The following is a 72089-nucleotide window of genomic DNA, read 5'->3' on the forward strand; positions in this document are numbered from 1 at the left end:
TTGATGTAGGATTAAGGCCTGTACACTCATAATGGCAATTTTATTTTTTCATCACAAAATTTTCATACTAACAGGGACTGTAGAAGCTAGTCTCTATTTCTCACATGACTGATACTAAGGCATGATAATACACCCAGGCCTACAAACAAAGTTCCTCTCAATTCACTGACCCTCACTTAGTACTCTATCTTTCTCCAAGAAATGAAAATAATAAAAGATCTTGAGAAGCTCAGAGATGAGTACTGGATTTAATCTATAAATATTGCCATTCTTATAAAAGATCTTGAGGAGAGAAAGGAGGGGTATATTTTGGAAAGTTAAATCAAATTTAATATAATATATATGTCCATGAACATTTCCATAAAGTATAAATTATAAAAGTACAAAGATCTATTTCAAAATATAGTTATGCTGGGTTTAAGCAAAATCATTGCTAAAATGCTTATTTAAATTACCTCACACTACAAAGAAATTGCTCAGATAAGTTCAAAAATGTGAATTTAACATATGTGTTAATTTTTGACACTATAAAAATGCAAAAAAGTGAAAATCATAGCACAAAATTGTTTAAAGAACCTAAGGAACACTGCAGAAACTAGTCCAATTCTCTCACTTTATGCATAGAGGTGAAATCTGCCAAGACTCAGTCTTTCTAAATGAGATTTACATTTAAGTTTACTCCCCTGATGCCATGCTAAGGTAAAATTGATCAAGATATTTTTAAAATAGAAATATGAAGGAGGAGTATTAAAGAATAAAACACGAGAATAATGTAAGACAGATAACATAAATACTAGACATTTGATAAACATTAAAGATCAAGAAAGTCAAGTAATTGAAAATAAAAAGTCATAGGAGAGGAAGGATCAAGGTGATGGAGAAGCAAGATATCATGTTCACCTTCTCCCACAAACACATCAAAAAACACATCTACCTGTAGAATGATTTGCACAGAACATCTACCGAACACTGGCAGAACGTAAACCTACAAAAAGGGGAAGAAACCCTCCATGTAACTGGGTAGAACAAAAGAAAAAAATAGAGAAAAAAAAGGAATCAAGATGGAACTAGTACTCTGAGAGAGAGCTGTGAAAGAGAAAAGGAACACACACCCTGCGAAGACACCTAACCAATGAGAAAATCAGTAGAGACAGAGGGACCTCAAAGTTGCCAATAAAAGTGCAGCAGCTGGACTGAGGAGGGCAAAGAGAGTGAGAGCTGCACAGATCATCTGTACCACCACTCTGGACAACACAGCCTGAGACACTCAGGCAGGGGCTGGGCACTGAGACTCAGAGTTCAGTGGTCAATTCCTAGGAGAGGACTAGGGTTGGCTGTGTGGAGACAGCCTCAGAAACAAGGGAACAGCGTGCCACTGGCTGGGGAGAAGAACACCATAGCCACTGGAATCTGGGAGGAGGTCTGAGCCTGCTGGAGAAGTAGGGCACCATTGTTGGGGAGGGCATGAGGAGGAGGGGTGGACCACCAAAGGAATTTCTTTCCCTGTCCACACAAGGGCTCTCAGAGGGAGGGGTGCCTCTGGTGCAGGCTATGGGTGGAAAGAGGCCACTTGCTCAGGCTATGGGAGACTGGATGCCTCTTGTACAGGCTACAGATGGACAGGAAACTCTCATGCAGGCTAAGAGCAGCAGGGGGCTAAGTACAATGAGGCACCTCTTACATGACATTTAGGTGGCAGGAATAAACCAGAGCAGACATCTCAGAAACCAGAGGGTGGACTGGCCTGCCACCAGTAGGGGTTTGTGAAGAGGCTCCACCTGTGGCCCCAGTCTCTTCTGGGGCACTGCAACCAAGCACCACCAATTGATCCTTTCACTATCCTGGGAACCCACCCACCCTGCTGCCCCCACTGCCAAATTCTCTGGGCAGCACCTGTACATGCATGATCACTGTCACTTTCCAGGACCATGCAACTAGGAGAAGCCTGTGCAGCAACTCTTGTGTGGTCTAAGAGGTATGAGGTGCTTCTTGCATAGTCTACAGGTGGCAGAAACAAACCACTGAAGTTATCTCTGACTCCAGAGGCGGGTGTGGCCTTCCACCACTAGGGGTCCTTGACCAGGCACCACTCACAGCCTAAATCAGCTCTGAGGGCAACACAAAGGAGAGCACTGCAACTGAACACCACCCATGGTTGTTCTTAGCCCCCTAGGAACTCATACACCCTGTCACTGCCACTGCCAAATGCTCTGGGTAATGCCTAAATCTGCCTGAGGTTCATTAGCACTTTCCAGGGACCTGCAACTAGGAGTATACTGCATCACCCTTCAGTAGGTCCTTGCTACTACTCTCAAGAGCCCAGCAACCAGGAATTGATTACTAGCCCTACCCATTACCTCATTCTCTCTGGAAACACACTTGGCACTCTATCAAGGGGATATACTTCTCACAATGATGAAAGAGACAGCAAATATCCAAACTCCCACACCAAAAATAAATAGTAACCTCCCAGAAAATAAAAAGGGGCACTCTTGCATAGAAACAGCCCTCCAAAACTACAGTTTGGTTTCCTTAAACTCACAGAAAAATAAAAATATAAGCAAGATGATAAGGCTCAGAAAACATTCCTAGTAAAAAAAAGCAGAATTCACCTGGAGCAGCAAAAAAATGAAGCAGACTTCTGCAGTCTGAAAGACACCGAGTTCAAAAGTGAGAGAGTAAAAATACTGAAGGAATTATGGTGAATATGAAGGAATTCAGAGCAGATATAAACAGTAATGCATATTACTTTAGAAAGGAGAAAGTATAAAGGAGGAAGCAAGAAACATTAGAAAATTCATTTGAAGAGATGCAAACTGAGATAAAGGCACTAAAGAATAGAATGAATAATTCAGAGGAACAAATTAGTGACTCAGAAGATAGAGTAATGGAAATCACCTGATCAGTACAGCAGACAGTAAACCAAATGAAAAAAACATGAAAGCAATGTAAAAGATCTATGGGGTAATAGAAAGTTGGCCAATCTACACATAATAGCAATTCCAGAAGGAGAAGAAAAAGAAAAGGAGATTGAAAATATATTTGAAGAAATTATGGCTGAAAACTTTCCACATTTAAAGGAAACAGATATCAAGATACAGGAAGTAAAGAGGGCCCCAAAGTTTAACCCAAACAGGCTCACATTGTGATATACTATAATTAAAATGGCAAAAGATAAAGAGAGGATTCTAAGGACAGAAAGAGAAACACAAAGTGTTAATTATAAGGGAATCCCAAAAAATCTATCAGCTGATTTCTCTACAGAAACACTATACCCCAGAAGAGAGTGACAAGATATATTAAAATTCTAAAAAGGAAAGATTTGCAGCCTAGAATACTTTACCCAGCAAGAATATCATGTAAAATAGAAGCATAAATAAAGAATTTCTCCAACAAACAAAAACTAAAAGAGTACAGAAATATTAAACCCATTCTAAAAGAAATACTGAAAAGCCTTCTCTAAATAAAATAGAAGTAATAGGATGGGGGAAATCATGTTTGGAAAATGATCACTTAAATAAGCCAGTATATAGAACTAAAAGAAAAGAAAAAAAAAATTCTAAAAGTGATGGTAAACACAAAGAATAGCAAAAGGAAAAACATGAAGATGTTAAAAAAGGACTTCAAAATCATAGAATGTGGGAAGGAAAGTGAGAAAATTTAGACCCCCTTTTTATAATGTGTTTGAGCCTGTATGACTATCAGACTAAAGCAAGCAGATATAGGAAGAGGTTAACATACTTGAATAACAGGGCAACCACAAATCAAAACCAAACATTACATTCATAAAAACTAAAAAGATAAGTACAAAAGAATAAAATAAAATGAAATCATACAACCAAAAACAGAAAAGAACAAAGAAACATAGAATCAAATGGGAAACAAGGTTTAAAACGGCAATGAATACATATTTACCAATAAACATATTTATCAATTAAATGTCAATGGACTGAATGCTCCAATCAAAAAACACAGAATGGCAGATTGGATAAAAAAGCAAGAGACAGGAGTTCCCGTCGTGGCGCAGTGGTTAACGAATCCGACTGGAAACCATGAGGTTGCGGGTTCGGTCCCTGCCCTTGCTCAGTGGGTTAAGGATCCGGCGTTGCCGTGAGCTGTGGTGTAGGTTGCAGACGCGGCTCGGATCCTGCGTTGCTGTGGCTCTGGCATAGGCCGGTGGCTACAGCTCCGATTCGACCCCTAGACTGGGAACCTCCATATGCTGTGGGAGCGGCCCAAGAAATAGCAACAACAACAACAAAAAAAGACAAGAAAAAAAAAGCAAGAGACAACAATATGCTGTCTACAACAGATCACCTTAGGGCAAAGGGCACATATAGATTGAAAGTGAGGTGATGGGAAAAGCTATTTCATGCCAATCAAAATGACAGGAAAGCAGGAGTTACAATACTAATCAGACAAAATAGACTTTAAAATAAAATCCATAAAGACAAAGATGGACACTATTTAATGATAAAAGGGTCCATTCAAGAATAGGATATTACAATAATCAAAATATATGCCCCTAATATAGAGCACCAAGTTACACAAAACAAATACTAACAGACATAAAAGGAGAAATTGATGGGAATACAATCATAGTAGGAGCCTTTAACACCACTCTCACATAATGGACAAATCCTCTAGACAGAAAATCAATAAGGCAAAAGATATCCTAAATGACACAATAGAAAATTTAGACTTAATTGCTATTTTCATGATATTCCATCCCCCAAAAAACATATTGTATATTATATTCAAATGTACATGGAACATTCTCAAGGATTGACCTTTTGGGGGCACAAAACCAAAGTCAACAAACTTAAGAGTATAGAAATAATTTCAACTACCTTCTCTGAGAACAAAGGCATGAAACTAGAAATGAACTACAGGAAAAGAAATTAGAAAAAACTGACTATATTTAACTAAACAAAACACTCCAAAAAAAGCAATGTGTCAATGAGGAAATCAAAGCATAAATTAGAAAATACCTTGAGACAAATGATAATGAAGACACAAAAATTCAAATCTGTGATGCCACCAAAGAAGTACTTAGAGGAAAATTCATAACGATACAGGATTTCCTCAAAAAAGAAGAAAAATCTCAGAGTTCCCATCAAGGTGCAGTGGAAAGGAATCTGACTAGGAATCATGAGGTTGCATGTTTGATACCTGGCCTCACTCAGTGGGTTAAGGATCCGATGTTGTGAATTGTGGTGTAGGTTGCAGACATGGCTTGTATCTGGTATTGCTGTGGCTGTGGCATAGGCTTGCAGCTGTAGCTCTGATTATACCCATAGCCTGGGACCCTCAATATGCTGTGATTGAAGCCTTAAAAAGCAAAAAAATAAATAAAATAAATAAATAAATAAATAATAAATCACACAACGACAACTTTACCCACCACTTAAATGAATTAGAAAAAGTAGAACAAACACAACCAAAGAAATCATAAAGATTAGAGAGGAAATCAATAAAATAGAGATTCAAAAAACAATAGAGGTATTCCTGTCATGGCTCAGTGGTTAACAAATCCAACTAGGAACCATGAGGTTGCGGGTTAAATCCCTGCCCTTGCTCAGTGGGTTAAGGATCCAGCATTGCCATGAGCTGTGATGTAGGTCACAGATGTGGCTCGGATCCCGTGTTGCTGTGGCTCTGGTGTAGGCTGGTGGCTGCAGCTCTGATTAGACCCCTAGCCTGGGAACCTCCATATGCCCTGGGTGCAGCCCTAGAAATGACAAAACAAACAAACATAAAAACAAAAAACAATAGAAAAAAAATAAAACCAAGAGCTTGTTCTTTGAAATGGTAAATAAAATTGACAATGCTCTGGCCAGACTCACCAAGAAGAGGAGAGGAAAAAACAAATAAATAAAATAAGAAATCAAAATCAAGAAATCTCAGTGGATACTGCAGAAATACAAAAAAAAAAAAAGAATACTATGAATGATTTTATGTGAACCAGTTTGACAACCTAGAAGAAATGGACAATTTTTGGGAGACATACAGTCTGCCAAAACTTAATCAAGAATAAATAGATCAATTGAACAGAACAATCACTTGAAATGAAATTGAATACATAATAAAAAACACTCCCTACAAACTAAAGTCCAGGACAAGATGGATTCATGTCAAATTCTACCAAACACACAAAGAAGAACTTATACCCACCCTTCTTAAACATTTCCAAAAGGTTGAAGAAGAAGGAATTCGCCCAAAGATATTTTATAAAGCCACAACAATCCTAATACAAAAACCAGAAAAAATACTGCCAAAAAAGTAAATTATAGACAAATAACTTTCAAGAATATAGATGCAAAAATTCTGAAAACAATTTTAGCCAACTGAATCCAATGCCATATAAAAAAGACCATACACCACCCCCAAGTGGCATTCATCATAGCTTCACAAGTATTGTTCAATATACACAAATCAATCAATGTCATATACCACATTAAAAAAAGAAAAGGCAAAATGACATGATCTTCTCAGTAGATGCAGCAAAAGTATTTGACAATGTCCAACATTCATTTATGATTAAAAATTCTTACCAAAGTGAGTATAGAAGGAATATGCCTTAACATAATAAAAGTAATTTATGGCAAACCCACAGCAAATATAACACTCAATGGAGAAAATCTGAAAGCCTTCCTGCTAAAATCTGGAACAAGACAAATATGCCCACTTGCAGAACTTCTATTCAACATAGAATTGAAAGTCTTAGCCACAACAACCAGACAAAAATAAATGAAATAATAGGTATCCAAATTGGAAGTGAAGAGGTAACATTGTCACTGTATTTAGATGACATGATACTATGTATAGAAAACCCTAAGGACCCCACACAAAAACTACTCCAAGTGATCAACAATTCAGTGAAATAGCAGGATACAAGGTAAACATTAAGAAATTGGTTGCCTTTCTGTATACTAACGATGAAATATTAGGAAAGGAATACAAAATCACAAGACCTTTTAAAATCACACCCCCAAAAATTAAATACCTGGGAATAAACCTGACCAAGGAGGTGAAAGACTTATATGCTTAGAACTACAAAACATTAATCAAGTAAACTAAAGAGCATTCAAAGAAATGGAAAGATATGCCATGCTCCTGGGTTGGCAGAATTAATATCATAAAGATTGCCATACTACCCAAAGCAATCTACAGGTTCAATGCAATCCCTATCAAATTACCCATGACATTTTTCACAGAACTACAACAAACAACCCAAAAATTTATATGGAACCATAAAATACCCAGAATTCATAACTGCCCAAGCAATCCTGAAGAACAAAAACCAAGCAGAAGCTATAACTCTCCCAGGCTTCAGGCAGTATTACCAAGCTACAATAATCAAGACAGTGTTGTACTGGTTCCAAAACAGACACACACACCAATAGAACAGAATAGGGAACCCAGAAAAAAAAAAAGACACCCCTGGTTAATTAATCTTTGACAACTGAGACAAAAATATAAAATGGGAGAAAGACAGTCTCCTCAGCAAGTGGTGCTGGGAAAACTGGAGAGCCTAGACAGCACATGAAAATCAATGAAACTGAAACACACCCTCAAACCAGGCCCCAAAATAAGCTCAATATGGCTTAAAGACTTAAACATGACAAGATACCATCAAAATACTAGAAGAGAACATAGGCAAAGCATTCTCTGACATCAACCTTACAAATGTTTTCTTAGGTAAATCTGCCAAGGCAACAGAAATAAAAGCAAAAATAAACCAATGCGACCTGATCAAAGTGACAAGATTTTGCACAGCAAAGGAAGATGTTAAAAAAAACAAAACTATGGAATGGGAGAAAATAGTTTTAAACATTGCAACTGTCAAGTGTTTAGTCTCTAAAATATACAAACAACATATACAACTCACAGCAAAAAAGCCAACAACCCAATTGAAAAAATTGGCAAAAGACCTGAATAGACATTTCTCCAAAGAAGATATACAGATGGCCAACAAGCACATGATAAAATGCTCAACTTTACAGATTATTAGAGAAATATAAATCAAAACTACTATGAGATACCACCTCACATATGTCAGAAGGCCATCCTTAACAAGTCAACAAATAGCAAATGCTGGAGAGGATGTGGAGAAAATGGAACATTTCTACACAGTTGGTGGGAATATAAATTGGTACAATCACTATGGAAAACACTATGGAGGTACCTCAGAAAACTATATATAGAACTATCATATGATCTAACAATCCCACTCTTGGGCATATAACTGGAAAAAAATTTCATTTAAAAAAAACACATGCATCTATATGTTCATTACACCACATTCACAATACTCAAGACATGGAAACAATCTAAGTGTCCATCGACAGATGAGTGAATTAAGAAGCATGATATACATACACAATGGAATACTACTCAGCCATAAAAGAGAAAAAAATAATGCCATTTGCAGCAACATGAATGGAACTAAAGACTCTCATACGAAGTGATATAAGTCAGAAAGAGAAAGACATATATCATATGCTATCACTTATATCTGGAATCTAATACATGGCTCAAATGAACTTTTCCATGGAGAAGATACTCATGGACTTAGAGAACAGACTTGTAGCTGCCAAGGGAGAGGGAGAGGGAGTGGCATGGACTGGGAGTCTGGGGTTAATAGATGCAAACTATTTCATTTGGAATGGATACGCAATGACATCCTGCTGTATAGCACAGGGAACTATATCTAGTCATTTTGAAGAAACATGATGGAGTAAAATGTGAGAAAAATAATATATATACATATATATATATATATATGATGACTGGGTCACTTTGTTGTACAGTAGAAATTGACAGCACACTGTAAATGAAATGTAGTAGAAAAAAATATAAATCATAAAACAGCCATAGGAGTTTTTAATTAAAAGTATTGGGAAATTTTCCAGAATGTCTGAGTCGGTATAAAAGTAATAGATTTTAAGACTGCAAATAATCATTCTGGGCAATTTTTTTTCTCTCCAGCTCACAGAGGAACTCTGAGTCTCTGAATTTGAACATCAATTCTTTCTGAGGAGGAGAAGAAATGCATAGAACTCTGTTTATAATCAGGAAATAAGAATTCCCAAATTATGCCCACTGTTAATTGCCAAACTAGAAAAAAAAATCATTAAAGAAAAAAATTCACCTTTTTTTTGCCTTTTACCCCATAATAAAATAACGTAAAATAGCTATACCTGTTAATGTATGATTGCAATATTTTTTATGTGGAAATAAATCCTCTACACTAATATGAAACAAAAAAATTGGATATAAAGAATAGCCAAATATGTATAATTATATATATATATATAATTTTATATAAGTATAATTATATAAGCACTTTCATTCAGACCACTTATTTTGTATTGTATTTAAATGACAAACTTTTCTATAAAAATCCTAAGAATCACCTAGTTTAATATTAAGCTATATATTCTGCTATGAATTTTCAGATATTCTATTTTAAAAGGGCAAAAACATATCATCCAATACAATAATTACATAAACTTTGTTGTAATAAATACCATTGTAATAGATTCAGAAAAAACTCTTGTCAAACTGCAGCCTCTAGGGTAGGTTATTATTAAAAGACAACAACAGAAATATGACTTACACTGTTTCAGCATCTATAAATTTTGGCCTAGGAATGAATTAAAATTTACATAAACACACATGCTTTTACTCACACACACACATATGGTCTTACCCTCATTTTAGGAATAAGTATTATTCTAAGCAAATTAATAAGATAAAATAATTCTGTAGAATAATAAATAAATAAATATTCCATGTGAAAATCTACTATACCTAAGGAAAGGCCTCAACACAGTAACTTTAAATGCTTTAAGCAGGTATGTATCTTGAAAAAATAAATCAACTGTCTTGAATAATCTCTTAAAACTTATTCCCTCAGTTATCATGGATTTGTTAGGGTTTGTTATAATTCCAAATTTTTCTTACTTTTCTTAAATTGAATAATAATTTAGAAGTGCATTAGAAATTTCAATTTAAATATTGTTTAAGTTTTAAATACTGAAGGCAATTAGTTTTTTTTCATGATGTAGTGGATATGGTAAAACAAAATGCTGTCTATGAAATCATATTAGAAACAGTATGTGACCATACTTGTTTTATGAAATAATGAATCAGTATGGTTTCTATGTGTTTCAATCACTTATTTGATATTTTTAATCTACAGAAAAATTCTAAAAGCAGCTACATTTTTCATGACTCAAATCTTAAAATATCAGTGAGAGAAAAATGGAAGTCATTCGGATAGCAAATTATTCTTTTACAGTCTCAAAATTTTATTCAGTGATGGGATTAACAATTAGAAAATGTTCAAAAAGAAAGATAAAATTATAATATTGAAAGTTTAATGAACCCAAAATCTCTACAATCTATATATTTTACTTGATTCTAGTATTTTGGGCATGCTATTTTTATTTTCAGCGCAAAATACTTAGTCATAGGCATAGTGTAAGTGCTGCATACTTTTGAACCAGAAAATCAAATTTAGCCACGATCAACTATTTCAGCATCCAAGATAATTTATTTTCCTCAAAGGTAGAATTAGACAAAATAATGGTGGAGTACCAACATATCAGGCTGTAATCAGATGATATAATTTGTGTGGTCTACATTGATTTTGTTCTTTGTAGCAGCTAATACACATGCTTTAAGATTTATCAAGGGGATTTTAAAAAGGAAATATAAAATCTAAAAAATATATGTTACCATGAAATTTTATATCAGCAAATCCATGGGCACTGAACTGAAGAAAATGTAATCTGTATTTTATATGATATTAAATTTAACTCTTCCATTGCCCTCTAACACATGACACCCAACTATAAAGTCTAATTTTCTTCTGTTTCAATAATTTTAACATGGTAAAGAACAAAAAGTTACAACTATTTATATTGCCTTAAGAAATAAAAATAAATTTGCCACAAAGACAATATAAAACTAATTAATGGATATACAATTCTTTGTATCAATAAGTGAGGTTTAAATAAAGAGAATTCCTCTGGCCTCAGCAGAAATACCAACTGAAACATGTTTGAAACAAATTCTATGTCCAAAATGTAAGACAACTTGTCACATTTAAGATCTGGAAAAGAAGGATGTAATCAAAATAGTCATATTAATTAAGTATATTGATTTAAAACAATGGATTCTCTAAAAAGTGATTTTTTTAAATTTACACTTTGATTATACAATAGATTAAACATTCTTAAAATCTCTTTCACTTCCAAAGTGGAACTCGATCTTATAAGCAGAGTTTTATTATATATTATGTCTTGGAGGAAGTAAAGGAAAGTATCAACCTTCCTTCTCCAAAGGGTTGGGAATGATGTTTGAGCAAGGAGCAGTTTAAGGGTCAGGTAATCCTGAGGTTAAATATTTATACAACACCTATGCTATTCAAAGACTGAGCTGTAAGCCAGTGGATATTATACTTTTAAACTTTTCTTCCCCCACAAAACTGGGAAAACTGAAAGGGCATTAAAAAGGCCCCCAATTACTAGCAGTACCACAAATCCTGGAAGAAGCAAAGGGATAAGTTCATCAAAAGGATGAGCATTTAGGCAGCATTTAGGCTGCAGGTATTCCCAAGAGTCTAATGAATCAAATTTGCATTAAAAATAAAATAAATAGGATGGTCATCATCAAAAAGTCTACAAAAAATAAATGCCAGGGATGGTGTGGACAAAAGGGAACCCTCCACATTGTTGGTGGGAATATAAAGTGTTGAAACCACTGTGGAGAAGAGTAGGGAAGTTCCTTAAAAAACTAAATATAGAACTACCACATGATCCAGCAATCCCACTCCTGGGCATATATCCAGAGAACACTGTAATTCAAAAAGACACATGCACCCCAATGTTAATTGCAGCATTATTTATAATAGCTAAGACATGGAAGCAAACTAAATGTCCATCAACAGGGGAATTAATAAAGAAGACAATGGAAATAATAACTCAGCCATGAAAAAAAGAACAAAATAATGCCACTTGCAGCAATGTGAATGGACCTAGAGATTATCATACAAAATGAAGTCAAAGACAAATATTATATGATATCACTTATATGTGGAATCTAATAAAATTGATACAGAAGAATTTAATTGTAAAAGAGAAATAAACTCACATATTCTGAAATCAAACTTATGATTACCAAAGGGGAAACCATGCGTGGGGGGGAGGCATACCCTGAGACAGTGGGATTAACACATATGTGCTACTATATATAAAATAGATAACTAATATGACCCCCTGTATTGCACAGAGAGGTCTACTCCAGGCTCCATAGTAACTTATGTGGGAAAAAAGAATGGATAACTGACTCACTTTACTGTAAACCTGAAACTAATACAACATTGTAAAACAACTATAACATGATAAAATTTAATTTAGAAAAACAATAAAATAAAATAATAAAAATATTTTTTAAAACTATGAAAAAAAACAAACAAGGAAATGAAAGAGTGAGATTTAGCAGGAAAATAAATAAACTAACTTAGGACATACAAACATTTAAAATACAACATATTTCAGATTAAAATATAAAATAAATGAATTTAGAGTTATTTAAAATATAAAAGGAGAAATGCCAAAATTGATGAAGCAACAAGAGTCTACAATAAATGACCAAAGATATTTGAAAAAAAAATCAAGTACAACCTTGGAAGAAAATGTAATTATAAGTATGAAAAAAATAAATCGATGGGTTTACAACAAATAAGCTAAAAAATGAATTAGGGAACTAGACCACAGAAAAGAATTAATATCCAGAATATGCTAAAATGTAAAATATAAAAATAAATGTAAAGGATGCAGAATAGAAGTTCTAATCACCATCATGAAATTTCAGAAGGACATAATAGAGAAGAAACATATGAAGACACATTGAATTTTTTTTTAAACTTGTTTAAAACAAGCGAAGTAGTTTTATCAAAATATACATAAATATACCTAAGGCCATAATATACATAAGCAAAATGCATGTAAAAATAATTCCCAGAAATATTCCATTATAAAGGCAAGGTAGCAGAGACAAAGGGAAAATCTAAACTTGAAGCCAGAGTGGAAGAGGGGTAAATAACAAAAAATCAGATCACCTACAAAACAATGACAATTAGACTGGAAACTAACTTCTTGATAGCAAAAAGAGACAAATAGGTATTGGAATTCTATCTTCAAACTTACAATCAACCAGGAAATCTATATTTTTAAAATAATAGGTATTGTAATATAATTGTAATATATATTGTAATATCAGCAGATTAAGGACCCAATGTGGTCTCCATGAGGATCTGGGTTTGAACCCTGCCTCAACCAGTGCATTAAGGATCGAGCATTGTTATAAGCTCCAACATAGTTTGTAGATGAAGCTCAGATCTGGTGTTGCCAGAGCACTGGTATAGGCATCAGCTGCAGGTCGATCCTAGCCCTAGCCTAGGAACTTACATATATGGCAGGTGGAGCCATAAAAAGAAAAAAGAAGTTATAATTTTCAGATAAATGAAATAATTATTATACACAATTAAATGTAATAAGAATTTGTATCATGAAAAGTTTATATTTAAAAGGAAGACAGAAAATGAATAAGCTAAATGTCTGGACAGAGATTTTAGAAAAAGTACAGGATAAGCCCCCAGAAATCAAAAATAAAGATATATTATAGATATGAGCAAAACTGAAGAAAACAAATAGGTACATAATATACTGAACAAAGGTAAAAAGTGGATATTTGAAAGACTGTTAAATAACAGTGGCAAAATTTATTAACTTATATAACTTAACAGCAAGAAAAGCAAACAACCCAATGGAAAAATTGGCAAAAGACCTGAATAGACATTTTTCCAAGGAAGATTTACAGATGGCCAACAAGCACATGAAAAAGTACTCAACATAACTGCTTATTAGAGAAATGCAAATCAAAAATACCATGAGTTACCACCTCACACCAGTCAGAATGGCCATCATATATAAGTCCACAAATGAAATGCTGGAGGGGTTGTGGAGAAAAGGGACCCCTTCTGTACTGTTGGTGGGAATATAAGCTGTTACAACCCTTATGGAGAATAGTATGGAGGTATCTTAGAAATCTATATATAGAACTACCATATTACCCAGCAATCCCACTCTTGGGCATATATCTGGAAAAACTCTACTTAAAAAAGGCACATGCACTTGCATGTTCATTGCAGCTCTATTCGCAGTATCCAAGACATGGAAACAAACCAAATGTCCGTTGACAGATGATTGGATTAGAAAGATGTGGTACATATACACAATGGAATACTACTCAGCCATAAAAAAGAATGAAATAATGCCATTTGCAATAACATGGATGGAACTAGAGACTCTCATCCTGAGTGAAGTAAGCCAGAAAGAGAAAGACAAATACCATATGACCATATGATATCATTTATAACTGGATTCTAATATAAAAGCACAAAGTAACCTTTCCACAGAAACAAAAATCATGAACTTGGAGAATAGACCTGTGGTTGCCAAGGGGGAGGGGGAGGGAGTGTGGTGGATTGGGAGCTTGGAGTTAATAGGTGCAAACTATTGCCTTTGGAATGGATTAGCAATGATATCCTACTGTGCAGCACTGGGAACTAAGTCCAGTCCCTTATGATGGAACATGATAATGTGAGAAAATAGAATGCGTACATGTATGTGTGACTGCTATGTGTCACCATGCTATACAGTAGAAAAAAGAATTGTACTGGGGAAATAACAGAAAATAAATAAATAAATAAATAAGCCAAAAAATGAAGTTAAACATAAAAAAGAATAAAATAATAAAGAAAGAATGAAAGAGGACACATACCTAGAAATATGCCAATTTCTAGAAAGATAAGTAAACAAATAAATAAACACATAATGAGAAAGGGCATATAACTAGAAATATGCTGACTAGAAATAGGTTACCACAGTGAAAAACTTCTAAACTTAAGTTCTAAAAATTAGATAAAATATCTGAATTCCTAGGAAGAAATGTACTTACTGAAAAATAAATGTAGGGGCTGAATTATATATAAAGCCTGAAATAATAGAAAGTCAAAAATGTTTTCATAATAGTAACATCTCACCAAGACAATATTACATTAGGTTTTATTTTCCAGAAACTTTAAATAAACAGATCATTTCAATGTATACATCTATGTGACAGAAAGTAAGAGAAGATTTTTAACTTATTGCACAAGGCCGCTGCAAACTAGATACCAAAATCAGTCAACAACAGTAAGAATAAAGAAAATCACAGATAATAATTCAATATATGATTCCACATAAGATTATGGCAAACTAAATCAAATAGATTGAAGACAGATTAATGGCCCCCTGAAGATGTCCATATCCAAGAAAATCCTCAAAACAGTATATACATTACCTTACATAACATAGAAACAGTACAGATGAGATTTTTAGAATCTTGAGGTAGCACCCATGCCATGCAGACTCAGGCTCCACAGCAGCTCATCAGTGTCTGGGTAGGTCACTGGAGCCAGCACTCTAGTGAGAATACCCACATCCTGGATACCCAAGATGTTGTAGCTCCATGCACAGATGCACTCTAGACCTTGGCTCTGCAACATCTCCACAGGCATCCATCATCTCTCTTCATTCTGGCTCCATGGCCATTCAGCAGATGTCCATGTATCTGACACCCATGCCACAGCCACGACTAGTATGCCGGGTGTCAAGAAGGAACCCCATGGAGTTCCCGTCGTGGCGCAGTGGTTAACGAATCTGACTAGGAACCATGAGGTTGCGGGTTCGGTCCCTACCCTTGCTCAGTGGGTTAACCATCCGGCGTTGCCGTGAGCTGTGGTGTAGGTTGCAGACGTGACTCGGATCCCGCGTTGCTGTGGCTCTGGCGTAGGCCGGTGGCTACAGCTCCGATTCAACCCCTAGCCTGGGAACCTCCATATGCCGTGGGAGTGGCCCAAGAAATGGCAACAACAACAACAACAAAAAGACAAAAGACAAAAAAAAAAAAAAAGGAACCCCAAGGCACAAATTTTCCTATAGGAGAAAGAGGGATTGGCAGGACTCCAGCACCTCTTGCCACCAATAAGCCCAATAGTCCTAGTCCACAGCCTTGGCCACTGAGGATCCTTGCATTCTACAGCAATACTGACATCAGCAAATGGAGCTGTGGGAGACAAGGTTGCTGCATACTTCCCAAGCAGGTCAGACCATAGCACCTCACATACCAGGCACCTTCACACCCACAAATAGCTGAAGGCCTTTCTTTCACAGGCATAAGGAGAGAGAAAGTTTTTGGGATATCTAGTTTATAATATGGTTAAAACTGAAATTGCTTATTCATTCTTCAATCTTGCCAATATAGTGTCCATCACACGGAAACTGTGTGTATTGGACATTAACTACAAGGGCTGAGTTGTTAAATCTCATCCAGACTACTCTGTTCTCCTTCACATGAGTGATGGACAGCAATCAAAGGCCCTGACTGAAACATTCTTTTCTTTTTCTTACTTTGATGAAAACATTCTTTTCCAATTTTTATTCTTTTTCACCAGCCCCAAATTCCTAGTGGGGTTTTGTTTGCTTGCTTGTTTGTTTTAGCCAATTTTACTTCTTTATTTTACATTCTTGCCCAAGTTAATATCATTCATTTTTTTGCATTTTTATGCCATTAAATATATAGGTGATTACCAAGTTTATGTATCAAATTTATTTCTCTTCTCTGAGCCCTAAACTCATATTTTCTGCCATATACATTTCATCTCATTTGATATTTAAATTTCCATTCTAGCACCTATTTTCACCACCTAACTCAGATTTCCTCCTCCTGGTAAGTACCATAAACATATTTGGTTAAAGCTGAAACCTGAGGTTTATATTTGATTCCTTTCTTTTCCTTACCCTACAAGTAATTAGTAAATATGTCTTTCTATCCCCACAATAAGCCCACATCTATCCAGTTGTTCCCATCTTCACTGTTGCTGAGATCCAGTTCCATAACTTAATTTTGTAATTTTGAGACAAAGTTTTTCAAACACTGATTGCATATTTCTATAAAAGTGGTATTGCACACTGAGATGCAGAGGTGACAATTACATGGAAAATTATCTTTGGGACTAGGATTACAGGTGATTTTTATTTCATTTTTATTTTTTAATTTTTATAAAAATATAATAATTACAATCAGGAGAACAGATGATTAAAATAAATTCAAAACTTTTCTCAAAACCAGATATCTGTGGTATCACTCCTTTTGATAATTTAACCAGTTTTACATATGTCCCTCAGCTCAACTGGTTAATGACTAGAAAAATATGGCAACATGAGAAAAAAATTACATTCTCACATGTGAATTAATAATGAAGGTCTAATTCTAACTTTTAAAATGTGGGTCTAGGAATATAGATAGAAAAGTGTTACCTTTGAAAATAAGATTGTGACTTAATATGTAATTGGCTACATGCATGTGGTTAAAACTATGGGAATATCATAAAACTAGATGATTTACAGTATTATATGTGGTTTAAAAATTGCTGTATTCTTCAGTTATATTCACAAAAATTGTATTCTCTGATAGTGGTTTTATGAGGTTTATTTTATATTTATGCATGTTAGTTTGAAAGACAAATGTTAATTCTTTTCATTGCCTATAATAGTTTTTTTTAATGCAAAGCATTAGTTTGAATTATGAACAATCTAGTATATATTTTGGAAAGTAATGCTTTAAATGGCTTCTATAAATTCTGAGGAACATAATTTCAGATGCTGAAGTATATGGCAGTTATATTAGAATTGAGTGATATTGCAGATACTTTATAAATTTGTTAAATACCAAGAATCTTGAATACTAAATATATGATTGATAGAATAATTTACTTAAAGTGGTAAGCCAGTAAGGAGAAATGGAACACATGTAAATCTTGGTAAAAGACAGATATAAATTTAAAACCTAACACTCATTGTCCGTGTGACCTTATGCAGGTTACTTAGACTCTCTGAACATATCTATAAAATTTGGAAAATTAATCTTAAATTTTAAGCATTGTTATAAGAATCAAAGAAAATTGATGTAAAATGCATGGTTTGATAGTAATTTACACCTTCTGACTACTGCTAATTTATTCTTTTCTTTTCCTTTTCTTTTCTTTCTTTCCTTTTTTGGCTGCCCCACAGCATATGGAGTTCCTATGCTAGGAATCATATCCGAGCCACAGTTGTGGTCTACATGGCAATGGTAGATCCTTTAACCCACTGTGCTAGGCCAGAGATTGAACCTGCATCCTGGCGCTGCAGAGACACAGCTGATTCTATTGTACCTCAGCAGGAACTCCAGATTTATTCATTTAAATGATGGCCTATGTGTAACTCTGATACGCTAGCCACCTACCATACTGTTAGATGAGAGTACTTGGTCAGTCAGTGTTCTTTGCCTGTTTTGACATCTGCCTCTCCTGGTGGCTTCATGGCACTTTAGATGAAGATTGGGTTGGATATTTGAGAAAGGAATAGGAGAGAAATAACACATATAAACACACTCAACCCAGTGTAATCAGGAGGAAGGCCATGGATATTCAGAAGATTTTCTGTACAAACCTTTCATCAATACACAAGGTTATGTAACCTTGTCTCTGCTCATAAAATAATACCAAGATGTGCCCTCTAGAAAAATCTTAAACGGCACTGTCATTTTCATCACACTTATACCCACAGACTCTCCCTAAAATAGAGTAATCAGTCTCTTCCTAATTCTCAAGGCAATGTCAATTCTTTTTTCTTCACAATTCTTCAATTCCCTCATTTTCTTATTTATAATTGCCAACAGAATAATTCGTCTAAATTATTGTAATCTGAAGTTGTTTGTCCAGTCAAAATGACGTGAACAATTGTTTCTAAACATTATATTCCAAATATTTTTGTGATTTTATTTTCTTAAAGTGATTTTTATTTTTTCCATTGTAATTGGTTTACAGTATTCTGTCAATTTCTACTATACAGCAAATGACTCAGTAACATTTACATACATACATTCTCTTTCTCACCTTATCCTCCATCATGCTCCATCGCAAGTGACTAGACATAGTTCCCAGTGCTATACAGCAGGACCTCATTGCTTATCCACTCCAAATGCAATAGTTTGCAGCTATTAACCCCAGATTCCCAGTCCATCCCACTCCCTCTCCCTCCCCCATGGCAACCACAAGTCTGTTCTCCAAGACTGTGAGTTTCTTTTCTGTAGAAAGATTTATTTTTGCCTTATATTAGATTCCAGATATAAGTGATATCAACTTATATTTGTCTTTCTCTTTCTGACATACTTCACTTAGTATGAGAGTCTCTAGTTCCAACCATGCTGGTGCAAATGGCATTATTTTGTTTTTTTTATGGCTGAGTAGTATTCCATTGTATATATATATATACCACATCTTCTTAATCCATTCATCTGTCAATGGATATTTATGTTGTTTCCATGTCTTGGCTATTGTGAATAGTGCTTCAAGGAACATGTGGGTTCATGTATCTTTTTCAATGAAAGCTTTGTCTCTATATATGCCCAAGAGTGGGATTGCCAGGTCCTATGATAATTCTATATTTAGTTTTCTGAGGTACCTCCATGCTGTTTTCCATAGTGGTTGTACCAATTTTTATTCCCACCCCTCTGTAGGAGGGTTCCTTTTTCTCCACACCCTCTCCAGTATTTGTTAATTATGGCCATTCTGACAGATGTGAGGTGGAACCTCATCGTAGTTTTGATTTACATTTCTATAATAATCTGTAAAGTTGAGCATTTTATCATGTGCTTGTTGGTCATCTGTATATTTTTCCTTGGAGAAATGTCTATTCAGGTCTTTTGCCCATTTTTCAATTGGGTCGTTGGCTTTTTGCTGTTGACTTGTATAAGTTGTTTGTATATTGTAGAGATTAAGCCCTTGTAATTTACATTGTTTGAAACTATTTTCTCCCATCCTATAAGTTGGCTTTTTTTTTAATGGTTTCATTTTCTGTGCAAAAGTCTGTCACTTTGATTACATCCCATTCATTTATTTTTGCTCTTATTTCTGTTGCCTTGGGAGACTGACTTAAGAAAACATTTGCAAGGTTGATGTCTGAGAATGTTTTGCACATGTTATATTCTAGGAGTTTGATGGTGTCTTGTCTTATGTTTAAGTCTAAGCCATTTTGAGTTTATTTTTGTGCATGGTGTGAGGGTGTGTTCCAGTTCATCGTTTTCCATGTGGGTGTCCAGTTTTCCATCACCACTTGTTGAGGAGACTATCTTTTTCCCATTTTATATTCTTGCCTCCTTTTTCAATGATTAATTGGCCATAGGTGTCTGTGTGTGTGTTTTTTTTTTTCTGGGTTCTCCCTTCTGTTCCATTTGTCTGAATGTCCATTTTGGTACCAATACCACATTGTCTTTGTTATTGTAGCTTTGTAATACTGTCTGAAGTCTGGGAGAGTTATGCCTCCTGCTTGGTTTTTGTTTCCTAGGATTGCTTTGGCAATTCTGGGTCTTTTATGGCTGCAGGTATTTTTTTGGGATTTTTTGTTCTACTTCTGTGAAAAATGTCTTGGGTTATTTGATTGGGATTGCATTGAATTTGTAGATTGCATTGGGTAGTGTGGCCATTTTTACAATATTAATTCTTCCAATCCAGGAGCATGGAATATTTTTCCACTTATTTGAATCCTCTTAAATTTCCTTGATTAATGTTTTATTGTTCTCAATATATAAGTCTTTCTTGTCCTTGGTCAGGTTTATTCCCAGGTATTTAATTTTTGTGGGTATGATTTTAAAATGTATTGTACTTTTGTATACCTTCCCTATTTGTTAGTATATAGAAATGCAACTAATTTCTGAATGTTAATTTTGTACACTGCTACTTTGCTGAATTTGTTGATCAGTTTGAGTAGTTTTTGTGTGGAATCCTTAGGGTTATCCATATACAGAATCATGTAATATGCATAAAGTGACAATTTTACCTCTTCTCTTCATATTTGGATGCCTTTTATTTGTTTTATTTGTCTGTCTGCTGTGGCTAGGACTTCCATTAATATGTTGAATAATGGTGGTGATTGTGGACAATCCTTGTCTTGTTCTAGATTTTAGTGGGAAGTCTTTCAGCTTTTCTCCATTGAGTATTATATTTGTCGTGTGTTTGTCATAAATGGCTTTATGTTAAGGCATGTACCTTCAATATCCACTTTGGTGAGAGTTTTTATCATGAAGAAATGTTGGACTTTGTCAGATACATTTTCTGTATCAATTGAGATGATCATGTAGGGCAGGCTACTTCAAGTTGCAGGGACTTGGGAAATGGTAATGTGCCTTGGTCAGATATAGGAAGTGCCCAGATCATTTGGCAGTGGCAGCAGCAGGGCAGTTTTTTCCAGGGGAGTGAGAGAAAGAGCAGGTGGTTTTTGATAACAATGCCCTCCCTCTGTAATGCCCTCTGAGGAGATTGGGGCCACAAGTAGTTCCTGTTCATGGACTCCTAGTGTAGCAGGCCATGCCCACCACTGAAGTCAGAGATAATTGTGGTGGTTTCCCCCCACCACATGTAGACCACACAAAAAACACCCCATCCCACTTGCCCAATGCATGAGGTGCTGCACAGCCTGCTGCTAGTTATAGTGTCCCAGGAAGTGACAATGATCAAGCACGTGAGAGGTGCCCAGAGCATTTGGCAGTGGCAGCAGCAGAGCAGGTGTGTTCCCAGGGAAGTGAGGGCAATGATAAGTGGTGTTCAATTGCAGTGCCCTGTTTTTTGCTGACTTCTAAGGTGACGGAGGCCACAGGTGGCTCCTACTCGCAGACCCCTAGTGGTGGCAGGCCACAACTCCCTCTGGTTTCTTAAATGACTGCTGTGGTTTGTTTCAAGTGCCTATAGATCACACAAGAAGCACTGCATTGAGCTTAGCTCCATGAGGCCCTTAGTCCACACAAGAGGTGCCTGGTCTCCCGAATCCTGAACAAGTGGCCTCTCAGCACCTGTATCCTGTGTTGCAGGTGACCCACCCTCTGAGAGCCCATGCCTGCGCAGGGGGATTCCTATGGCAGGTCACCCTTCCTCTTCTCACCCTTCCCAACAATCACAGCTTACTTCTTCTGTGGTCCCAGACCTCTTCCTGGGATCCCTTGGCTGTGGTGTTTTGCTTCCCAGTCTGAGGCACACTGCTCCCTAACCCATCAGGCTGTCTCCACAAAACATATTCTAGTTCTCTTCCTGAAACTGACCTCCAGAATCTGAGTCTCAATGCCCAGAGCCCACCCAAGCATCTCAGTCTCTGGTGTCTGGGTCAGTGGTGCAAATGATCTGTGCAGCTTTCACTCTGCTTTGCCCTTCCCAGCTGCTGTGCTTCTCCTGGTGACTTTGAGGTCCCTCCATCTCAGTTGATCTCCCTATCAGTTAGGTGGCTTCCCAGGGTGTGGGTTCCTTTTCTCTTTCACAGCTCCCTCTCATGAATGTCAGTCCCATCCTGATTCCTTTTCCCTCTCTTTTTCTTTTGTTCTACCCAGTTATGTGGAGGGTTTCTTCCCCTTTTTGGAGTTTAAGTTCTTCTGCCAGCATTCAGTAGATATTCTCTGCAATCATTCTACATGTAGATGTGTTTTTTTGATGTGTTTGTAGAGAAGGTGAGCATGAGGTCTTACTACTCCACCATCTTGATTCCCCCTCCTTATGATTTTAGAATAAACAAATATACTTTACCTCCAAACCCTACACCCTCCATTGAGCCCACCCCAATTACAAGCTTCTTCAGGCCTTATTTTCAAGATGATAATTCACAAACTAGGTTATCTAGACTGATTCTAATCACACAGCAGGTGATTCTAAGGTACTAGATGGCAGGGGGACTATATGCAAGTCTATTAGCAAAGTATGTAAATAGTTCAATAAAACATGTTCTTCAACAAAGAATAATAAGGTAATAAGAAAATTGAATACAATTTTTACTAACTTATGCCTGGTAGATATAAATGGCACATGGCAAACAGTTAAAAAAATATTAACAATTCTTCTTATAACAGTTTTGGCCACTATCTGAATCATCAAGGTATGTAGTATACTCATACATAAAATCTACTTTAGAGACATATTAGGATAATTTGAAATCATTCATCAGGGAAATGTTCAGCATAGTTATTTTATAGTACTTTGCAGCATTGGTGAATGTAAAATGTTTCACTTCATTACAAAAAAAAATCAATCCGATCAATACAGATTTTCTCATTTGCTGTTAAGACTTTAAACATAATGGGAAAATTTTAAAATTGGAAATGCAAGAGGCATTTAAATATCATTTTGGTTATTCCCCTGAAACAGAATTGACTTAATTCAATTTACATAGATCATCCTTGATTCTAGTTCTACAAAATAGGAATGAAAAACACAAATATGACAAATTTTAAGGTCCATGGTGCCAATATTTTTTCTCCCCTATATAACCTCAGTTTGTTGAAATGCAAGTATGTTTTCTTTCAGTCTACAATAAACACTTTAAATTACAATCAATGCTAGTAAATAAAATTTCAGCATAAACATATAGTTTTCCAAATCTCAACTTATGACTGACTAATAATAATATTATGGATTATATTAATATTGTACCACATACAAATCTTCTTAGAGGTCTTTGGAAATTTCTCAAAGTACTGCCCAGTGATAAAGATTGTTTAATAAAGATTGTTTATGTTTTTATGTGTTCTTTCAGAGCTGTTTCTATGCTAGTCCTTTCCCTGAAGACCTCCAGAGTCTGAGTCTCAGTGCCCAGACCCTGCCCAAGCATCTCAGGCTCTGGTGTTTGGATCAGTGGTGCAGATGATCTGTGCAGCTTTCACTCTTCTTTGCCCTTCCCAGTCCAGCTGCTATGCTTTTCTTGGTGACTTTGAGGCCCCTCCATCATTGTAGAATACGTATTGCTATATCCATCACTTAAATTTTCTTATAGCAGTGGTTCTAAAATTCAACACACATGCATCAGAATCACAATGTGAGCCTACTTCCTTAGCCTCACACATGCCTACACTCATTCCCACTTATTTCAAAGATACTGATTCTATAGAAATGAGTTAGAGTCTAGGAATATGAAATACAAATGATCTATCTACAAAACAGAAACAGATCATGGACATGGAGGGCAGACTTGTGTTTGCTGAAGGGACAGGACAGAGAGGTGGACTGATGGGGTGTTTGGGGTTGGTAGATGCAGAATGTCACATTAGAATGGGTGGGAAATGGAGTCCTGCCACATAGCACAGGGAATTATACCCAGTCACTTGGGTAAGAACCTGATGGAAAATGAAAACAAAATGGTTTTGTAAGTGTGGTGGGGTCACTTTACTGTACAGCAGAAATTGAAGGAATATTGTAAACCAACTATAATTTAATAAAAATTTTAAAATAAATAAATAAACCCTCAGATTTTTCTGAGGTAAAATAGATTGCACAATTGAAAAACATAGCTCTGGATAGTTCCCATAGTTCTTAACTCAGTGGGTTAAGAATCTGACTGGTATCCATGAGGATGCAGGTTCTATCCCTGGCATTGCTCAGTGGGTTAAAGGAATTGAGGGTTGCCAGAGCAGTAGTGTAGGTCACACATGCAGCTTGGATCCCCTTTACTGTGGCTGTGGCATAGACTGCAGCTACAGCTCCAGTTAGACCCTTAGACCAGGAACTTCCATATGCCACAGGTGTGGCACTAAAATGACCAAAAAAAAAAAAAAGAAAAGGAAAATATAGATCTGTACTTTTTTGTGTGTTATTCTTGCTAGGACAGTGTATCAAAATATCCTAAATTTGTGCTAATTTGCTAAGAAGTTTATCTTCTTCAGAATTCAAAAGAATTTTGATGAAAGGAATTATGTTTGGTACAATTTTCTGATGAAATCATCTTTGCTGGCTTTTGGAGGTAATAAATAATTTACTGAATTTTCAAGTTCTTCAATTTATATTCTAACCAAATTTTCTACATCCCTTTTTTTAGTTGATTTTCATAGATAATATTTTCCTAAAATACTGACCATTTTATTGTAAAACTTGTTTGTATTTAAGATATGGAGGGGTTTTATTTTATTGGAATAATATCAGCTGTTATGTCTATAAGTGTCTTCTTGCTCCATTTTTGTGTATTCCTTTCTCCAGTTATTTAAGTTTAATACTTGATTTTGAGGATATTTATTTTATAGTTTGACATTTTCTAACTATGGACATGGTATTTTTGACTTAGGTTAAATTTTCATGTATATCAATAAATTTTTTTTATCCCCAAGTCATCATTTATTAAATTTATTTCTAGTTGTAATATAGATTTTATTGCTGATCTTATTTTTAAATTTTCTAATGTTCATTTTTCTTATATTTTTAATTACTCAGTGAATTTTATTACATTTATTGTTGTACAATGATCATCACACCTGATTTTGTAGCATTTCTTTCCCAAAGCCACAGCCCATCCCACACCCCCTCAACCTGACTCATTTGGAAACCGTAAGTTTTCTAAAGTCTGTGAGTCAGTATATTTTCTGCAACAAACTTCATTGTGCCCTTTTATTTAAATTCCACATGTAAGTGATAGCATTTGCTGTTGGTGTCTCATTGTATGGCTAACTTCACTTAGCACAGTAATTTCTAGGTCCATCCATGTTGCTGCAATTGCCATTATTTCTTTCCTTTTAATGGATGAGTAGTATTCCATTGTGTGTATGTACAACTTTTTCCTTATCCACTCTTCTGTTTGTTGATGGACATTTAGGTTGTTTCCATGCCTTGGCTATTGTATATAGTGTTGTAATGAATACTGGACTACATGTGTATTTTTGATACATGTTTTTTTTCTGGATGAATGCCCAGAAGTCGGAATGCTGGATCAAATGGTAATTCTATTTTTAGCTTTCTGAGGAATCTGCATACTCTTTTCCAAAGTAGTTGTACCAATTTACATTCCCACTACCAGTGTTATAGGTTTCCCTTTGCTCCACACCCTCTCCAACACTTATTGTTTGTACTTATTGATGATGGCCATTCTGGCTGATATAAGGTGGTACCTCAGTGGTTTTGATTTACATTTCTCTAATAATTAGTGATGTTTAACATTTTTTCATTTTTTTTTGCCATCTGTATGTCTTTTTTGGAGAACTGTCTCTTTAGATCTGCCCATTTTTTAAATTTTTTTTTTTTTGGTATTGAGCTGCAGGAGTTTATAGATTTTGGAGATTAATCCCTTCTCAGTTGCTTCATTTGTAAATATTTTCTCCTATTCTGTATGTTATCTTTTTGTTTTGTTTAGGATTTCCTTTGCTATGCAGAATCTTTTAAGTTTAATTAAGTCCCATTGGTTTATTTTTGTTTTTATCATCATTACTCTAGGAGGTAGATCTGAGCAGATATTGCAGTGGTTTATATTGGGGAGTGTTTGGCCTATGTTTTCCTCTAAGAGTTTTATAGTGTCTGGTCTTATATTAGATCTTTAATCCATTTTGAGTTTATTTTTGTGTATGATGTTAGGAAGTGTTCTAATTTCATTCTTGTACATGGGGCTGCCCAGGTTTCACAGCACTACTCATTGAAGGGAATGTCTTTTCTTTATTGTATATTCTTGCCTCCTTTGTCGTAGATTAGTTGACTGTAGGTGTGTGGGTTTAATTCTGGGCTTTCTATCCTGTTCTGCTGATCTGTATTTCTGTCTTTGTGCCAGTACCATATGGTTTTGGTGATTGTTGCTTTGTAGTAGAGTCTGACATTAGGAGCTTGATTCCTCCAGCTCCATTTTTCTTTCTCAGGATGTCTTTGGCTATACTGGGTCTTTTGTGCTTCCAAACAAACTTTAAAATATTTTGTTCTAGTTCTGTGAAAAATGTCCTTGGTATTTTGATAGGGATTACATTTAATCTGAAGATTGCCTTATGTAGTATATTCATTTTGACAATATTGATTCTTCCAATCCAAGAGCATGGTATGTTTCCATATTTTTGTGTCATCTTTGATTTCCTTTATCAGTGTCTTACAGTTTTCAGAGTGCAGATCTTTTTTCTCTTTAGTTAGGTTTATTCCTAAGTATTTTATTCTTTTTGATGTGATCATATATGGGATTGTTTCCCTAATTACTATTTCTGATCTTTCATTGTTAGTATACAGAAATGCAGTCAATTTCTGTGTATTAATTTTGTATCCTGTGACTTTGCCAAATGTATTGATAAGCTCTAACAGTTTTCTTGCAGTTTATTTAGGATTTCCTAGGTATAGTATCATGTCAAGTGCAAATACCGATAGTTTTACTTCTTCCTTTCCAATCTGGAATCCTTGTATTTCTTTTTCTTCTCTGATCACCATGGTTAGGACTTTCAAAACTATGTTGAATAGTAGTGGCAATAGCAGAAAAAAAAAAAAGAACATATTCAAAGTCTTCCTTTTGGCAACTATCCCTTACATTTTAATTAACATACTTATGTATATTTTTTCCTAGAAATATTTAAAGGAAATAACAGTTCTACCATACAACACATAGAGCTTTAACATATTTCAACAACTTATTCACTATTTCCCAAACAAGTTTTAGTTGAAGACTTTCCTTTTTTAAATAGCTTACCATGCTATTTTTATTTTTACATTCAATTAATTTTATTACATTTATGGTTGTACAACCATCTTTGCAACCTAATTTTAGAACATCTCCACCCCAAACCACTAGTCCATCCATTCCTCCAATCTGTCCCCTTTTGTAAACATAAGTTTTTCAAAGCCTGTGACTTTGTTTCAGTTATGCAAATAAATTCATTTGTCCATTTTTTTATATTCCACATATAAGTGATAGTATATGGTGTTTGTCTCTCACTGTCTGACTAACTTCACTTAGTGGTGTTGATTTCTAGCTTCATCCATGTTGCTGCAAGTACCATTATTTCATTCTTTTTATGGCTGAGTAATATTCCATTGTATATATGTACCATATTTTCTTTATTCACTCCTTTGCTGATGGACATTTAAGTTTCTTCCATGTCTTGGCTATTGTAAATAGTGCTGCAATGAATACTGGGATACTTGTATCTCTGATAGATGCCCAGAGTGAGATTGCTGGATCATATGGTAGTTATATTTTTAGTTTTTTGAGGAATATCCATAATATTTTACATAGTGGTTGCACCAAGAGTGTTCCCTCTTCTCCACACTGTCTCCCACATTTATTGCTTATAGACCTTTAGATGATGGCCATTCTGGCTGGTGTAAGGTTGTACCTTACAGTAGTTTTTGTTTGCATTTCTCTAATAATTAGTGATGTTTGGCATCTTTTCATGTGATTTTTTGGCCATCTGTATGTCTTTTTTGGAGAAATGTCTGTTTAGATTTTCTGCCCATTTTACAATTTTTTTGGCATTTCCTTTTTTTAATGTAAAAATAAACTAAACATATTTTGGGAGTTCCCACAAAAACAAATCCGACTAGGAACCATGAGGTTGTAGGTTTTATCCCTGGCCTTGCTCAGTGAGTTAAGCATTGCTGTGAGCTGTGGTATAGGTCACAAATGTGGCTCAAATCTTGCATTGCTCTGGCATAGGTTGGCAGCTGTAGCTCCAATTCGACCCCTAGCCTGGGAATCTCCATATGCCATGTGTGGCTCTAAAGAAGCAATAATAATAATAATAATTAAAAACAATTAAACATATTTTGGTATCACTAATCAATATGATTTCCTAAGATTGTTTGTCAAATTTTAAGGCCTTCCATTCTTCCCTGGATCTTATACCTTAATTTATAATTCTTCTCTTTGACTATAAATTTTTATTTGGTGATATTTGTAAATAATATTTTTCAAGTGTTTGTATGAAGATATCAGGAAAAATTTGCATTAACTTGGGAATTAGAGTTGCCTGACAACCAAGTGACATGATGTCAGCTATGCAAAAACAACATGACTGATTTCAGTTCAGAGCAAGAATCAATAATCCTCGCCCAAGGCAGACAACTGTCTTCCCAATTTTGCATACCACTTTGACAGGTAATCTGGGGAGTTGATAGTGAAAAAATTGGGCAGATTATTTTTTAACTAATATTGGTGAATTCTGTCAGAAGTTATCATGACTCCAATATCTCTCAAGTTGGTGTTCTGAGATAAGACTGGTAAAAGCCAGGCAGAGATCTATTTCTTAGAGGGGCCTGAGAATTCAGGAAATCTATCCCACCAGTTCTCCAAAACTGAGATTCATGTCAAAGCCCATTTGTCAAAATAAGAGCATAGACCAGGGTTACTCTTCACAGTAACCTTCAACTGCAGAAGGTCTAAGGATATCAAAAAAGCTGACCACATAAATGCTCAACAACGGGGAACTAAATACAAAATTTGGCTTTATGATTTTGTCAAAGGTTTCTTTCTTTCTTTCTTTCTTTCCTTCATTCTTCTTTCTTCCCTTCTTCCTTTCTTTCTTTCTTTTTTTATGTGTGTGTTTTGCCACACCCCTACAACAAGCTGAAGTTCCCAGACTAAGGATGGGATCAAACTCAAACCACAGTAGTTACAATGCTGTATCCTTAACCCACTAGGCCAACAGGGAATTCCTCAAAGCTCCTTTCAAATTTAAATGTTCTTTTCCATCAGGATGTCTTCTGTAATGAGGACATGTGGCATGTCTGGGCCTTGAGAAGTTAAATCCTGTATTTGAAAAGTTTTAAATACCTTAAACATGAAAAGAATTATATGATCTAAAACTAGATTACAGTCTTACTTTATATAAGGTAGTATATATAGTACAGAAAATTTACTACCCACTATATATCACACATCATATGCTATCATGTATTTTTAAGCAGATTGTTAAGATGATATCCTTTTACCTAAAACTAAACAGATCATTCACAGCAAAACATGTTTTTAATGTAAATTTATATTAAACATGACATGTTAATGGTTAGATGTCAAGATACTAATATTAATTTTTATTTTAAATTTGGCAAATGGAGTATTAATCAAAATATTGATCAGAATATTGATCTGGATTTCCACACAGAATATTGATCAAAACTGAATGTAACTTCATAGCTGAGGATAGTCAAGATTTTTTTCCCAAAAATTAAATAGAAAGAAGATAATATACCCTAAGGTTTTTGAACTGTAACATTGCTCCCAGATTTTAAAGTGTAGTTTTAAACAAAGAATAAAAAGACATTACTTTGCATTATTATTTTCTTGAACTTCAAAGGCAAAAATCATCTTCAAACAGCACAAGATTTAAATTTTAAAAATTCTTTTTAATCTTTCCTATAGTTCTGTTAATCAATAGCTGTAACGTTAACATAGTGCTGGAAGAGTCAGCAGTAAAAAATTACAATGAGAATTTATAGTATTTATGGTCTCTGGAAAGTTTTGGGTCTATATTTCCAACTAAATACAAAACCAGTGAAATTGGAATCAAAAGGTTAAATGGTGTAAATGTAGTCTTTTTAAGTTCACTGACATTTTTGTTTGGTTTTGGTTTTTTTGGCTGCACCTATGGCATATGGAAGTTTCCAGGCCAGGGATGGAATCTGAGCCACAGCTGTGACCTACACCATAGTTGTGGCTATGCCAGATTCTTAACCTATAAACAGAGCTGGGAATAGAACCTGTGTTTCAGCAGCAACCTGAGCCACTGCAGACACAATGCTAGGATCTTAACCCACTGTTCCACAGAAGGAACTCCTTACTGATACTTGTTTTAAAGGCACTGTTTACAACATTTTCTTCAGGAAATCATTTTATCAATGTATTTTGTTTTCACTTTCTTTTTTCTCTCAAAATTTTAGCATGTTTTTACCATTAAAATTACCATTTACTTGTTTCTGATTTAGAAAAAAATATATTAGTATGCTGAAGAACTTCTCACTTTTAAAGCATAAAATGTGATAGAATGAATGTTCCTTTGAAAATTATGTCAGTCATTCAACAATAACTTTATACATTGAGTACCTATAAATTTAACAGCATTTCAGGTGTATGGAGGAAGGGTTACAAAGGCCAGTAAGATTTGATCATAACTTTAATCAATATTTTCAAGTAAACAGGGGAGTTCCCATTTTGGGTCAGCAGAAATGAACCTAACTAATATTCATGAGGATGCAGGTTTGATCCCTGGCCTTGCTCAGTGGGCTAAGGATCTGGCATTGCTGTGAGCTGTGGAGTTAATTGCAGGTGAGATTCAAATCTGACATTGTTGTTGCTGTGGTGTAGGCCAGCAGCTGCAGCTCCAATTCAACCTCTAGCCTGAGAACTTCTATATGCTACACCTGTGGCCCTGAGAAAATTTAATATATATGTTATATTTTCAAATAAACAAATTATACTATTTTCCATTTGTCATAAATAAATAATTTATTTAAATCGTTATGAGATCCCATCACACCCCTACAAAATGGGTGTCTCTTGCAGGATATTAAAAATGTATATATCTAAATACCTTGCAACTAATGAAATATGGAATACTGTGGAGTCTGAAACCAAAACTCACCTAGTTTTTTTGTATCCTCATTTCAATTAACATTAAACTATAACATAGGCAACTAATACTCTTTTAAAATACAATTTTAATAACCTCATATTAATCTAACATTATTCTGCCACAGTTTATTAAAAATTCTAATCATTATTCTTATATTTTCCAATATACCAATTATTGCTTTCTTGAACATCATGCACTCCATTTAATATTTCCTTATGATAAAAATTTTTGTGCTTATAAATCTTTATAATCAAAAATTATACTACCATCATTATACGTAATACTCTGAACTGACACATATTTCTAATCTAAAACTTTTTTGGCATAAAACATTATTATTTTCTTTCTTTAGGAAGAATATTTAGATAAGGCATTTTCTGAACCTACCATATCTCAGAAATATTTTATCTACAGAGTAACTGGGTCACATTTATGTTCCTCTATAAATGTTATTCAATTTTCTTCTGACATTTTAGTGTCACTGATATTTCTGAGACCAATCTCATGTCTGTTCTTATCCTTCCTCTAATAAACATTTATTGAGCATTCACAGGGTGCTAGGTGCTGGTAAACAGTAACCAAGGTGGCAGGATTATTACCCTTATAGACATTTTTGTCATATAGATTTACCTTTTATAAGGAGCTACATTTTTTTCAGCCTACATCTTTGGAAAAATAGTATTTATGTTAAATTCATTGTTATTAAGAAGATTTCATCTGGTCTTCCAAACCTCATGAATTTCTAATGGCTACCTCTTGGGCTATGTTGAAGAATTATGAGACTGAATTTTTTTGGGAAAAGAGTCCATGATTAGTTCAGTATAATATGCCTCATATCTACTGAGTGTTCTCCAGTGAAAGTTAAGGAAATATTTCCTCAATAATCTTCCTAGATCTTTTGTGTGTGTGTCTTTTTGTCTTTTCTAGGGCTGCACTCATGGCATATGGAGGTTCCCAGGCTAGATGTCTAATCAGAGCTGTAGCCGCCAGCCTATGCCAGAGGCAGAGCAATGTGATCCAAGCTGCATCTGCGATTTACACCACAGCTCATGGCAATGCCAGATCCTTAATCCATTGAGCGAGGCCAGGGATTGAACCCACAACCTCATGGTTCCTAGCCAGATTTGTTAACCACTGAGCCACAATGGGAACTCCAATCTTCCTAGATCTTGGTGTCCATTTCAATTAGCAACCTCTTTTCTCCTCAGGTCACCTTTCCTATTATTTCATTCATGATTGACTCTTTTAAATCATTCTGTTCTTTTCTTTGAAAATATAGATTTTATTTATATCTCTCTCTATGGTCTGCATACCTTATATCTTACCTTTTCTTATTTTTATCTCTATCTCTTCCTTTCTGTTTGGGAAATTTTTCAGAAGTATCTTCTATACTCAATAGCCTTTCTTCTTTCTCTCCGTAGTCACCCCTTATGATGACTTTTGTTTCATTCGTTAATGAATTACTTACTTTGCTATCAGTCAGTGTTGGCAGGCATTCTTAAATATGGCATGTTTAGGAAAAGTTTTCAGAAGAGACACATGTTTGATCTATTAGAAAACCACTAATAATAGCAATATGCTATTCCTCTACTGCACCTGAAGTGAAACAGCAGTTACCAAAACCTGAAGCCAGAGACTGTCAGGGGGAGTGAGCCATCAGGTTATTACCTAATGGTTAAGAGCAGCAGAAAGCTCATAGCAACACCACAGGGAGTGAGCCAAAGAATAATCAGTATAAAAGTCTTTTAGAATAAAAATATAATCCTCTACAGAAAGAATATAAAGGTAAAAGACCAACTGTGTGAAATAACTTTATATTAACATGATATGGAAGAATTGAGACCAAATATATTAAAATACTAATAAATCTAAATGAGTTTATCTCAGTAAGAAAAAAAAAATCAGACTGGTATACACAAACAAAACCCCAATACTTTACTGTGTACATGAGACACATCTAAAAATACAGTGATGCATAATGGCTAAAGTTAAATGATTGGGAAAATATACCAGGAAAATACAATAAAAAGAAAGGGCAATGATTCTGGAATCAAGCAAGACTTGCAGTCAAAAAAGTATTAAAGAATGTAAGACTGAAAGATTTAAACAATGAAAATACTGAAATCTCTTAAATTTGAATTTAAGATAAACAGTGGATATTTTAATATAGTGATATTCCTTGCAACATTTTTAGCACTACTTAAAAATCATCCATTGTTTATATGAAATCTAAGTTTAACAGGGATTCATTTATTTTTCTAGTAATCTTACCACTTTCCTAGTAAAAAGTAGTTTCCTGAACAAGCCCAATCTCTGGGGTATCATCGTAAATGACTTTGTTTTTGTCTCTCACTGACACATTCACTGACCTGTTTTTCCAATAGGTGTTACTATAGACCAATAGTTTCTAATTCCTAGAGGATGGCAGCTAGAGAAATAAGAACACATAAGAAGACTTGACTGACCTGATTGATACTATGCTGGTCATGAGCATCATTCTTAACATATGTTCAAAACTGACTAATCATTTCAGTCATGGTTTCTTCGAAGATCTGCTTGTCATATTTAGCTATATCTCCATTACAGTTTCTTTGGCATGGTGTATGCATTTCATTTCAGGCTGGAAATTACTCCTTCTTTGGCTTGTAGGAGTATAGAACCACCTTAAATGATAACCTTAAAGTTATCTCTGCTGATTTTTCTTTGCCCCTCCAGGGGATATTTATAGATATAATCCAAAAAAAATTGCAGGTAGCTGATATCTGTACCATAGGAAGGGTCATACTTTCTTTGCTCCCATTAATTCTGGGAGGCTAACTACCTTTCCTTCACTCAGGTATAACAATAGCTAGACAGATCATTTCTGGCCTTTTAGATTTTCTAGGGGGAAACATATATCATTTCACTGTTCTTTTTGTGGCAAGGGCACATGCTGCGCTCTCAATGTATTCCACAAAGGCTTTCTCTAGTTCTTTCTAATCCTTCTCTTATATTTTGTGTATTGAAAATATGTTTGAAACATATATAACACCTTTTAAAAACCAACACAAAATATTTAAGAATTACCTAATGATATAACCTCAAGCTACAAGATTTGGAAGAATATAATTAACAGCTTACAACATGGCTCTATAATTTGACTCACTATTTCCAGTGTTTCAAATGAAAGGCTTCCAAAAGATTAAAGCACTCATTATGAAGTGTCAGCTTTTCTCAAGAATTTTTTTTAATTGTAGGTAAAAATGAAAGTATCATCAGGTGCTATTTTGTAAATACTATTTTTATTATAAAAATAAATGTTTATTACAGTGATATTGAAAATATGGAAGAAAAAAAACAGGAAAACCAAAATACATATAAATTATCCTTACTACAAATTACCGTAACATCCACTTTAGTTTATACTTTTCTATCATTTTTTTCTAGGTACAACTGTGCATATTTTATACAATGATACATATACTGTATATGTGCTACAATCTACATCTTTAACTTAATTACATAGCACAAATATTTCTCATTCCATTAAATAATCTTTTTCATCAAATTAACATTTCAATATATAGTATCCTATAATTTATGTGCTCATTCTGTTTTAGTCGTATCACTAATAACACAGTGATGAATAATTTTGTGGTCCAAACTTATGCAGTTCTTCTGATTTCCTTAAGAAAAATTCATAAGAGCTAATGTCTGGGTTCAGTGGCTTAAAAGTTTTAAATCAACTTATATTATGAATCATCAAATATCAGATTTCAGTTAATTTGCTTCCTTATGGTAGAAATATTTTCTATAATGGGGATTTTATTTTATTTTTTTTTATAAGAACACAAATACAAGTTGAAAAACATTATCTTTTCCATTGAAAGTTCCCTCTCATGGTATTAGTCATTTTTCAATTTATCTTTCTTTTACTGTAGTTCTCTTTTTATTTACTTATTTATTTAAAGTAATTGTGTGCATGCTCAGTACAGCTGGAGATACATCTATTTGAGAAAAAAAGAACTAAATTTTGCTAATTGCACATGAATTATTTGTAGAGAATATAAAATATTCTTCATTTTTTGATGTTTTCTTCTGGTAGTGAAAGGCCAGTGGAAAGAAAATCCCTCTCTTGGAAGAGGCGACTCCCCAAATCACTCACTCACGAGAAGCGGTCTTGATGCAAACAGCAAGAGGATTTTTATTCCAAGCGCGCTGGGGCCCACAGTCGTACACCACACAGGGGTAGAGGACTGCGGCCCCGAGTGCGGAGTCAGGACAGTTTTTATGGGATTCACAACAAAGCCCAGGGTTCACAGCAAAGCCCGCACTTCACAAACCAATCATTTCAAAATATCACAAACCAATCATTTTAAAACTTCGCGAACCCATGCTTCGTGGACCAATTAGTTTTAATTTGTTCTGGAGTTACGTGTTTGGGCTTGTACCTGGGAGGGGGAGACATATTGTCGCCAAGATATGTTTACCAGGATTTTCAACATTTTATGGCACAGCCGATCTTACTGGGGTCGGTTTAGCTATTAACTTCCCCTCCTTTCATCTTATGCAAGCAGCTTTACAGAAGCCAAACAAGCAGTTAGGGACCCTTCTCCCTGTTATCTCAAGCAGTTTCAAGAAGTTTCATGCCTAGAGACACGTACTCAGGGGCCTGTTTTCTCTTCTTTTTTTTCCTCCACATAGTTTTGTACAGAACAGAAAGCAAGCCCTAAAACAGCAAGAAGTATGGTCTTTTACCTATAGGGAACAGGGTCTGGAATTCGAGGGCATTTAGAGCTTTTTATTAACTTGCTGGGTTCTGGGAGGGTTAGGTCGCATTTTTATCCTTTCAGTAGTATAATTATCCTTTCTTTTTTTGTTTTTTTCAGTATCAGATCAAATCAGCTCTAAAATATTTCTTGAGACTATTCCTAGATATTTTACTGTTAGCTAATTATAACTTGAACTATAAAGTTTATTTTCTGACACTGCTTTTACCATCTTTTTTAACTGGGAATTTTTCCTCACTAATGCAAGTAAAGGAACTGAGTGTTATTCAAAAGGTTATGTGCTATTATATAAAATATAATAGTTTCTCAGAGAAAACTGACCAGTAACTCTGGCATTCTCACAGTTTTCAATCTTGTTATAAAAGAATGATATACTTTTAATGGTGTTTGTAATTCTACTTAATTTGCATGTTATATAAAGTGTGCAAAATGAAATTGGACTTTTTTGATAAAATGCATAAAATGTTGAGTTTGCCCAGCTATACATGAAAAGTAAATATGACCTCTTGGATAATTAGTGATATTTCTTCATATTCTGTCAAGATATAGGACTAGTGAGATAGAAAACATTCAGTTCTACACAAAAAGCCCTGAGGGTCTTTTTGTAATGCTAAAAACAGAAAATACGTTATTGAGACTGACAAATCATGAAATTCTATAGCAGCAGTGAGGATAGTCTTTTTTGAAGATAATAAAATAAATTGGTAAAAGCCTATTAATAATAGAGTTATTAATGAAAACAAGTAAACTTTTTTTGAGAGGCCATTCAAAATCCTACTTTCTCAGAACCTTAATAAAAATCATATGTGTGTTTAAGAAACAGTTTACAATTATAATTTAATTGTTAGAGCCACGGTCCACTCAGAATATATATATATATTCTTTTCTAGTATACTGTTTTAATTCCTTTGTTGTTGTTTTTTCTTTTCATGTTGTGTTCTTAGTAGTTTCCCTGAGAGTTACAATTCACATATTAATTTATAATTTGTTTCAGATAAAAGTCATTTTAATTTCAATAGTATACAAAATCTTTGCTCCTCTACAATCTCAGGCTCTCCCTCCTCCTTTATGCTATAATTGTCATACAAATAACATCTTTATATGGTAGTTACATTATCAAATATATCAAAAACTATTCACTATCTTCTGGCATTTTTTTATTGTCAATAAAACTCTTATCATCATATTATTTGTCCTTTAAATGGTAATTATTTTGCTATTTTGTCCGAGATGTTTATTTTTTCAGGGCTTCCTTCAAAATGAAGCACTCTGGCATAATATTCCCTAAAAGATACTGTTTTTTTAATATGTAATTTGGAGGTTTTTTTCTTCTTAACATTTTAGTAACATTTTTTTGACGCATATCATAGCATTTGTTCTGTTTCATTGATTTCATTTTCTTTTTTGGTGATGTGTTACATATATATGTTTAATTAATTTTAATTATCTTTATCTGACACTTTATTTCAGAATTTTTATTTCTTTTGTTTCTTGGTGTTTAAATTGTCTTTTTATATTATCTTAAGGCTGTGTAACTTTTAGTTTAGTGTTTTATTTCTGAAATGATTTTTTCAAATTTCTTATCTTCCTTTAATTCTATCACTTTATCTATGAGTTTTCCTAATTCTGATTTACATTATTGTTTTATGTTTTGGATCACTTTTGGCTTGCTTTGAAATATTAAGTTTGAAATTTATATGTTTTATGTGCATATATTTGTAGCATGATCTCACTGTCTATAGTGGACAATATTCCACTCCTTATCCTTACTTTTGGTATAACAACTTTATGTGAATCACATGATTTTATAAATTATATTAGCTTTCCAAGACCTCCAGAGCTAAAAATAAATTTTCCAGCTCTTCTACTCTAGTAATCTTTCTAGATTACTTGAAGTAAGTAGGTAACATTATATGATTCACATTTCCTGAGCTGTTCTACAGATGCTAAAATCTCCACCAAATGGAAGAAGTTAACTACTTGATGACAATGATCACATAGCTCTATACCTATTGGGACCTAAAGATTAATAACTTTAACCCCTGTGAAACTAACCTGATACCTCAACATCAGCCAATTAGAGGCTTGTGCACAGACTCATCACACATATTTTGACTCCTTTCTCTTACCTTGCCTTTAAAAATGCCTCCTTGAAACATATCAGGGAGTTCAGGTTTTTTGAGCATTAATACTGCCCTGGGCTCTTTGCCTGGTACCTTATAATAAACACTATAGTTCCCTTCACCATAACCTGACATCAGTAGACTGACTTTACTGCACTCAGGTGAGTGGACCCAAGCTTGGTTCTGAAACAAAATTTGTTGCTTAATTTTTTTTTTTTTTGGTAAGATATGATCTGTGTATGTGGGTATTCTGCCTTTTTGTGGGAAATGTTTGGAAATGTTCCAAAAATAGTCACTATCATCATCACCTTTGAAATCAAGCAGAACCCTGTGGGACTCCTGGACATGGATATACATAATATCTTTGAACTCTTCTGTAGAACTAAAACCCCCAACAGGACCTACTATTTTGGCTCAGTAAGTTAAGGACCTGACTTGCATCTGTGAGGATGCAAGCTTGACCCCTGGCCTTGCTCAGTGGGTTAAGAATCTGGCATTGCCATAGACATGGCCAAGGTTTGCAGATGCAGCCCATATCCAGTGTTGCCATGGCTGTGGTATAGACCCCTGGTGCAGCTCCATTTTGACAACTAGCCCAGAAACTTCCACATGCTGCAGGTGCAGTCATAAAAAGAAAACAAACAAACCAAATCAACAAATGGAAGATGTTAAGTACTTGATGAAAAATTCTTAATTCCAGAGAGAAGATCACAGTTTGATAACTTTGATTCACAGAAACTTATCAGAAGAATATCTGATGCCAGAATAAAGGAATTCAAGCCCTGCACACACCTGATCCTTATGAGACATCCTGCCCTTGAACCATTGCTATAAAACTCCTCATCAAATCTTCCAGGGGGCAGTGAGGAGGCACACAATTTTTGAAAGCAAGCCCATTGTGTCCCCCTTTGCCTGGCAAAGCGATAAAGCTATTCTTTTCTCCTTCACCAAAAACTCTGTCTCTGAGATTCAATTTGGCATTGATACACAGAATTCAGTTTTCAGCAACAAATTTGTCAACCATGAGGGGGCTGAAAATGCTGAGACCCCACTCATACCCCATCTACAATTCCATCAGTTGGAAATGTGAAACAGGGATGGAAGGTAGAAGAGGGATCACACTCACAGGTACGAAGGCTATCTTCACCTTGAGGATATTTCTCTATTCCTCCTGTACATACTGACCCAAAATTCCTACTCCAAAGAATTATTTTAGGGAGGGAGGGAATACACACCTAGACATTGTGACATCTCTGCCAAGTCCTCTGGCATGACCTCTAAGGACCCTTCAGTCTTGTCCTCAGGGGAATTTTTTGTTCATGTCTAGGGATCTTCCATTTTGTAAATCCCATCTGAAAGGCATACCATTTGGATTAAGGTCACAGGCCTAGTGTGACTTGGAATCCATTCTGAGCTCTGGACTCTCTGTTCTGTTTTTCTGGTCTGAGGCTTCCACTGATGGCAAGGCTTCTGGCGTTTCCAGTCCACTCATGAATCCACTTATGACTGAATGTGGGAGATACTCCTTCTTAGTTTCCATCTGATAGATCCCTGGAAAAATTCTGGCAGGCCGGTCAACCTGTAGCTACAAACACATGACTGAAAGGGAATTAAATTCTACTGTAATTCCATTTGGCCAATGTATAATCTTGAAAATGAGGAAAGACAGTTTTTGAATGGTAGCCTAAATTATTATACTATTCCTCAGCTAGAATTGTTTTTTTCACAGGAATAGAAAAGGCTGGTAATTATCTCCACTCCTTCTCAGCTAGCCACTCTGGGTTCACTCCTTTGTGGGAATTCAGCTACTCTGGGCCAGCCACTCTGGGTTTCTTTGCATTTAGGTGATCCATAATTGCTTTTAATATCTCTGGTATCTTTGATTAAGGAAAATTTATTGTCTCATAATGACCCATGATCTTATTTGATCAAGTGTTTTGAAACTTTTTGATAAACTTCTGAAATACCAAATTTCAGTTAAAAGTCTTTTGACTTCCAGATAACTTTGGGATGGTCCAGGGAAACCCTTAGACATCTTAGAAAAATACTAAATTAACCAGGAGTATTTTCTATGTATGTTAAACTACATGAAGAGCATTATCACAGGAGTAATAAACCTATTTAGATTACACTGTAGGTAAATGTCATTAATATAGACATTCTAGAAATTATATGGATCTCTAAAATTTGGATATATCCTGGCATATAAGGCTAAAGTCTTGATTCTGATTATATTTCTTTACCAATGGCATTTTAATCAGATGCTTAATCATGCCCTCTTAAGTCTTTGTGACATTTATTTGTGTCAGTTATTGTTATACTCTGTTGCCTTTGAGAAAGTTCTTTATATTCAAGGTTTATAGGTATAGTACTAGGATAAATTTCAGACAATACCACTGGAATGAGTTGAAAAATTACGAAATCTTGAAGAAAATATGATGGCTTCCTAAAACAGATAACAAAATGGATTATTTACAAAATGAGTGAACTGATGAGTATGGTTATAATTTGTTTTTCTGGAATATTACTGATTTTAATCTGCATTTTCCAGACATAGGGAAGCCCTTCCCCTCAATCTCCTTATGATTTAGAACAATCGGGTAAATTATATATCTGTGGGCAAAATTGAAATATTTTTTCTCTTCTCTCTGCCTTGTACCTCTAGAAATTTGAGACTCTTGGGTTCTGAACAGTCTAAAAAACTTGTCTCTTGGCATCTGCAAGAATCTTGATATTCTGGGAAGTTCAAGAAAAGAGAAATCCAACAAAGCAGAATCTGATGGCAAGCCTTTGTCATACTTTTCCTGAACTTGAGATCACTATCATAGACTCCAGGATTTGGAATTCAGTTATATTTCAGATTCAGTATCCATTCCCTCAAATTAAAGAAGGACTATGCCCCATTTCAGGAGGAAGAAGCCAGAGAAGTTATTGTCCCATTCTGTGAAAGACATGGGAATGGTTAAAAGTGGGGGGTGGTTTAAAATCAAGTCCCCCTAAAACTGAGTTCCTCGGCTGAGTTTATGAGTAATGTCTCTATCCAAAATGAGTATTCTTGTCCAACATCTGTTCTCCTCAAGACTGAGGAATATCAGAGAAAAGAGGGGAATGAAAATTATAAAGACCCTGTGTATGACTGCTGGAAATAGATATGCATAATACCCTTGAGCTCTCCTGCAGAACTAAAACCCACAACAAATGGAAGATGTTAACTATTTGATGAATCCTTCATTTCAGAAAGAAGGTCACAGTTAGATAACCTTGAACTACAGAAGTACATTTGGAGATCACCTGAGGCTGGATTAAAGGAATACAGGTCCTGTACACAACCTGATACTTATCAGCAATCCTGCCTTTGAAATTTTGCTGTAAAACTCCTCACCTGGAGTTCCTGGTATGGCTCAGTGGAAATGAATCTGACTAGCATCAATGAGGACACAGGTTCAATCCCTGGCCTCACTCAGTGGGTAAGAAACTGGCATTGCCATGAGCTGTGGTATATGTCACAGATGTGGATTGGATCCTAAATTGCTGTGGCTGTGACATTGGCCAGCAGCTATAGCTCCAATTTGACCCCCAAGCCTGGAAACCTCAATATGCTGTGGGTGCAGCCCTAAAAAGGACAGAAAAAAAAAAAAACAAAAAAAATCCTCACCAAATCCTGCAAGGAGGGGGAGACAAGAGATTTTGAAGGCATGAACCCACTGTGTCCCTTTTTGCAATAAAGCTATTCTTTTTCCTTTGACCCAAAACTCTGTCTCTGAGATTGAATTTGGTGTTGTTGCAGACAGTGGGTTGCAGCAACACTTTTATAAAATATACCTTGTTCATAGACTTTTTTTTTCCATTCATAGATCTTTGTCATGAGACATGTTTCTACAATATTTTCTTAGCCTCTTTGCTGAAAACTCCATCTTGTCCTGCTTTACTTTACCCATCTTCCTGCTTGGGAAACAGTTGCAATGCTGACTTAATGACTTAAGCTTAAGAACAAAGACCTAAAGGCACAAGTTATTCATAGGGTCAGCTGAATGAGGACTTAATGTGTTGGTATAGGCACCTGGGACCTGTGCAGATTGGCAAGCCATTTGCACAGCATGGTATGTCTTCTTAAGAATAAAAGGAAAGAGGAGCCTCATGGCCCCAAGGGGTTTAGCAGGATATGCATTAGCAAGGAGAACAAAGGTGCAAACCTAGGCATGCCAGGTTGCTGCAGATAGGCATACCATCTGCAGAAGCAGGATGGTGAGTCTCTAGATGCTATGCATAGATAGCTGATGCCAAGCTTCCTCAAATGCTAATGATTGTTAAATGCCTAAAGGTCAGAATAAAAGCTTAATCAGCAACTGGCTATGTGACTTTTAAAATAACTTAAAAAAACTATATCCTGCACCTACAACCCCCTTCTCACTTGACATAATCCTAAAGAACACAATAAAAACAGTGTGGTTTCTTGAGGTGGTGTTCTTTGTCCCTGAGACCTTGAGTCCCTTGGGTTCCCACCTTTACTTAAGATAAATGTCTCTGTATCTTGTTTTATGTTAACTTTTTTCCTTAAGTTTCACAGCACCCATTCTTCAGCCAGTCCTGCTGAGCTGGTCTTGGCAGATCTTTATTCTGAATACCCCAGAAATTGTGCTTCTAGAGTCTAGCTTTCAGAGTTATAAATATGGAGAACATGATGCCAATATTTTTTCTCTTTTCTTTAAGTTTTTTGTTTCCATGTGTAAGATTAGAAATTTTTTATTAAAGGAAAATATTTCACCTGCATGTCTATATTTACTTAGTCTCCTTTAATTCATAGCACCTGTTATTCAATGTATCTTTTTTTCCCTACCCTTCTCAGGCAAATTTGAATTGTATATATATATGAAAATAGAATTAGAACAGAAAAAAGAAGGATAATACCTGACAGAACTTACATTAGCTCTCAAGGCTGCACAGACATAAACCATATTCTGTAAGGATGATAAAGAAAAATGTAAATTATTAAGATATCTTAACATATCTTTCTTTCATCTTTACATGTAAAGTGAGTTTTGTGTTCACTGATGATTTTTCATTTATTGTGTCACATTCAGTCTGCTCTTTTCTCTAATTCTGCATCCCCTGGCTCTGTCTTCTAGTCTCTCATCTCTTCCTTTATTTTCCCTTTCACATGAATGTGAGAAACTTTTCTTGATTTGCTCTTTTAATGTTTTGTTTGTTTTTTGCAGCCTGTGAATTGAAGTTTGGCACTTGCCACCAGCCTATACATGGATTAAAACATGAGCCATGCAGCTGCCAACCCACAGCACACCCTAAAAAGATTTCAAGGTGAAGACCAGGAGTGAGGCACTCTGTGCTCTGGGGAAGAGCAGATCTTCAGATATTTTTAGGAGAAAATTTTGTAAACCTGATTCTTGCATCTCCTCATATCTAGAAAAATACTAAAATCCTTCATAATGACTGACATCTGAGACTAGTAGCAACTTTCACAAGACTAGCAACAAACTTCTGTAAAATGTGTGCATGGCTGCATGCACTTCCCCCTTCACCTTTATCATTTATATCTTGATATTTCCCCTTTGCTTTTTGAGGAAATATCTTGATATTTCCCCTTTGCTTTTTGAGGAAATATCTTGATATTTCCCCTTTGCTTTTAACATTTCAGAGCTGTCTGAAATACTGCTTCCTGGGCTATAGTGAAGTGGACAAAACTAAAGATGTTACAATCATCTGTGAATGCAGCTACTCCCAAGGGTGAGCAGGTGAGCACTGAGCATACTCAGGAAATAAACTAAGAGTACTGGCCCATAGTGTTGCCAGAATTCAGCCTCTGACTGCCAGTGCTGAATTTAAATGCAGAGACAGAATTCTGTGTAAAGGAGAAAAAAAATAGCTTTATTGCTTTGTCAGGCAAAGAAGGGTCACAGCAGGCTAATGCCTTAAGGACTGTGCCCCCTCTTTAGAAAGAATTGAAAGGAGTTTTATAGTAAAAAGGAGAAAAACATGTTTTCAGATAGGAATCAGGATTGGGACAAACATGCATTCTTCTTTCTTTAGGGGAATCTTAGTCATCAAATCTGGAGTCAGGAGATGTTCATTATGGTGGTCTTCTGGGTTATTGCCTAGAATAACATTACTTGCAAAAAGGGCATATTGATCAGAGATTAGAATTTAGGGGAATCTTAGTCATCAAATCTGGAGTCAGGAGATGTTCATTATGGTGGTCTTCTGGGTTATTGCCTATAATAACAGTACTTGTGAAAAGGGCATATTGATCAGAGATTAGAACAAACTAGGAAAGTTCCTGAAGAACGTCATGTGCTAATAATCTTTAACCCACAGGCAATTGTGTCTAATCTATTGTTTATGGGTGATGGTGTTTGGGATCCAATTAAGACGGACAAGGAAGGGTTCTAAGCTTTTCAGTTTTAAAGTATTCATTTCTAAAAGAAGCATAAGTAATATATATTTTCTTTCAGGAGGATGAGGTGCCCACATCAATAGCTGAGATGCGAATCAAAGGAGTGATTCCAATATGCCCAGAGACCTTTACATCTTCCCATAGAAACTGGTTTTCTATAAATCTTTTTCTTTATATCTGGTATTCTGCATGTCTGTTTTTCCTACTACCTTCTGTTTGTTGCAAAAATTCCTATATGGCTTATCTCCCCCTCACCTCCTCAGAGGGGTTTTCTCAGGACTACCTGAAATGCTGTCTCCTGGGCTTAAGTTTTAATTTTGACTCAAACAAAACTTATCTCTCAACTTTCAGGTTGTGCATTGTTTTTTAAGTAAAAAATCCTCACCAATGTATTTTTAAAAAATCTTTCTTATTTGATATTGTTCACAAATTATGCCTTCTAAATCTTATTATGTGTTTGATTTTTTGTTTATTTAATATTTCATTCTTACTGTTAAAAAACTCAGGTTTGACTTCTTGCTGCTCAAAAGCCAATATAGAAGACACTGCTGTTGATTGGAAAGGAAAGATTTCTTTATTTAGGAGGCTGGTAAAGTGGGGAGAAGACAGACTTCTGTAAAAGAGCCAATGCCAAAATTCCACTCTACCATGAAAGAATTTAAAGGAAGAATCATTTGGGGAGGTAAAGTCTTAATTATCTTTTACATTGTAGAGACTTTTTTCTTATTTGTAGCCAGTGAATTAGCAGGGAAGTGCCCCAGGAATCTTGTGCTTAGGCTGAAGTTACCATCCCCTACTTGGGTTGAAGCCTTAGTTCCTACAGAAGAACTCAAAGATATGTTGCTATGTATATTCCTTGAACTAGGGTCCTGCGCTATCCTGTACTACTGTTTCTTGACTGCTCCTCTTTTTTTTTTTTTTTTTTGCATTCCCAGCCTGCTCCGATTAGCAACTGTTTGAATACACCCTTTGAAATTTTTTCAAATGGGACCATTTTCTCTGAATTTTGCTTTCCTAATTACTGAAGTTATTAACAAATTCCTTTCTTTTTCCTAGTAAAATGAAGTATTTTCAAAAGGTGTTATATATGGAACTAAGATATGTCAGATATTTTTAATAATTATCTGTTTAAATTATTAAAATCTGTACAAAGACAATTGATATTTTCCTCAGTTTGGCAGTTTAGAAAGTTCACATTCTTGAAAGAACTACAAAGCAAGCAACAACTGGATGAGATTACAGAGTAAAAATTTTTGTTGTCAAGGGAAATTCTTTTGCTTGTCTATTTTTATGCTTGTGCTCTTTGTGTACCTATGATTAATTGGGATATAACCATACCTTTCCCAAATGTCAAAACTACTCTCATTTGGAATATGGAGTTCTCTTTTCCTTAAAATACTCCCTAAGTCAAAGTAAGCTGACTGCATGACTGTAGAATCCAGAAATTACCTCATGATCTCCCAACCAACATTCTGTGTTATAGTTGAAATTGTGTGGTATCCTGAGCTGGATGAGCCAGGTTGAGCAACTGAGTAGAACTCAAAATACCCATAAAGAAGAAGGAATAATACAGGAAGAGTTTCTGATGGGTAAATGGCTCTATTAATACTTTATGTAGCAATCAAATTTAGCAAGAGCCTGATTCCTCTCCCCAGCTGGTGCATTGCCCAGTAAGACAATATATTCTTTTTTTTTTTTTTTTAAAGTGCACCCATGGCATACGGAGGTTTCCAGGCTAGGGGTATAATTGGATCTGCAGCTCCTGGCCTACGCCTCAGCCACAACAATGCAGGATCCCTGTCACATCTGTGACCTACGCCACAGCCTGCAGCAACACCAGATCCTAAATCCACTGAGCAAAGCCAGGGATCAAACCCACATCCTCATGGATCCTAGTCAGGTTCATTAGACAGTGATCTATGAAGAGAACTCCTGTCCCAGTCAATTCTTGACTGAATGTGAGCACTTCAACCAGAGTTCTGTGTGCTGCCATCCAGTGAATTTCCTGAAATTTAAATCTTATTTGATACTGGTACAATACAATTTTAAGAAACTCAGATTCTAAATTCTGGTTGATAAAGGACCATATGGAGAATATTATAGATTCTTCAGTTCATTAAATAAATTCTGGTTGATAAAGTGATATCTATGTGTGGAAAGTTGGGACTATGTAGGTGCAATCCAGGCATATTCTCCTTGAGAGAGATATATTTGCCTGAAATAAATTAATAATTCTTTATTAGATTCAATGAGTATAAAATATTGTTATAAATATTAAAGCTATCTTTACCTTTCTAGAAATGAAATGCTCTCAGATTATTAAAATGTTAAATTTTAAGTGACTCACTTTAAATGCAGCATGTATGGTACTTTAAAATAAGTAGGACTGGAGAAATAAAAGCATAATACCAAGGTACAGTTCCCATCCTCATGGGATTTATAGGCTATTTGTTTTTTGAGGGATTTTTTGGGGGGATACAACTGCAGCAAATGGAAGTTCCACAATTAGGGGTCAAATAGGAGATGTAGCTGCTGGCCATAGCCACATCCACAGGCATAGCCATAACAATGTGGAATCCAAGCCACATCTGCAACCTATGCCACAGCTTGCAGCAATGTTGGAGATTTAATGCACTGAGCAAGGACAGGGATCAAACCCATACCCTTTTGGATACTAGCCAGGTTTTTAATACACTGAGCTACAATGGGAACTCCAGGGCCTACTTTTTAAACTAGGGGAAAAACACATAAAGTGTTATAATTGTTATGTCCAAAACAGCATACACTTACCTCAGATTTTACATTTGTATGTAAGTGGTTGGGAAGTAGGGAAGATTTGTGTGGAGAATCAACAGAGTCCTAGTTATAAAAGTGCATAGTATGCAGAGCACCAAATAAAATAGAGGGCACCATGAAAACCAGGTAAACTCAGAAAACTTCTAGTTACATAATGCCAGCTAATCTCTAACATCTCCCTGAGTCTCCTTTCCTCACACTTAAAATTGATTTGTCAATAATAGGCATGTATAACTTCTATAGGAAATTATAAGAGGTATAATCATGTAATAATGTATATGAAAGTAATCTGGTAATTATCAAGTGCTATATAGATACACTATAGCATTAATGTTACTTATAAGTGTGTGCTTTCTTATAATGTCATGGCTCCAAATTTGTTCATAACAAAGTATAGAAAACATGTTGGAAAACTCAGCAATTAAATTTAACAGGAATGATGTTGTATTTCAATAAGGTCTAATCATTTAATTCAGAGTTGTGTTCATCTTGCCTTTGATTTTCACAGTGTAGTCAAATTCACTTTTTTTGGTAATTGATAGAGTAACATATGATCCCATCTCTCATACTTTCTCAGAGGGAACAATTCTGCTGTTCCAGCCTCTAGGAGGAAAGAGGACCATATGGAGAATATTATAGATTCTTCAGTTCATTCTACATCTCTGCTTCTCATGTGAAAGTGTTCTGAATGTTGACACAGAGTGATTCACACACTGAGAGGACAGGACAAAGATGGTTTCCAAGCTTCCTCATAATTTATCTCTTTTTTTTCTTTTTTAATTTAAATTTCTTTATTGAAGTATAGTTGATGAGAGTAGATCTTAAAAGTCTTCATTACAAGGAAAAAAATCATAACTATATTAAGTTAGCCAAAATTATTGTGGTAATCATTTCACAAAGTATACAAATATCAAATCATTATGTCATACATATTGGACTGATACAATGTTGAAAAAACAAAAGGACACACAGCAGCACTTCAGGAACAGATGTATGGACTTTTGGTAACATTGAACATTAACATAAGTTAAATGTTTTAAATTATGTTAAAAATTGCATATTTTAACCCCCCAAACTGTAGTTACTGTATCTACTATAAAGTATCCCTAACTCTTTAAATGACCTCATCATAGTCTAATTTGAGTTGAACAAGAAAAATATGGTAACTTAAGTTATTTGCTGACTGTGCCTACCTGTGCTGCTGATGCAGAAAATGTCTACTTCTGCAATACTCAAGAACCATATAACACTTTAAAAAATGAATCATACTTGTAAGGGTAGGAAAACAAAAATTCCACAATGTGGTAATGAATTAGACACTTTTTGAGATCCTGTTTAGTAACCTTCTGGAGGCTAATTCAAATTCATCATTAAACTGCATCTGAATGGCAACATCTGTAGCACTACTGAACTTGTACCAACATATTTACTTTGGTTTTAAATATGATTAAATCAAATTAATTATTTACTATCTTAGTAATCATAGGTTTTGGCATTTACAAACCAAAGTTTCATTTCATCCAGAGCCCTCCATGATACTTTGTACAAGCTATTGTTACTTAATTCTTTTTTTTACCATTAAATATTTTATATAGCATAATAAAAAGAATAACTTAAATGGTAAGAATAGCAAAAATAACATACCCTCTGAAAATGAGTACAAAATAAAATGCATAAATTGGTTAATAAAACAGTATAACTATATAAATATGTCCTCACAATTTGTTACATCATATTGATTCTTCAATATAGGCATTACACCATTCTAGGTGATGTGATAAACAAGACATTATAGACCTTACATTGTACCATGGCGATAAATGGTTATTAATAATACAATTGTAGACCTATATTATTTATTGTACAGTTGCATTATTTAATTATAATTATCATAAATTCTTTGATGGAGAAGAAATCAAAATCAGATGTAAGAAGACATCAGCATTCCAAGACTGTTGTCAAATGACCCCCTTCATGGTGGATCATGCAGTTATTTAGTATAAGATATATTTCTTCTCCAGAGATTCCTTGTTTGTGTATCAATGGTAGATTTTTGGTTTGCAGTTATTCTGAAGTTTTGATATGAGTCTATATGTATATGAGATTGTTTTAAGTTGTTGTTCTCTTAATTGCAAGTTCATCTCCAGTGTTCTGCACTTGTACCCACCTCTTCTCATGATTTCTGATTTTGGTGGTATAATTGTGCATGGATGATTTTGTATCTTTACTGTATAAATACCTTTACTGGTGAGCCTTGTCATTTGTGGCATTTTCATTTCCTGTTGCTGTCTTTTCCACCTAGAGAAGTTCCTTTAGTATTTGTTGTAAGGCTGGTTTAGTGTTGCTGAATTCTCTCAACTTTTGCTTCTCTGTGAAGGTTTTGATTTCTCCTTCAAATCAGAATGAGAGCCTTGCTGGGTAGAGTAATCTTGGTTGGAGGTTTTTTCCTTTCATCCCATTAAGTATATCATGCCACTCCCTTCTGGCCTGCAGATTTTCTGCTGAAAAATCTGCCAATAACCTTGTTGGGGTCCCCTTGTATGTTACTTATTTCTTTTCCCTAGCTGCTTTCAAGATTTTCTCTTCGTCTTTCAGTTTGGTCAGTTTGATTAATATGTGTCTTGGTGTATTCCTCCTTGGGTTTATATTATATGGTACTCATGCTTCCTGGATTTGAGTGAGTGGTTCCTTTCCCATGTTAGGGAAGTTTTCATCTATTATCTCTTGGAATATGTCTTGTTTCCCCTCCTCTCTCTCTTCTCCTTCTGGCACCCCTATAATACGGATGGTAGTGCATTTAACATTGTCCCAGAGTTCTCTGAGACTCTCTTCATCTGTTTTCAATCTTTTTTCTCTTTTCTCTACTGCATCCTTAATTTCCACTAATCTATCCTCCACCTCACTTATTTGTTCTTCTGCCTCTTCTATTCTGCTGTTAGCTGCTTCTAGTGAATTTTTTATTTCAGTTATCGTATTTTGCATCTCTTTTTGTTTAAGTTTTATATCTTGTATCTCTTTGCTCAGTGTTTCCTGTAAGTTATCCATCTTTGCCTCCCGTTTATTCCCAATGTCTTACATCATCTTCAGCATCAACAATCTAAAGTCTTTTTCCTTGGGGCTAAGAATCTCCTCATCGCTTAGCTGATTTTCTGGGGTTTTTTCTTTCTTCCTCATCTGAGCTATAGTTCTCTGTCTTTTCAATTTTTATAGGTTTTTGGTGTGGTGACCTTTTCGCAGATAAAAGGGTTGTAGCCTCTCTTACTTCTGGTGTCTGCCCCCCTTGTGGCTAAATTTGGTACAGGGGCTTGCTGTAGGCTTCCTGATGGGAGGGGCTGATGCCTGCCCACTGGTATTTGGAGCTGATTCTAATCCCTCTGTTCGGTGGGGCTTAGTCTCTGGATGAGATTAGAGGCAGCTGTGTGCCTGAGAGGTCTCTAGGGAGCCTGTTTACTGAGGGGTGGGGCTATGATCCCACCTGGATGGTTGTTTGCCCTGGGGCTTCTCAGTGCTGACTGATGGGTGGGGCCAGATTTTCCAAAAATGGCCACCTCCAGAGAAAGGAAAGCTGCTGAATATTCCCAAGAGTTTTCCTTCAATGTACCTGCCTCACAACAAGCCACATTCGCCCCTGTTTTCCCAGGATGTCCTCCAAGAACTGCAGTCAGGTTTGACCCAGATTCCTATGGAGACCTCGCTCTGCCTTGGGATCCAGTGCATGTGAAAGTCCATGTGTGCCTTTTAAGAATGGGGTCTCCATTTACCCCAGTCCTGTGGAGCTCCTGCACACAAGCCCCACTGGCCTTCAATGCTAGATGCTCCAGGGCTTCTTCTCCCAGTGCCAGATCCCCACACATGAATGTTTGATGTGGGGCTCAGAACTCTCACTCTGGTAGGTGAGTCTCTCTCTGTGAACCAGTTAGTTTTCAGTCTGTGGAACTTCTAACCCAGGAGGTATGGGGTTGTTTATATCATGAAATCTCCCCTCCTACCTCTTGATGTGTCCTCCTCTTGTTCTTCTGGAGTAGGGTATCTTTTTTAAGGTTTCCAATCCATTTGGGTGGAGATTACTCAGTCTTTAGTTGTGAATTTTGTTGTTTTTAGGAGAGAAGTTGAGCTCCAGTCCTTCTATTCTGCCATCTTAATCCTGTCTCACTCTTGGAATCAAAGAGTTCAATTTTAAAATAAATCTGCTATCATGAGATGAAAATATTCCTAATAATTATGGAAAATAATATATATGTATATTTGATATAATGATGGTAGAATTTACCATTGAGCTGTAAAAAGGATGATTATATAAATTCTGGAAGTGCTTTTAGAAAAGGGATCAAGTGTGGCTGAACACTGTACAAAATATTATCAGGTGTGTCCATGTAGTATCCATTTCCCCCTTTAATAAGAACAAGCTGAACTTCTTTTAATAAATCTCTTCTCCCTTGTGTATTTGCTTTTTTGGGCAGAATGGTAAATACAGATACCTGTTTCCAACTCCAAGAACATTTAGGTTTTGGATCTCTTCTCTTCTCATCCAAATACAATTATGCAGCAGACATGTGAAAACTGGAAACATCTTTTTTTGTAGAATGAACCTGACCTGAGGCTTACTACTGTGGTTAGTGCTTCTTGTTTCCCTAGAAGCACTACTATCTACTCCCTGAATCCAATTGTCCTTCTGCTATATACCTTCTTATTTAATTTATTAAGAATCTTATTTTTAATTGCTAGCATACCAGAAATTAGCTGATATATTTACTAAACAACTATGTAACCTTGAGGAAATTACATTCTTTTTGGGGATGATAATAGTACCTGCCTTAGAGGGTTGTTGAGAAAATTAAACAGGTTATTTTAGGTTAAGTGTTTAGCACGTAGTTAGATATTTTATTATCATTATTGTTGTTATTGTCATAAAGAGTGCACAGTCACAAGCCACAACACATTACAAAAACCTGGGTGTCTGCCCCATGGCTATGAGGCATTCTAATAAACCCTGACAGAATGAAAGGATAAAAGCTTATGCGCTTCCTCTCACATTTCCAAGCCACCTTTAAAATCAATTCCCAAGCATAAAACATGACCTTGGATTAGAAGTAAATGGAATTAATTTGTAGTACCTGCTTCTAAGCCTTGCTTCCTAATGCTGACTTCTAGCTCACCAATTATCTTTAGTGGTTTTGCTTATTTCAAAATCCCATAGTATTCATTCAAATAAAATTCGCTAGGACATCAAAATTGTTCAGTTGTAGTGGACTTCCTCAGCAGTGAATTACCCATCACGTATTACTTTCGTAAACTGCAGAGAACTTAGGGAAAGAAAGTCTTCTTTATTCTCCTCAGTTTAGCAACTGTCCTAGGCAGGAACCAGAGAAAGAAAGTATGTAGTGAGTTGTTGAGTATAGGACAAAATTTATTATAATGTGATTAATCAATCAATCAATTGATATTTTCTGACAATCCTTTGTCTCCAAGTAGTAAAATACCAAGTGAAAGCAAAAAATGTGAACTCAATCTAACAACAACAAAATATTACTTCACCCATTTTACACATTTTTTTTCCCTTTAATCTCATGGTCCCTTTCATGTGCTATTTGATTCCAGGGGAAAATTTGAATATGTAGATGGATTTTTTTCCCATAGATGTAATTAGTCTGAGAGAGTGATCCAAGTTGACAAGTACATACTGATTAAAGACTCTGTTTTCAATTATAAAAAAGTAAAACTTAAATATACTCTCCTCCCTATGGTGCAAACTGCACATAATTGGGAAATTTCCTTTCAGGAATCAGAGAAGGCAATTGTATGCAGCATTTTTTCCTACTCAAAACTCACTGACCCAGGGCTACCTGGGATGTTTATGGCTCATCTACAAAGAGGGGGAGTCTCCTGGTTTCTCACAAGGCTCTGCTATACTAGGAGCTGGGTGAGACTGAAAAAGACAGTGAAATCTATGCCCAGCAGGCCTAATACTTTGCCTATAAATGTAGGGAGACATGGGTTTTGATTAGTACTTTACTTTGCAAAATATCCTTAGATTTTTCCTGACAGGAGGTCTTTTTCTTACACACAGAGATCAATAGCTTATATTCACAAACAATATTTCATTGTTATGGCTCAGAATCAAGCCTTGTTTGCTGCATGTTTCCTCAAAAACTGACATATCTGGGGAAGGAAGGAAGGGAAGACAGCCATATCAAAGAGAAAAAAAAAAGAAGTATGAAAACCTCTATTAATTATTGCCCTGTCATATCTTTGAGACTGCTTTTGGTTTCATGTCTATATGGATTTTAGTTAAGAACACAGGGTAAAATGGATCTGGCTATTTTCCCAGCAAGTGACTTTAGCTGGCATAGCCTTTTCATTAGCAGATGCAGGGAATACATCATTTTGCAAGTATCAAACATCAGCTTGTGTTGGAGGGTTTATGAATAGACTTCATCTTTATGCATTCAAAGGGTGCTGTTTTTTTTTAATACACCAAAACATACAGTTGTCACTATGTTATTAATATTGTTTATTTGAGGATTGTCCAACAAAGCAAATAAGTAATGTCCAGGTTCCATTATCATGGTAAAAATATTAACACTGGCCAGTGAAATAGAGATAAGGCAAAATAGCTTAAGTGTGGAAATGCACTTACCATTGACATAGCTTCACAAATGTTAGTTAAAATAGTGATAAGGCATATTGTTATAATATTCAAGTTTTATTCTCTTAAACTAGATGTGAGTGATCACCTCTTATAGTTCTAGTTCTTTCTTCTATGGTGATAAATCCTAAACCTTTATCTCTAACCCTACTCTCTGAATTGAATTCGATATATGAACAAATGATCAATTGAAGCCAATATTTTCTTTAGCCACCTTCATCCCATCATAACCCATAGGGAAATCACCATGTTGACATTCCTCCTCTAATACTTTTTGTCCTGGATCTCCAAAGCTGGAAACCTTGGAGTTCTCTCAGACTCTTTACTCTCTCCTCATGGCTAGTGTGTCAAAAGTCACTTGATTTTAGCTCAAGTGTTGATCCAATTCATCACTTCTCCTGTTCCTTATACTTTCCGCTTCCTTTCTCTGATCACACATAAATTTTTCTCAAAGGAATTACTGCAAGATCTTTGGCACTTTTCCATTTGTTATCCTTAAAATAGTAACACGTATAATAACAAATATATTTGCATATACAATATTTATTTAAAGTAGGGTCAGCTACATAATTTGTGAGGACCTGCACAAAATTAAACTGAGAGGTCTCTTGTTCAAAACTTGGCAAAAAGTGCAGTGAAAGAAAATAAATGTATAAAATTTTCCTTATTTCCACAGTCTCTCTGTCTTTCTTTTCTCTTCCTCCTTCGTGGTGATTTTTATTTATTATTTAATGCCACACTCCTTCCAGCAAGGGAATATTCTCAGGGTAAGTAAAGAACCTCAGACACCCAGGCCCAGCACATGATTCAGTATTAAACAGTTTCATGGCCCTCCAGCATCTGGGTCCTCCACCTACCACCGGCCATCTGGGGCAGGTGCATATATGGGAAGGCAAGAGCCCCTTCCCTTGTTTCTGGCCTAGAATATGGCAAATCAGTGTTCCCCAAAGGATCAAAACCTCCATGCTGGGAAATTATTGGTACCTGGATTAAAGATATGTGGCATTCTCTTTCCTGCTTAGTCACCTCTAGAATGGGCAATAATTCATGATAAAATATTCTTAGAAGACTCCAGATTTTCGCTCTAAACAAAATATAATGCAATGATTAATTATATGAACTTTGGAGTCACAGAGCTTTGGCTATACCATTCACCAGCTTTGCGATTTTGCATACACTTATTAAACTCTATGAGCCTCCTATTTTCACAGAGGAGTCTGAAAAATGAAATAATAATAGAATCAACTTTACAGAATTCTTCATAAGGGTCAAATTGAACTATCATTAAATTGCTTAGCCAACACTAGTTCTAATTTATATAAAATAGTCTACCTTATCCTGTTTATTGCTTTCTTCTATGATTCTAAATTATCTCATTAATATTTCCACCATTGATTTATTGTGTTAGCATTTGCCTGTTATGATTTTGCTTATCTCTTTATTTTTATTTTTTTCTATCATTTTATTTGTAGTGTGTCTTGAGAAAAGAGCATATAGCTAAATTTCTTTAAAACCATGGAAGAGTTTCAAGGGAAATATAATGTAAGTAAACTTATTTTTTTACTATTTACCATTCATTCTTACTATTACTTTTATGTTTCCTATTCCTTTCTACTACTTAGTGGTTTGGAAATTATACATTCTTTGAAATTCTCTATTGGTTCCCCTTATATTTTTGATAAACATCTATTAAAAGATATGTTTTATTATTTATTCCCAACCCTGAAAGAAAGCAAAATCCTTAGGTCATTTTTACTTTATTATCTCCACTTTTTCCTTCCATGTTTCTTTCTTTCTTTCTTTCTTTTTTTTTTTTTTGTCTTTTTAGGGCTGCACCCACAGCATATGGAAAATCCCAGGCTAGGGGTCAAATTGGAGCTACAGCTGATGGCCTACACCACAGCCACAGCAACATGGAATGTGAGCTGCATCTGTGACCCACAATGCAGCTCAGGGCAATGCCGGGTCCTTAATCCACTGATCAAGGCCAGGAATCAAACCCGAGTTCTTGCAGATACTAGTAGGGTTCATTAACCACTGAGCCATTGTGAGAATTCCCATGTTTCTTAAATTTGAGTACCACTATTTCCTATATGCCATTTCTTTCTTTAGAATTTAATTTTTTTTTCTTTTTGCCATTTCTTGGGCCGCTCCCGCAGCATATGGAGGTTCCCAGGCTAGGGGTCAAATTGGAGCTGTAGCTGCCAGCCTACACTAGAGCCACAGCAAGGCGGGATCTGAGCCGAGTCTGCAACCTACACCACAGCTCACGGCAATGCCAGATCATTAACCCACTGAGCAAGGGCAGGGATCGAACCCACAACCTCATGGTTCCTAGTCGGATTCGTTAACCACTGTGCCACGACGGGAACTCCTAGAATTTAATTTTAGTTCTTTTGGAATTCATTTTCTATTTTTTTTTCCACAGATAAATTTTATGAGCCACTATATGTGTCTGAAAAATACATTCATTTCCTCCCCTTAACTGAATGTTTTAACATCATTTTATTTCTCTTCCTATATTTGCAGCCACCATTCTGTTGTTTTTCTTCATCCTACATTGTAGGTAAAATACCAAGTCTCATTCCATGGTAAGCAAATGGCTTTTGTTTTTTGTCTTTTTTTTATTAATTTATTATTATTATTATTTTTGTCTTTCTGTCTTTTCCAGGGCCGCACCCATGGCATGTGGAGGTTCCCAGGCTAGGGGTCCAATCAGAGCTGTAGCCACCAGCCTATGGCGGAGCCACAGCAATGTGGGATTCGAGACACATCTGTGACCTACACCACAGCTCAGGGCAATGCCAGATCCTCAACCTGCTGAGCAACACCAGGAATCAAATCCACAACCTCATCATTCCTAGTCAGATTCGTTAACCACTGAGCCACACAGGGAACTCTGTCTTTTGTATTTTTAGGGCCACACCCGTGGCATGAGGAGGTTACCAGGCTAGAGGTCTAATCAGAGCTGTTGCCACCAGACTGTGCCAGAGCTACAGCAATGCCAGATCTGGGCCACATCTACAACCTACACCACAGCTCACAGCAATGCCAGATCCTTAACCCACTGAGTGAGGCCAGGGATCAAACCTGCAACATCATGGTTCCTAGTCAGATTCATTTCTGCTGTGCCACAACAGGAACTCCAGTAAACTGTTTTTGTTGTAGGTTTTTTTTATTTTCTTTTGGAAAAGTTAAAAATTTTATTTTCATCATAGATGAGATTCAAAAATTTCACCAGAATTTTTTTTTTTTTTTGGCTTTTTACTGCCATACTTGTGTTATATGGAAGTTTCTGGGCTAGGGGTTGAATTGGAGGAATGTCAGCTTATGCTACAGCCACAGCAATGCCAGATTTGAGCCATGTCTGCAACCTACACTGAAGCTCATGGAAATGCTGGATCCTTAACCCATGAGATCAAACCCTCATCCTCACAGATACTAGTCAGGTTTGTAATCTGCTGAGCCATAACAGGGAATTCCCAGAAAATGTTTAGATGTGTTTTTTACTTTTGCTCCACTCCTGGCAGAACTTTTTCATCTGAAGACTTAAGTCTTTACCAAGAAATCAGAATATCAAGCATCAATATAGTACTTTGAGGAAGTGGCTTAACTACAGATGGTAGTGTGAGTTCTCGTCGTGGCTCAGTGGTTAAGGAATCCGACTAAGAACTATGAGGTTGCAGGTTCAATCCCTGGCCTTGCTCAGTGGGTTAAGGATCCAGCATTGCCATGAGCTGTGGTGTAGGTTACAGAAACGTCTCAGATCCTGCATTGCCGTGGCTCTGGCATAGGCTTGGCAGCTACAGCTCCGATTAGGCCCCTCACCTGGGAACTTGTTCCATGTGCAGCAGGTGTTGCTCTAGAAAAGGCAAAAAGACAAAAAAAATTACAAAAAAGTAAAGATGGCAGTGGACATCTGGTCATTTTTTTTCTTTTTTTTTGTCTTGTCTTTTTTTAGGGCCGCACCTGTGGCACATGGAGGTTTCCAGGCTAGGGGTCTATTCAGAACTGTTGCTGCTGGCCTACACCAGAGCCACAGCAATGCCAGATCTGAGCCATATCTGCAACCTACACCATAGATCATGGCAATTCTGGATCCATAACCCACTGAGCAAGGCCAGGGATCAAACCCACAACCTCATGATTCCTGGTCAGATTTGTTTCAACTGCATGAAGATGGGAACTCCTAGTCAGTTGTAATTAAACTTGCCACAGCTTTTTCCCCAATTTTCTGCTGCAACAAATCTTTCTTATTTATTCATTGTGCTTCAAGCACATTCAAATATACTGTTCTATGAAGCAAAAATGAAAGCATAATTATTTATAGTTATTAATTTTCATCAAATACTTTACCAAAGGGGTAAGTTAAGGTTTCTCTCACTCAACACTCCTTTTCTGTGTTGGACCTCTCAGAGGCTAAGCAGTGAACACTCAGTGATATATAACTCCCTTTTATAATTTTACATGATTTTATCAAGCATTTACTTTGTATAAACCCTGAGTTGGGGAAGGATTTCATGTAAATATACATGTTGAGTCCAAATGTTTTGAGGAAGTAAAGGGCCCTTTAAGACTTTGCCACTGAAATCTTACGAAATATTTTGTTTCTCTCTTGTCCTTCAAACACTGAATCATGATCTGACCTGATTGTTTTCATGGATTTTTATTTTTCAAGCTGGTTATATCCTCATTGATCTGATTTTCTTTATATGAATACTTCTATCTATGTCAATTTCTTATTTTGTGTGTGTAAGAGTGAGTGTGTGTTCACTGTTCCTTGTGAGATTTCTGACTGCCTGAGTCATTGGCTCTGGCTGCATAAATTGGTGAGCTGAATCTGCAGATATGGAGCTGTCTCAGCCTCACTATAGTGTTGTAAATGATGCTGTCTGGCTAGAGGACACTGCATTAATGGGCATTATGGATAGGCCTGCTCTATTTCAGAATGGTGCTTTTAAATCCAATTCCTATGTCTGAGACCAGGGAGAGATAGAAGGCTGTGACAGAGAAATTGAAGTTATCCCTGTTGCAGGAGAAATAATAATTTTAAAATAACACATAAAGTGATTAGATATGTTAATAGTTAGAGTTGAGGCATGCTGGTGAAAAATGAAACAAACTAATTGTTTACCAAATAGTCTATTAAACCTCAGTCTCATTTTACTTTAAATAATATCAAAAAAGAAAACAAACCCATCCTCTGTTATTTTTCAATCTATGTCAAATTATTTATCTATTGAGGGACTAGATCGAAAACTGCTTATAAAGTTCAAGTACATTTTAAAGTTAAAGAGAAGTAGAAGGAAGTGATCTTGGGGCAGAAAGGGATAGAAAAGAGAGAGACAAGATAAATAGCTGACTCTGGTTCAACCTAAGTCAGAAAGCTGGTGTGGGAGGGAGCTAATATGTGTAGTAAAGAGCCATGTGACACTGACTTGTCAGGTCAATAACTGTAGTTTACCTACATGATTATTTTATTTCACTGTCTTTTCTTCACAGTAAAACTATGGAAATAAAAGTATATCTCAGGAAAATATATGATTATTGATAACTGAGGGAGAAGAATGAAGTGAAATAGCCTGGATTTGGAGCTTAGGTCATCTGTTACCTGTACTTACACTGAATTACTGTGTGATCTTCAGCAAGTTATTTCACCTTTCTGGAATTGATATCCCTCATCTGAAGAGGAACATGACAATAGTTATTGTACACTGATGTTGAGAAGATAAATGGAATGGCATGTTTTAGTACAAGCATGGTGTCTGGTGTATTTTAGGTGATGAGAAAACACTCAGTTGTTTTTTTTTTTCTTTAGACTACTTACTATCCTGCCTGCCACTGGCTTCCTTTTTAAAAATATATATTTCATGTAGGTTTTTGATATTTCAGTCAAGTGTCTACAGTCAGAACATGAGATTCACATCACCTGTCCCTGGAATTCTGTTTTTCTTTAAATGTTGAGATATTTGTGTAAATAAGTGCAAGATAGATGCTGTAAACCAACACAGTGTCTGTTAACTCTGTTCCCGTAAGTGGACAGAAAATACTGAACCATATTTACACTGACAATTTCTGAGCTATTGCAGATAAGAATAAAAAAAAATCATATTCTCAATTCGGAGAGTTTCTACTGAGTATCAACCACAACTCACATTTCAGAGAGGATAACAAATAAACTCATTTTCAGATCATTTGATATATAAGAGAAAAAAATTGCTGGGAAGTTTTATGTAATTTACACCCACACTGCTTGAGCCAAAGAAGAAAAATGATAGAGGATCAGAGACCAAAATCTAACTTAATCAGTGAAGTTCCTCCTGGCTAAAGAACTGGAGACCACTGTAAACTTCTTAACTAAGGAGCAATAAATTCTCTTGGTTAAGTTTTTTAGGCAAGAGAAACTTAAATATTAAGAAGAATAGGGCACAATCAGTCCCCCAAAGGGATTACACCAACTCCCTAAATTGGTCTCAATTATAATTTCTCCCTGGTGCCTTGGTAGAGGAGTGTGATTATCTATGAAGTGATGGAGGCTCCTCACACAAAGCATGCATGGCCAGGCCCAGGTCAGGTCTTCAGCAAGGAATTACAGGCAGTAAGTCACACTGGCATGTTATCAAACAAGCAGGTAACTTAGACCATTTGATTTAAATGTTCTTATCTCTAACCCCTGGATGGCACCTCTAATTTGTAAAGAAAAACTCTGAGCTAGAACTTAGTCTAAGTCTTTTCTACAGATCTGACATGAAAACAAGTGTTTATTTGCAGATTAATTTTCTGAGGTAAAAATCACTTGGTGGTAGTATTGGAAGTAGTTATGGATGCTACTATATATTTTGGGTGGTTAAATCACAGCTTGAGGACTGCCACAGATCCTGCAGTCAGATCACGGCACTGCAAGCAAGTGACTTAGGTGTGTGTGAGAATCCTTTGGCTCCTAATTGGCATTTTGGCTTCAATCAAAATGCCACTGTCCAACCCAATACCAAATGTACTTTAAAAACTCTCTCATGAAGGGTCCACAGGTTACTTCATCCCGACATGCACTGAAGCACAGTGATGTTCAGTGGATGTTCCAGAAACAGAATGCATGGATCTGTATAATAATCATGCAATACAATGTGTAGTAGAGCCCAAAATAAGCATTATGATAGGTGTGCTTTTTATAAGATGTTGTTTTGGTCCCAGGCAGGACAATCATAATCCCACAGTGTTTAAAACGTGATTTATTCACCAAGACAATGTAACTTCAACAAGTATTTTATCTTCACTAGTTTTTGCTTTATTCAGTTTTTTCCTCTGTTTCACTTTCCTCCTTCCCTCCCTTTCTTCTTCCTTCCTTGGTTTCTCCTTCCTTCCTTCCTTCCTTCCTTCCTTCCTTCCTTCCTTCCTTCCTTCCTTCCTTCCTTTTTTCCCCTTTTATTTACTTTTTAAACCATATTTGCCTAAAGGTGTGGGTACTTTAAGTCACATAGATAATAATGATAGTAATAAGTACCAGTCTTTATAATGCATTGTGTTAACCATGGTGAGGACTATAACTAAAGCTATAGCAAGTCCTTATTCCTTATCCTCACAGAACTTACCCAAATTCACAGTGCATATTCAAACAAATTTATTCAGCAAAATAATTATGGCAATGCATAGCATGAGGCACTATGGGTGTCTAGACAGAGGAAAGTTTACTCCCTTCTTACACAGAGAAATTTACATATAAAATGGAACTTGAATTGGGCCTTAAAGAATGGACAAGTTTTTGCAGAAAGAAATAAGCCGAGTGAAAATTTGGGACAGATGATAAACTGGGGGATAAGAGCATGAACTACTGAGTTTTTAAGACTTTTTAAGGAATAGTAACTAGAGGGTGGTAATATGATTAGCAACAAAACCAAAACAACAGCAAAGGAAAATCAGCAGGTGACAGATGGTTTGAGGGTTTGAGGATGGATATTCTATTTATGTATATATTGATTTTTAGAGCATATATGAAAATTAATAACTAAAGGATAAATATTGGTACCATAGACTCAAAATGTTCAAATCTAGAGACAAGAACTAACATTTTAGGAGCATAGGAAACCATTGCTTTAGTAATAATGTTTCAGGAGAGAGCAGATATAGATCGTGTAGAGAGTTGTGAGAAGAGAAGTCAGGACCTTGAATATACACAAACTTTGGAAACTGAAGGAGCAAAAAAAAAAAAAAAAGACAGCTAGGTTAATAAAGAATTAAGAAAGTCAAAGGAGAAGAGGTCATCATCGTAGATTTTGCAAGGGTCAAAGAGGGTGAGGATTTAGAAAAGAGTGTATAATTAAACAGAGTAGAGCATAGGTATTATGTGTACATATTTTTGGTTTGTATACTTGCTGTATCACTTACTAACTGTGTTATCTCAGGCAAGTCAGTAAGCCTCTCTGGTTCTCTATACAGAAAATAATTTGAACAAAACTAGAAAATAGGAAGCAATATAAACACATTCATCCTCTCCTTTCTCTTTTTGCAAACTCTCTCCCTCGCTCCCATTTTCACTAGGTGCTTTGAGATTGGTCAAATTGGTGGTCTCAAGCCCTGAGTCCACACAACCTTTCAGCTCAAGGATATTACACTGATCGACTCTGTTCTGTAATGTTTTGTTTTTCCTTTTTTTCTCCCAATTTCACACACAGACACAAACACACTCACACACACATACACTCTCTCTCACACACACAGAACCTAATTAGTCCACTTTGTGAGATTCCCTCCCTCAGAACAATCAGCTTTTGACAGGGAACAGGATTAGATAGTACCAACACTGTCCCACTGGAGCTTTGGAGATGCAGACTGTTCAACACTGGGGATGTGGGCAGTGTGGAAAGGATTGCTTTTTCTGCTGCAGAGGAAATAAATGAAAGCTAAAAAGTGTCAGATGTAAATCCAGAGCTCAGGCTGCCACCCTCTTTTTGTGTTCACAGTGCCTAGGATGGCTTCTAAACCCCCTGATTGGTGGTGGTCAAGTTATATTTTATAGCTCTAGTCAAGCAAATGGCTCCATTCACCAAAACTTGACAGAGACAGAGGAAGTAGTAAGTTATATTACTCCTGTACACATATCCTTTCCTGGAGTTTCTGCCATCAACCGTTACTGTGAGATTGCTGAACTCTCTAGCCAGAGAACAGTCTCAAAATTCAGACAGATCTGTGATTCCAAGAAGGGCTCTACCACCTCTATGTGCAGTTTTGGTTGAATTTATTAATGTCTGTGTCTCAGTTTCTGTGTTTGTTAAATGGGAACCTATCAACTAGAACATGAATTTGCTATGCCAAGAATAGTGTCTGACATGTAGTAGATATTCAGTAAATGTTATATCCTCTGGAATAGTGAACATGGACTCATTTATTGTATGAGACAGAATGAGACAGAAAGAATGATGCTTGAACAGAAGTTTTAAGATTCAATTTCTTATTCTCTCTCTGTACTTCCCTAGCTGTACAACTTTTGAACCATAACTTTCCTTTGAACTTTGAATTTCTTATATACAAACAGGGATATTCTTTTACTGCTTTGAATATTTATTAGGTGTTCAAAGGTCCAATCGAAGCTAAGGTGTAAGAAAACACTTTACATGTTAGAAAACACTTAATGCAATGTGTCAGTAAAACCTTATTTTAATCATTATTCTTGAATTTAAAATGTAGTCCGTATAGATTTTAAAACATCATTAAAGTAGATTCTTGGATAATACACATTCACCTTAATAACCTAAATAGAAATATATTATGCTATGGGCCTTATATCATGAACAGATGGATTTCATTTTATCCATATAATGTTTAAAACATTTTTAAAATTGAAGACTTCATACAAAAACATATATTTACATCTTCTGTTGAAAAAAAGGAATATAGTATTTAACATGGCCAATTATTTGTCATAGCTGATTAGCAATACCTCCTTTCATGCACACTCTGATTTGCCCCAGTCCCCACTGCTTATTACCGCCTCACACTGAGGCTGAGTATCACTTACTCTTTATCATCACACACTATTATCTTTCACCTCTAACACATTATTCTTTGTATGCTGGATAGTCTGCTTTATTATTTACTTTATCTGCCTGACCACTATAGAGAGTCGGTGATGCCTATACTAAAATATGCATAACTAACCCAATATTAATACAATGTGAATTTGTTTCCTAGTTATACCACCAAGGACAGAATCCAAACTTCCAATAAAATTTTATGAGCAAAGGCAGAAAAAGAATTATTAATATTTAGAAAAAAATCCAAATATAAGGGTGAAACAAAGGTTGCTATCTTCCTGTTATGCAGAAAATTCTGAAATTTGGACATGGCACTCTCAGAAAATGTCAATAAATCTAGATTTTCCTATATTTGAGGTGTAGTTTTTCTTCTTACAAAACCAGTGATGTTGAGATGAAGTTATCTATGAACATGATTCTTGGAGTCTGTAGTCTCCGACATTGTATGACACATTATCTGTGTGTTTGCATTTGTCTAAAAAGAAACACCTTAGCTTTACATGAATGCATAAATAGACTGATGATACCAAATGTTAATATGAAAAGTTGCTCAACATCATTAATCATCAGAGAAATGCAAATCAAATCCACAGTGAGGTGTCACCTCACACCATTTAGGATGGTGATAATTTAAAAAAACAAAAACAAAAGATAAAAAGTGTTGACAAGGATGTAGAGAAAAAGTAACCCTTGTGTACAATAGGAAGGAATGTAAATTGGTGCACCAATTATGAAAAACAACATAGAAGTTCCTTAAAATAGTTAAAATAAAATTACCATGATTTAATCCAGCAATCCTGGAGTCCTATTGTGGCTGAGCAGTAACCAACCCAACAATTATCCATGAGAACTCAGGTTCTATCCCTAGCCTCACTCAGTGGGTTAAGGGCTTGGCATTGCCAAGAGCTGTGGTGTAGTTCACAGGCACAGCTTGGTTCTGGAGTTGCTGGGGCTGTGGTATAAACTGGCATCTACAGCTCCCATTCACTCCCTAACCTGAGAACTTCCATATGCCATGGGTGCAGCCCTTAAAAAAATAAAATAAAATCCAGGAGATCCCATTGTGGTGCAGCAGAAATTAATCCAACTAGGAATCATGAGGTTGCAGGTTCAATCCCTGGCCTCACTGAGTGGATTAAAAATCCGGTGTTGCTGTGAGCTCTGGTGTAGTTCACAGATGTGGCTTGGATTTGGAGTTACTGTGGCTGTGGCATAGGCCAGCAGCTGTATCTCCAATTAGACCCCTAGCCTGGGAACCTCCATATGCCATGGTGTAGCCCTAAAAAAAAATCCAATAATCCCACTTCTGGGTATTTATTCAAAGGAATTTTAATCTGGATCTCAAGGAGATACCTGCACTCCTGAGTTATTGCAGCATTATGAATAGTAGCCAAAATATGAAAAAAACCCTAAATGTATAGTGAAAGATGAATGAAGAAAATAATGTATACATATACAGTGGAATATTACTCAACCTTAAAAAATAAGGAAATTCTGTCATTTGTGATAATAATGGATGAACCTGGAGGACATTATGCTAAGATAAGTAAGTTAGACATAGAAAAAAAAATGCTGTATTATCTTATGTGTGGAATCTAAAATAGTCAAATTCATAGAAGCAGAGAATAGAATAGTAGTTGTCAAGGGCTTGGGGGAGTGTGGAATAGGGAGGTGATTGTCAAAAGTTACAAAGTTTCAGTTATGCAAGATAAATTCTAGAGATCTACTAAACAGAATGGCCTCTATAGCTGATAATAATATTTTTATATTTTAAATTCATTAGAGAGTAAATCTTAAGTGTTCTCTTTACACACATATTGATAATAAAAATGAAGAAGGTAAAAGAAATTTTAGGAAGTGATAGATACATTTATGGCCTTGATGGTAGGGATGGTTTCATTCGTGTGTACTTATGCCCAAACTCACCAAATTATATACATTAAATATGTACAGTTTTTTAATCCACCAATCATGCCTTAATAAAAATTTTTAAAGCACTTTTTTGGTGTGGACTGAATAAGACAGTTCAAATTAGATTGTCTGAGCCTGTGTTGAACTTTTAAACAATTATTTAAAGAGGTAAGGAGTTCCTATTGTGGCACAGCAGAAACAAATCCGACTAGGAACCATGAGGTTGTGGGTTTGATCCCTGGCCTTGCAGTAGGTCAATTATCTGGCATTGCTGTGAGCTGTGGTATAGGTCGCAGATGCGGCTCAGACCCCGTGCTGCTGTGGCTGTGGTGTAGGCTGGCAGCTGTAGCTCTGATTAAACCTCTAGGCTGGGAACCTCCATATGCTGTGAGTGTGGCCCTAAAAAGATAATAAATAAATAAATAAATAAATAAATAAATAAATAAATAAATAAATAAATAAAGAAAGTAATTAGTTTTCTCAATCAATCATGATTTTAGGAGTTTCCATTGTGACTCTGTGGTTAACAAACCTCACTGGCATCCATGAGGATGTAGGTTTGACCCCTGGCCTTGCTTGGTGGGCTGAGAATCCAGCATTGCTGTGAGCTGCGGTATAGGTCACAGAAGCAGCTCAGATCTGGCTTTTCTGTGACTGTGGCATAGTCCAGCAGCTACAGCTCTGATTGGACCCCTAGCCTGGGGAAACTCCATGTGCAATGGGTGTGGCCCTAAAAGACAAATAGACAAAAATAAAAAATCATGATTTTAAACTATTTTGGATTGAATACAGAGAAATCACAGAGAAAGAAATATGTGCAGGTGTGCATAGGTGTGTGCACGTGTGCTTATGTATGGATGCATGTGCCCTTATGACATTATCATTAACACAGGATGGATACATATATTTTATATATATGTAGGAAATATCTCCACTTATGAAAATATAATGGAAATATTGGAGAAATCCTGAAATAGGGTTATGTCAAGTGGGATCTGTTTCAGATGCTACCGCACACTCATTTGGGAGACAACTGGTCTCTCATGTTCCATCAAGTCTTGGGGGCAGAGGCTCTTCTGCATCTTCTTTTTTTTATGAACTATTTTTCTTTTCCTGTTTTTTAAATTTTTTTAAGGGCCACTTTTAGGCATATAGAAGTTTCCAGGCTAGGTGCTGAATCAGAGTTACAGCTGCTGGCCTATGAACAGCCATGGCAATACCAGTTCTGAGCTGCATCTGTACCCTATGCTGCAGCTTGCAGTAATGCTGGATCCTTAACCCACTGAATGAGGCCAGGAAAGGAACCTAACTCCTCCCACACACTATGTGGGGTTCTTAGCCTGCTAAGCCACAATGGAAACTTGTGAATTACTTTTTCCAAGGTTTATTGCATAGAAAAGAACTATGGAAGATGGAGATGTCTCCCTCTGGAGCAGAGGTCTGTTTTTTATATCCTCCAGTGAAATCAAGATAGTGTCTCTCTTCAGAGCAAAGCTTACCTCTGCTTGGTTTTACAAATAAGGTAAAATCTCAGCCCCAACCAGTCTTTCCTAGAGCTCTTTGTCTCATTCCATAGACTTCCCAACACCTCTGCTTCTCTGGGATCAATAATTCTCATCTACATTGGAATAACCCATTATCTTGGGCCACTTTCCCCACTGAGAACCTGGAGCTAAGTTACAATTTAAAGTTTTCAGTTGATTCATGTACTTAGACCACCAAGGCATTACTGACATCTCAGAAATTTAAGATTCCAATTGAGTATGGAAAAAGAAAGGGAAAAAATAATTCCCATATCTTTATTTAAATATTCATTCTGGAGTTAAAAGTAGAATAGAAACTCATAGAATCAGTTGATCTTGTGCACTTATCCCCCTCACTCCCCACCAAAATGTGTATGTAGTAATGGGGGAGATAAATTTATTCATTCCTGACAAAAGTAGGGTGACGGATTAGCTTCTCAAACTCTATGATAAAGTTCCCACTTGAAGTGGAAGATATGAATCATCCATACAAAGTGGAACAGTCTTTTTGTTTCCATTTTACCCCATCTTATGCTTCTGAAACCCTTTAGTGACTTGAACTTAAGGATGATAAAAGGCTGGTTATTAAAGCCTTGCTCTGACATAGATATTCTTACTTATATTAAAGCACAGGAGAAATCAATGTAGGCAAAAGCAAAAATAGAAATAAGATATGAAGTTTCCATTAGGAGGTTGTATTAAGTTGCTTTATGCTAACTTTGATAATGTTATGCCAGGGAGAATTATTAAGACAATGGAGAACATCAAATTTTTAAAACTGAATTTAAATTTTTAAAATTGAATTTAATTAAAAAAATTTTTAAAATCAAATTTAACTCTAAAATTAAAATTAATTATGGTTTATGTATAAAGTGAAGCTAAAAAGACAGATTTCTGTTGGTCTTTTACACACATGGATCCATGCATACATATGTTTATAACATTTATGTATATATACATTATATATTCTATATACATAAAAATATTTAGAGCACAGCTATTTTTAAAACTTTAAGGAAAAGTATATATGTATATGTACATATATACACACATATATATGCTTGACACTATACGTATATTTGTATATCTGTATAAATTTTGAAAAAATAAAGGAATGTTCTCAACAAAAGTCTTCTTTATCATTTCCTCCTTCGTATTTCCTACCAATATTCCTTCTTATTTAAAACTGAATATAAATATTTTTGCCTCTGAATGTTTAGAAATTGTGGCCCAAGAATATCAAGATGATAAATCAGGAGGCTGCCTTCCAAATACAGGGACAGTATAATCAACTGGAGAAATAACATCAAGACTTAATCCTCCCTCATTGCCCTCTGAGTGGTGTGATAGCCTATTGTTCAGCTTTGCAACACTGCTGATGTTTGTTTATTTTTGCCAAGTTAAAATGAATTAAATTTTAATATTATGTTGACAATTGTTTTGGAAATTCAAAAAACCTTAAGGTAACTGGAGATGTTCTAGGTTGCCAGAGTTAGGAGGTAGAAAACAGGCAAGGAGAAGATAAGTTCATAACCAGGAATGGAATGCAGAGATTTAGACTCAGGACTGCTTTCTCGGCATACTAATTTCTTCCAGCAATGGAGAATACCAGGGCTTCTGCACATCAACTAGTTACTCTTTACAGACCCATTGAGAATAATAAAAGTAGAGCTTGCAAAATTCATACATAGCATCAGAGATGCCTGCCACTATATATACCATCCTTCACTCAGAGAAAAATCACACAAGAACAAAATATCAGATCATAGTTCCTTTTATTATATTCTATGCTCCATTCACCATCAAGTGAATGCTTCAGCAGAAGCTGAAGGTGTTTGATAATTTAACAGATTAGTCTACATTATATTATTAGACTGTCAAATTTTTAAAAAGCACAGTTCTTCATTAATTTAAGTAAATTTTATAGAGACATTAAGGCCTTCAGACATGGCACTAGATGCTAAGAACAAACTGATGAATAAAACAGACAAGATTCCTGCCCTGTCTTTCACCTAGTTGCCAAGGTATACACAGGTTTTGGAAACAGGGAAGAGAAGGAGGGCAAAAGTTTAATTGCCCACCTAATCTGGAATAAATCAAGCAAATATATGAGGTTAGTGTCAGGAAAAGGGGAGAAAATTGGGAAGATGCAGTAGGAAACTCCTGTGCTAAGTTCTATTTAGTTTTCCCCCTTTCCTGGGCAGAGGGCAAGAGCATTATCTTTAATCTCCCTGAGGTTAAGTGCAACGGTGTGCCTGACTGGGGTCATTGGTCTGTAGAAGAAATGGTAATGTGTCAGTTCCAAGCCAAATCATAGACCAGCCAGATCTTGACTCTGTGGTGGTCTCTTTCCTGCCTCAGCAACCTAATAGAATTGTTGATGAGGCAGTAGAACTATAGGGTTGAAGTAGCAGGGATTGTTCAGTTGCTACATGGGTGAAGGTTTTTCTGGACACACATTCTGATATGTAGTGGATTCTGTATGAAAAATAAACATTTTGTTATATTAAGCTTTGTGATGGTAGTGTACTTTCTGCAGCATAACTCTCATGCCCCAGCCACTGCTGGAGTCATGTATTCCTTGAAGGTATGTATGAGGTGCTAGAAAAGAGGGGTTATGAAGGAAAAGAGATAATATAGAATAATTTTGCATCCTCAAAGCCAATAAATGGCATTATAGAAATCCCTTGATGCTTTACAGAACAGTATCTCTAACACCATTTCAATTTGTTAGCCAAATATGATACAGATTGGAAAATTACTTACAGCATGACTACTCTTAAAACTTTAACGAAAAAAAAACATTCTCTATGATCAAAAAAACATAGATTAAATCTGGCAGAGAGTGTTTTTTTGAATTAACTGGTTACATTTTATCATATTAGAGATTTGATTTCACATGAAATGTGCAAGTACAAAATTTTGTATTGTGTGTATGGTATAAAACTCAGTTAATTTTATGTAGTTTCACCAGAAAAATTCCAATATAATTTATCAACTCTATAATGAAATGGGCTTTAGGTGGGTAGGCTCAGATCTCTGACTTATGGAGGGAAAAAAAACATTTTTGGGAGTTCCCGTCATGGTGCAGTGGTTAACGAATCCGACTAGGAACCATGAGGTTGCGGGTTCGGTCCCTGCCCTTGCTCAGTGGGTTAACGATCCGGCGTTGCCATGAGCTGTGGTGTAGGTTGAGACGCGGCTCGGATCCCGCGTTGCTGTGGCTCTGGCGTAGGCCGGTGGCTACAGCTCCGATTCAACCCCTAGCCTGGGAACCTCCATATGCCGTGGGAGCGGCCCAAGAAATAGCAACAACAACAACAGACAAAAGACAAAAAAAAAAAAAAACATTTTTGTTTTGTTCCAAAGCTGGGAAGTACATTGTAAAAAATGCAGAATGTATAAGACATAAGAAGATCAGTAATACATTTTACAAAAATTGGCTTTTGTCTCAGCATTGGAAAAAACTGATTTCCCTGTGTAATGGTAATTTAGCAGCCTGTAGTTATTTCCTAGGTCTTTTGGCACTGAAAATTCATTAATTTATTAATTTATTCAATTGTTCATTCAATATATATATAGAGTGATTATGATTTTTCAGACAACCCTGGAAGTTCTGAGAATTTATGTGAGACCAAGACAGACATAGTTCATGCTCTTTAAAGCAAGCATTCTAACAGGAGGGAGGCAGGATATAACTAATAAATTAAAAAGAAAATATCAAGTAGTGGAAACCGCTATAAAGAAAATAGGACTTCTTCTGATGAGGGGGTCATGAAGTTCTTTCCAAAGAGACAATTTATAAGCAGAGACTTTAATGACATCCTTGCAAAGATCTTGGGGAAGCTTGTTTCCAGGAAGAGAGATAAATAATTATAGAGATGTTAGCAGGAAAGAACACGGCAGAGTTAAGAACAAAGAAATCAAGCATAGCTCCAGCATGATGGGCAGGGAGAGAGTGACAGAGCACAAAGTAGAATTTGTCGTCAATCTTAGGTATCAACCTGACTGGGCTAAGAAATGCCAGATAGCAAGTGAAACATTATTTCTGTGAGGGTATTTTCAGGGGAGATTGGCATTTTAATTTGTAGACTAAGTAAGGAAGATCTGCCATCCACAATGAACACAGGTAATGTCCAATACCATGACATCTCAAATAGAGCAAAAAGGCAAAGAAAGGGTAAATTCTCACTCTCTTCTTGAGCCTGGGATTCCCATATCACCTGCCTTAGCACATCAGAATTCTTGGTTCTCAGACATTCAGACTGAATTATACTACCAGCTTTCCTGGCTTTCCAGATTATAGATGGAAGATTGTGAAGCTTCTCTGCCTCCAAAACTGCATGAACCAACTCTCAAAGTAGATATCTTATATATTTATACATATCTGATAAGTTAT

This window comes from Phacochoerus africanus, chromosome 14 (assembly GCF_016906955.1).
Source record: "Phacochoerus africanus isolate WHEZ1 chromosome 14, ROS_Pafr_v1, whole genome shotgun sequence".
Classification (NCBI taxonomy): domain Eukaryota; kingdom Metazoa; phylum Chordata; class Mammalia; order Artiodactyla; family Suidae; genus Phacochoerus; species Phacochoerus africanus.